This window comes from Octopus bimaculoides, chromosome 10, assembly GCF_046866305.1.
Source record: "Octopus bimaculoides isolate indiv1 chromosome 10, ASM4686630v1, whole genome shotgun sequence".
Lineage (NCBI taxonomy): Eukaryota > Metazoa > Mollusca > Cephalopoda > Octopoda > Octopodidae > Octopus > Octopus bimaculoides.
In genome coordinates, this window is record NC_142937.1 from 80,473,672 (window position 1) to 80,545,760 (window position 72,089).

The 72,089-nt window shown below is 37.9% G+C and overlaps 2 protein-coding genes and 4 non-coding genes across 7 annotated transcripts in view; 2 read left to right on the forward strand and 4 right to left on the reverse strand.

The window, feature by feature from the left end:
• Positions 1-3,053: 3,053 nt before the first annotated feature.
• Positions 3,054-33,223, reverse strand: LOC106869535 (uncharacterized). Its single transcript, XM_089358853.1, has 7 exons — positions 32,360-33,223; positions 29,122-29,274; positions 23,706-23,793; positions 15,451-15,550; positions 7,241-7,364; positions 5,579-5,708; positions 3,054-4,034 (listed from the first exon to the last, which is right to left on the reverse strand). Exons 1-7 carry the CDS (start codon positions 32,492-32,494, stop codon positions 3,187-3,189), a joined length of 1,578 nt encoding a protein of 525 aa, XP_089214979.1. The 5' UTR covers positions 32,495-33,223; the 3' UTR covers positions 3,054-3,186.
• Positions 33,224-51,379: 18,156 nt separating this feature from the next.
• Positions 51,380-72,089, forward strand: part of LOC106883345 (polycomb protein EED) — a 37,890-nt gene continuing 17,180 nt past the window's right edge. The window contains exon 1 of one of the 2 annotated variants that reach the window (XM_052971324.2): positions 51,380-51,532. Coding sequence is in view for 1 of the 2 variants with exons in the window: in XM_052971323.2 (XP_052827283.1) it covers positions 70,914-71,000 (87 nt within the window). In the remaining variant the exon portion in view is untranslated. Of the gene's footprint in view, positions 51,533-69,939; positions 71,001-72,089 lie in introns of those variants that run through there. The other variant, XM_052971323.2, reaches the window with a different exon arrangement.
• Trnad-guc (transfer RNA aspartic acid (anticodon GUC)) lies at positions 60,921-60,992 on the reverse strand. Its single transcript has one exon. It is a non-coding gene; the product is annotated as a tRNA-Asp (tRNA).
• Trnal-cag (transfer RNA leucine (anticodon CAG)) lies at positions 61,772-61,855 on the forward strand. The gene has a single exon. It is a non-coding gene; the product is annotated as a tRNA-Leu (tRNA).
• Positions 63,284-63,367, reverse strand: Trnal-cag (transfer RNA leucine (anticodon CAG)). The gene has a single exon. It is a non-coding gene; the product is annotated as a tRNA-Leu (tRNA).
• Trnal-cag (transfer RNA leucine (anticodon CAG)) lies at positions 64,617-64,700 on the reverse strand. The gene has a single exon. It is a non-coding gene; the product is annotated as a tRNA-Leu (tRNA).

A 72,089-nucleotide genomic window follows, 5' to 3' on the forward strand; every position in this document is an offset into this window, starting at 1 on the left:
AAAGTAATCCAACCATTCCAGATAAAAGCCAGCTAAATTCCCAGTTAGGAATTAACAGCTGAGCTGAGCTGAAGGAAATCACCTTCTCATTCAAAAATGTGTCTTATTTTATATTTAATCGTATTCACTTTTTGTTTCAAAAGTAATTTCTTTCTATTTTCATAAATTGTGTATACATTAATTTCTTTGTTTGTGTTTAATGGAATTTTAATTACAATATTTACATTCAGTGATTTTTGTGTCAGCTTAAAAGTTTTAGTCTTCTTTCAATTTACAAGTTCAAACTTTTCCAGCACTTTGAGTAGGTGTCTTCTACTATAGCTTTGGACTGACCAAAGCCTTGTGAGTGGAACTGGTAGATGGAAACCAAAAGAAGCCCATCATAGATATGTGTATATCTACGTGCATGTGTGTTTGTCCCCCACCACAACCACCACCACCACTTGACAAACCAGTATTGGTGTGTTTACATCCTCGTAACTTAGCGGTTCAGCAAAAGTATCTGATAGAATAAATGCCAGGCTTTAAAAAAAAAGTTAAGCCCCTTCAAGGCAGTGCTCCAGCATGGCCACAGTCAAATGACTGAAGGAAATAAAAGAAAAAAACATTTTATGGAATAATTTTAATATTCTGTTCCTGGGGCTAAATAACAGTAACATTCTTGCCTTTCATGGGACTTCCACATTAAATTGGCAATAAGCCATCACTTTATCATGCTGTTTACTGCATAACTCTCCCTCAGAGATTCAGAAATATAATATTTCTATTTTTGTCGATCAGTGAATGTTTTTCACTTGGATTTCAGTTTTAATATTGTTTTAGTTTATGAAGTTAATGACTAATGAAGCTGGTAGCATCATATGTACAAATCATCAAAATGTATTTAGCTACAGCCCATTAGATTAGTTCAAAGGTCAACTTTGACCTTCGACCTTTCTGCAGGTGATCTAAACAACTATATTCCTCTTAAACAAGTTCCTGTTTTGAGTCTAAATTAAAAATAATAATAATAATAATAATAACACAAGGTCACCAATTTCGGGGGGGGGGGGTTGATTACATTATCCCCAGTGCTCAACTGGTACTTAAATTTATTGACCCCAAAAGGGTGAAGGGCAAAGTCAACCTTGGTGGAATCGGAACTAAGAACATCATTGCTAACAATTCTGCCAGCTCCCATCTTATTTAGTGCAGTAATAACAGCAACAAAAGGATTCCTTGTTTTTGTAGGGAACCACAAAGTTTGGGAAGAAGAAATATATGAAGGCCAAGGGTTATACAAATGTCAATTTAATTCTAACCCTTGTGTTTAATTTATTAGTTGCAGAAGAATGAAAACCCCCTCCAGAGGTGTTTTCATCTTTGCAAGTAAGTCATATTGGGGGGGGGGGGGGGGGCAATTTCATTAACCAAATTGTTCACCTGCAAAATATGTGACTTTGTGCCAATATGAAGCATTCCTTGTTTCCAATCAGTGACTAGTGGTGGATTGGTCCAGTGTAGTTTTTGAAGCTGGGTTCTAGAAATATTTGTCATGGGAATGTGAAGAGAAAAAAAAAAAAGAATAAGAGGAAAGGGAAAAATCTAGATACAAAAGAAAGGCTGTCAAGATTCTCAAAGAATTTTTAACAGATTTGGAATTAAGTAAGATTTATGTTTTATGAAATTGAATAAGTCTAAAACAGCTCTGCCGAGCGAGGGATGCACCAACAGAGGTTCCACCTCCTGCAAACAGAACAGGATTGCAGGAGGAACAAAGAAAATGTGAACTACACAAGTCTAAAACCAACTTCTTGTCTTCAATGCCAACTGACCACCAATGGCCCAACTCTGCAGCAGAGCCTCCTGAGCACACATCAGATTGGTTGACCACAACTGGACACATTGTGCTCTGTCCTCCCATGGGATGTCTTTGTTCACCATTGACAATGATGGACAAGCTAATAAATAATAATTTGCTTGAATACAATTAACTTGTTCTGTGGATGATAATTTAGTTTAGTTCTGCTTCTTGGAGATACTGAAGAATTTAGGGCCATGTTTTGAAGTTTTGTTCATTTGGATGTTGCTAAAAATAAGAAGTTTTGAGTTGTATCATGTCTTAATAAGGAATTTGGGTATTATCAGATGAAAAACCGACTGTGATAATCCTCAAAGTCTGTTGATGGTTTAAAAGCTTCTCCTTTTCTGCCTCTCTTCATCATTTACCAATGTACATAATCCAGAACTCTCACCCAAATTGTTTTCAATGCCACCAGATTTTAATCAATGGAGATTTGTATAACTTTCTAACTGGATTTCCGTTGTGATACAGTCGTCGTCATCGGTGGCATCGTTATTGTTATTACTATTATTATTCAGGTCACTGCCTGGAATCAAACTCGGAATCTTGGGGTTAGTAGCTCGCGTTCTTAACCACTACGCCATATATCTGTCAAATGTAAATAATGTAAATAATGAAAGAAGCTCATCATATGTGTGTGCATGTGTGGGGGGGGGGGTGTTAGTGTTTCCCTGCAGTGACATCTCATTATAGTCGTAAAGGAGCATCACTGTCATATAAGTGGTGATGTTTCATTTCCAATAATTCCATGGAAACATGACCACCCCTGGGGAAATATTCCGTTGCTAGGAAACTGATGAGGGTTGGTGACAGGAAAGACATCCAGCTGTAGAAAATCTGCCACAGTAAGATTTGCATCCAACCCATGCAAGCATGGAAAAGTGGATGTTAATCCTTTAGCATTCAGATTTCTCTGTTGAATGTAATGCTCATTTATTCCCATTGAGATGAATTAGTCATGTATGACCTTATAGCTTTGAGATTTTAATGACGTGATTGCTTATTCTTAGAACAACATTGTAAGGTAGGTGTAAGTGGCCAGATCTGGCCAGTTTGAAGATAACACAGGAAGAATATTTTGGCCAAATACGGCCAGTTTAAATGCTAAAAAGTTAAGGCAATGAATGATGATGATGATGATGATGATGATGTGGGTGTCTTCATAATGTATTTTGTAAGTACTTCATTCATTAAAAACACAATAATGTACTGACTTCATACAAAATTCAACTTCATTTCTTTAAGATTCATTAACAAACTCGCACACAAATAGACAAAATATTACAAAGGTTAGATACCATGAAGGTGGCCATACTTATAGTCCAATAAACGATGGGGGTTAATCATATCAGATCATAGACGTTTGGTTGCAAAGATGGACACGGACTGAGGGACGGTAAACAACCCTCAATGTGTTCGCGCATCAATAAGAAAGTACTTTCTTCCCAGTCAGCAGAACTGTGGCTGTCTGTGACAAAGCTAGAGTCCAATGGATACAACAAGTCTGCAGACAACTGCTGTTGTTGGCTGCTGCTGCTGCTGTTGTTGTTGTTGTTGTTGTTGTAGTTATATAGGCATTTCTTTAGAAACGGCAGCTCATCCAAGTTGAATTGGGCAGCACTGAGTGCAGTGTTGTTATTGTTGCTAGTTGTACTGTAGTTGCAAATAGTCCTTGGATCGTTATTAGTGGCAGTGGCAGCAGCAGCAGCGGCAGCGGCGGCTGCAGTGGCTATGTTACCATTAAATAACAATGTATTAAGAGGCTCCGTCAGTGCTGGAACATCAGGTAAGGGTGGTGTCGGTGACATGCTGCTCTCTAGGGTCATTGGTGGAACAAGATTATAAGAGGAGGCGGAGGAAGATGAAGAGGTTGAGCAGGTGGATGAGGCAGATGACCCTGTATAACAGGTGGACGATGACAAGGGTGACAGGGATGATGTAGATGAAGATAATGAAGAAGGAAAAGAAAGTGTTGTCGGGGTGGCTGTGTCGATGGACAAAGAGGCTAGCGATCCACTGTTGTTGACACAAGATGATAATGAACTGGACGAAGAACCAGAGACCGGGCTGTCACTTCCATCATCAGAGGCAAATAATAAGCTGACTCCATTCTGGGATTCTTCCGGAAGCTTCTCTGGGTCGTGCATTATCGAAGTTTTAATACTAATCTGCCTGAAGGCCTTCAAGAAACCTGCAATGGGAACAAAAAACAGAAAGTGAATAGACAGAGACAAGCATAGATAGATAAATAGACAGACAGATAAATAAACACACATATATATATCATAAATATCATATATGATATATATATATATATATATATATATATATATATTATAAATATCATACATTTATATAACAGATATACCCAAGTTAAAGAGAATAATGAAATTTAAAAACACTGTCTAAATTACATGGGTCTCAACTCTTAGTAGCTGAGATACCAACTTTCTACATTAATAATTCTCCAACCCATGCCAGCATCGAACATAGACGTTAAGTGAAATGTTAAAAGAAAGTTTTCAGTCATATATGTAGAGAAAGTTAATACACATAATTCAAAAACGTGTGCATGTGTGTGTGTGTGTGTGTGTGTGTGTGTGTGTGTGTGTGTGTGTGTGTGTGTGTGTGTGTGTGTGTGTGTGTGTGTGTGTGTGTGTGTGTGTGTGTGTGTGTGTGTGTGTGTGTGTGTGTGTGTGTGTGTGTGTGTGTGTGTGTGTGTGTGTGTGTGTGTGTGTGTGTGTGTGTGTGTGTGTGTGTGTGTAGTTGAAAAATTTCGTTATAGATATAAATATACCATAAACAAGTATTAAAAAATAGACGAAAAAAGATGTTGAATCAAAATTATATTTAATACAAAACAGGATTCAATACATACACACGTTTCGAAAGACAATACAAATATGTAAGAAAAAATAGTTTGAATTGTTCTTTTTTGAATTTATTTTTTCTCATATATATATATATATATATGTATGTATATATATATATATATATATATATATATATATATATATATATATACATATATGTATATATATATATTCATATATATGTGTACATAATGAAAAGTTTTTGATGTTTTAAGCCTACACTCTTTGACAGAATGGGTTGAGAGGTAAAAAAATGGAGAAAGAAAGAAAACAATGTACTGGATTAATGTTTTAACATGATGATGGAGATATAACTACACACACACACACAAAATATAGCTGTGTGGTTAAGATGTTTGCTTCCCCAACAAACGGTCTTGGATTCTGTCCTACTGTTTGTCACTTTGGGCAAGTGTCTTCCACTATAAGCCTCAGACCAACCAAAGCCTTCTGAGTGGGAAGCCTGACAGGTATACATACGGGTGTGTGTGTGTGTGTGTGTGTGTGTGTGTTTGTATTGATGGATGGATGCATGCATGCATGGATACGTATGTGGGTGGATGTCTTTGTTTTGCCATCATGTTCTAGTTGTAAATGAGTGTCACTGTGATATAAGCAGTGCCATTCATTTCCAAAATTCTGCAAAAACATTTCTAGTCAAGTGGGGGGGGAGATATTACGTTTCTTGGAAACAGGTGAGGGTTGGGGACAGGAAGAGCACCATCCGACCCATGCTAGCATGGAAAAGTGTACATTAAATGTTGATGAAATGATCACACACAGACACACATTGACAGGTTTTAAACCTTGTTAAACTTGTGCACATCGTGCACCCTGATGCACCAAGATGCACCCTACTCACCCTGCCTCAAATTGGTCAATGAAAGAAATTCTTCTTGCCAACAATGTAAGCTTTCTAAAAAACTCTGCGTTGTTTTGGTCACCACTGTCTTGTTGAAGGAGTTGAACAATGGCTTGATAAAAAAACTGAACTGAATATTGGTGAAGGAAACCAACAGGAAGTAATTATAAAAATAATTAGTATTAGAAATAATACATTTCTAAATCTCTCAGAGAGATTTATGCAGTAGTGATACGATGAAGTAGTTGAATGCTGTCAACTTAATGTGACAGTCCCTTGAAGGGAATAATATTACTGTTGGTTAGACCTGGGTGGAGGTGCTTGTCTCCCCCTTGTAAACATAAGGACACAGGAAATGTGTCAAGGCCAACAGGAAGCAGTGCAGCTTCCTAGGTCTAACCAACAGTAGTATTATTCCCTTCAGGGGACTGTCACATTAAGTTGACAGCATACAACTACTTCATAATTAGTATTAATTAGAATATTTTGTTTGAGTTAGAGAAGGAAGGGCAACAATCATGGTGTTTCCCGAGACCTTAAAGACTCGTGAGAGAAAAGGAGAATGTTATTTTCAGATGGGCAACCAATTCACTATTTGCAACAATTTAGATTCAAGAAGCACACAGTGGTCATGTCAAACAGAGAAATGGATTAGGTCTGCCACACAGGCGGCGAGCTGGCAGAAACGTTAGCACGCCGGGCGAAATGCTGAGCGGTATTTCGTCTGCCGCTACGTTCTGAGTTCAAATTCCTTTCGGGATCGATTAAATAAGTACCAGTTACGCACTGGGGTCGATATAATCAACTTAATCCGTTTGTCTGTCCTTGTTTGTCCCCTCTGTGTGTAGCCCCTTGTGGGTAGTAAAGAAATAACACAGAGCCATATCAACAAGAAAACTGCTGCCAATTCATAAAGAAACAACTAAAATTCTTAGATGAATATACAACCCCCACCATCACAAACTGTTTCCATTCTTCTCTCATCATTGAGTTTAAAGATCTTTTATCCGTTACTTAAAGATTAAACATGCTTTATATTTCCTCTTCTTAACATTTATCTCTTTTTCTTCTCCTTCATGACATTCAACCTGTATTCCTTCTGGACTCGTATCATCATGTCACATTGAATTACAAGAAAACACCAGATTGCTGGGACACCAATGGAAACTGTCTTCCTATAATGTAACTCCTGCCAGGTTTGCAGACCAAACCCTCTCAGAGTTTAATTAACAGAGAAATAACCTGAATATGTGTAATCGTTCAATATGATGTGTGATTTGATAAAGAAGTTTCTATGAAACAAACTGGCCCAAGATCTCAAGACTTACTTTATCCCAAAATATCACAGAGTTCAGAAGAAAATAGCTGGATGCTTTTATCCCCGTTCAAACTATTAGAGACGGTTTTATCAGTAAATGACAGGAAAGGATTACAGTCATTAACCAAGGTCACTGTGGAACACAAGCTTCAAACTTACAATTCTTTAAGTCAAGTGTTCCAACCATTTTGCTTCACAGCCATTGAATACCTGCTGGAAAAAAAGACAAATACAAACACAGACACACACACACACACATAGAGATATAAACATGCTCTCTCTCTCTCTCTCTCTCTTTCTCTCTCTCTCTCTCTCTCTCTCTCTCTCTCAATCTCAAAGGATACAATCCAAAATTTCCAGTTCTGTTTGGTTTGATTCTCAACATAATCTTGAAACAAGTTCCTCAAATCGGTTTTAGGGTAGCTAACCCTATCCACCCCAGAATCGGGGAGTTGCAACTGCAGTTTTCTACAATTAACAATTACATCTCGTTAATATTGATGAAACAAAGAAGAGGAAGAGAATTTTTTTTTGTTTGGGAGAGAAAAGCAAATAAATAAATAAAAATAAGAATAAAGATAAAACTACATAAAGAGATTATAAGGGATTATAGGAGAAAGATTAACAACAACAGCATCAATAATCATTTAAATAATAAAATTTTAATAATAATAAACTCAGGTGTTAATGATAATAATAATAAAGTATGGAGAGGACAAAAATTCAAATTATTTTGAAAATGAAGGGGGAGGGAAGGGCAGATTGAGGGAAGGGCAGATTGAGGGAAGGGAAGAGGATGGGGTTGAGAGGGGGAAAAGGGAGAGAGTTGAGAGAGAGAGAGAGAGAGAAGAGAAATACTTGGGGAAAAGAAAAAAAGGAAAGAATTAGGTGAGAACCAAGGAGTGAGTGAGTGAGTGTGTGTGTGTGTGTGTGTGTGTGTGTGTGTGTGTGTGTGTGTGTGTGTGTGTGTGTGTGTGTCCTTCCAATTTTCCACAGAAAAATGTAGCTTGTTTGGAGACGGGTGAGAGTTAGTGACAGGGAAGGCATCCAACTATAGAAAATCTACCTCGTCTAATCCATCCAACCCATGCAAGCATGGAAAAGTGGAAGTGAAAATGATGATGATGATGATGAAGACGACGACGACGATGGCGATGAAGATGGTGATCCAGCATATGCATGTGAGTTTGTGTATGTGAATGTAGAGAGATTTGATGGGGGGGGGAGTATGTATCAGTGTAAAAGTCTGCTTGTAAGACCAAGAATCATGAGTTCCTTCTACTGTGCAAGCTGTCCCTACAGCTGCCCTTTTATACTGACAGGGGTTGTAAGGTCAGACACCTGGATGACCTGGAAAAATCCATTGTCATCAGCTACCCTACCATTCATGGCCTCCAACTTCTGCCAACAAGAAAATATTTATATGGTAGCTCAACTTGCTAGAAACAGCAGCGAAATGTCACTCAAATCACACTCTAACATCTGAGAAACACAGAAACACGGGTTAAGGAGTGGGGGGGAGAGGAGGGAGATAGAAAAGTAAGGAGAATTCTCTGAGATATACAGAGAGAGGGAGAGAGAAGAGTATGGGGGTGGAGAAAGATACAAAGATGTATCATTATCATCATCATCATCATCATCCTTTCATTCTCATCACCTGTTCTGGCCTGGGTTGAATAGCTTGAGAGGATCTGACAGACCCAAGGACTGCATTGTGCTCCAGTATGGGGAGGGGGTGGATACAGGAAGATAAAAAGCTAGGCAAAAACCTTCTAAAAGATAAAGAGAATCATACAACAGAGAGAAGGAAGAAGAGAAGGAAAGAGGGGAGAGAAGGAGGGGAGAGGGGGAGAAAGAAATTTAGGGAGAGAAAAGGTAATAAAGGAAAAAATTTAGCAAATTCAGAAAGAATGTTGCAGAGAGAAATTAGGGAAAGAATCTGAAGAAAAGTCTGTAGGAATTTTTAAAATGTTCTTTAAGAAGGTGGAGAGAAATTGAATGAGATATAGCTGCTATTTCTAGGAAACCAAAGGACCACATAAAGTTTTCCTCTAACAATCAAAGGATTATTTTTAAATTTGCAAAGCTGAGTCACAAATTCTTGTACTGAGCACCTTGGACTAAAGGTAAAACTCATGATTTTTGTGGAGTTTGTATAGGATAGAATCCATGACATATCTATGTTTGTAATGGTGAAGGTGTGTGGCTTAGTGGTTAGGGCATTCGAGTCATGATCGTAAGGTCTTGAGTTCCAGTTCCAGCAATGTATTGTGTCCTTGAGCAAGACACTTTATTTCACATTGCTCCAATCCAGTCAACACGCAAAAATGATTCGTATCTGAATTTCAAAGAGGTCAGCTTTGTCACACTTTGTGTCATGCTGAATCCCCCTGAGAACTACATTACGGGTACACGTGTCTGTGGAGTGCTCAGCCACTTGCATGTTAATTTCACGAGTAAGCTGTTCCGTTGATCAGATCAGCTGGGACCCTCGTTGTCGTAACCAATGGAGTGCCACATATTTGTAGTATGAGATACAGCATGTCTATGTGTGTGGTATAGGGGTGTGGGTAGTGATTTTCTTCACTACTTCAGGGAGTGACGACCCTGTCTGACACAAGTCCCAGGCTCAGCTGGCTCCGGCTGACAGTACCCAGTATGGGCCCCTATCCAGGGTTATGGAAAGGAGACAACCTTCAAAGAAATCTGAAGTGAAGCCCCATAGGCAGTTTAGTGTTTGACTCAACACTCTTCCGGCAGCTCCTGCAACCAAGCTGGTGCCAAACGTAATGCTCTGCACTCCTTTGGACTACGTCAGCAAAGTCAAGAGAGGAATCCTGACGATTGAGCTACCCAGGATTTTCTTACATCTAGCCCAGGCCTGCGCAAAACTGGAGAGGAAACTGGAGAGGACATGAAATGTAAAAACCAGACTGGATTAGTTTATGCGCAACTCCATTGTCTCCCGAGACAAAAGGATGCCAACAACAACAACAGGATATAGTACATGTGGTATAAGATATAGTGTGGTGTTGTGAATTTAGTCTGTTGCTGCACTAATTCACAGCCTGGTCAACATGACCAGCCACCATCCTATCTTTTTGCTACCATTACAAGAGGAGTGGAAATCTTGGGAGGTATAAGCACCAGTTCTACTGTTATACTGGTTAGTTAACTTTGTAACTAGTTAAATATTGGTTTCAGATCTTGGCACAAGGCCAGAAATTTGGGGTTAGTTGATTACATTGACCCCAGAGTTCAACTGGTACTTATATTATCAACCCTGAAAGGATGAAAGCTAAAGTCGATCTTGGCAGCATTTGAACCCAGAACATAAAGTCAGAAGTAACGCCACTCAGCATCTTTTCTGGTGCATTGATGATGCTGCCATGTGACAGCCTTATAAATAACTAATTAAATATTTAATTAAATACAACTGACAGCCTTATAATTAATTAAATATTAATTTGCAAATAGAGTATCAGAAATCTGACCTGCAAGGCTTCATCGAACTCAGAGCAAATTCTGAAGATGATCCACAGTCCAGTCTATGGTCAAGAACTAGTAATGTCAATGCCCAGTACTGCTGCCATCTGCCACACAGTAAAGGAATCGATTGCAGAGAATCTAAAAGTGGGTGGGGAGGAGGACTAGTCAATGTGCAAAATTATACAAGTTTCCCATCTCTAACTTAACCACATCATCTCCTGACTCGATTCCTCCTCAAATTTCATGCAAAATCCTTGCATTTATTCTTGCACTACACAGGTGCATCTGCAAAATTCAACCAAAGTTGGTATCAACCACTGAAGGAGGTCTTCAATGACCCTCACCACTGTCCATACTCCTTTCACTAATAAACAGTTGAAACAGCACAGAAGTATCATTTTAGTGTCTTTCATTCCCATATTTCGGTTAAAATACACTCTCTTTGTCTCAGTGAATTTTGAAAATAATGAAGAATTTAGTCAAAAATAACTTTGTTGTTATGAAGCTGGTGTTTGGAACATAAATTAACGTGAATTTTGAAAGAAGGTTTTAATTTAAAACAAGAAAATGGTATTACAGAGGCAGAGGTGGTCACATGTGGGTTGATACCAAAATGGTTAAGAACACAATTTTCATTATTTCTTAATGAAACAGTCTAATGATGAAGGATAAAATATTTTATTACATTTCTGAAAACCAGTTAGTGACATAATTCTACTGCATTCATCATTAAAATTAAATTTTAAAAACAGTTGAACACTAAAGATTAATTAGTTACTTCTAACGAGCTTCTATGAACTCAGGTCAACAACAGACATGAGATAAACGATCATCTAAAACGGTAGATTTTGATGTGTATGTGTGTGTGTGTGTGTGTGTGTATGTGTGGTGAGGTAGAGTGAGGGAATCTGGAAGAAAGGTGAATTAGTAGAATGTTTGATAACCTGTTGGGAAGAAACCAGAAAAATGAACAGTTAGAGATGATGAGGTTAACATCAGCTGAAGAGAAACAAACTAGCACTGAGGTATTAAAAGACTTTCATGAGTCGTGTCACAAGAATTGGCAGATGACAACAGTTGTCACATATTTCAAAGCGTACTCATTGTGTTGTAGCAGTCATTTCCATTTGCCACATGGCTTGGCCAAATAAAATAAATCTATTTTACTAAACAGTGACCTACATAAGCCACATTGCGACTGGACTGAGCTGCAGAGGTATTTCAATTATTTTGTATTCTATCACAGGAAGCTGTATTGTAATGTAGACGTGACACAGAACCCCATTGGCCCCAGCGACAGTAGCAGAGGTAATTAGATGCTAATGGCTTAATGATTGATTCATTGAACTAGAGACACCTATAACACTGTGATAGCTATGATTTCTGATACTGGGTGGGTGTCTTGGCTCAGAAACTGAATTCCTGTTTACCTGGTAAGAAAATTACCAGTTTAACAGGTAAAATTGAAGAACACCTCACTAATGATTCGCTGAGTTAATTAGAAAGAGTTAGGAGGGACACAACACTGAAGCCAAATCCAGAATTGATCATTGCCAAAATAATGGTTTTTTTGAGACTCTGTGGAATTGGTTGTACAAGAGTTGTGCTTTCTGACTAAACCTTAACATCTACCGTCAAATATATTCCTGATAACAAACAATTGCATTGAATTACTTGATTATTTGCCAATGAAATTAAAGAGGTCACATGACAATATTTACTTTCTGTTTTTTTATGATTCCAATGATTTATATAAAAAATGACATTTTTTATATTCAATGAGAAAAGTTGGCCACAACATAAACAGCAATTTTTCTCAGAACTAACGAGATATTCTTGTATGATGAGAGAAAAACATCTAACATTAATTATGTTTCTGTGAATAGAGTTAACTAATAACTCATTAGTAGTAATAACATTAATTAGTTTTGATCATAATTAGTCTCCATCAGTGTCACTAAATAAAGTACACATTTGGTGAAAGAATTAGTCAAATGAAGAACACACCAAGAAGAGGGACCCCTACCTGTTGGTGCCATAAAAACTCCTATGGTTTATCCAATTGTCTAAATCTTGCTTAATCCCACTAAATCATGTTATTAATCTCATCTACATTAATACCATCATTAGTAATAATCTGGGAATTACATCTTTAAATAAGGATCTAAAATTCAGATTTGCTGAAAACATGTTTTCTACTACAGGCGTACAACTTTGTAATTCCTGTTTGTCAATGAAACATGTGCAATGGTGAATAAATAAAATCAAAAAATGAAAATTCTTCTGTTTTGAAATCATTTCTTTACAGAAAATATTTTCCAGTATTATGAACTCTTCTTAAGTGTGTGTCACACAAACATAATGTCTACAGATTTGGAATATACTGGAATTAGGAGATGTGCTTCAAGAGGACACAGTTTGGATTTGAACCCTATACACATATGTAAGGATCCCCAATTCACATTGTCAGGATGAAAGCTTCAATAATGATGAATTAAACACTGATTGTGCTCCAATAAATATAAACTGTATTCCATGTATTTTCTGCTGTTCGTAACTGCATGTGTATACAGATGTATGTGTGGGTGTATATATACACTGACACACATGCACATTAACACATTCACATAGTTTCCCCCCTAACTTTAAATCTTTATAGTCATCCCTAATAATCCTGAGTAGACAGACTCTGATATTCTCTCGACTCTAAACTTCTTTTTCAGATACAAAAAGACTCAGAACAAATAAGAGTCACCAGAACACTCAGACTTTCTTTAAACATCCTAAATGAAGACAGTATATTCTAGATGAAAGAATCAAAACGAGGAATTTGTCACTAGGGCTGAATAATAAACCATTATTTAGTTCCTGACTTTAAACAAAAAAAAAAAAGCTTAAAATTTGATCTTTGGAACTTTGGTTTTTCACAGACAATTGTGAGTCTGTTTTTTTTTTTGTTATACTTTCTTCAACCCAAACCTCTGCATTGTTATCAATGCCCTCTTCAAATTACCAAATTACAATTGTTTCAGTTTTTAATAGTTTGAACCCAGACTACAATTGTCAACAAAACATTTTCTAATCAATGCTCCACAAACCATTTTTTACAGAACAAATTGATTCTTAGTTTTGTTTCATGTTGGTTTTTTGGGGGTTTTTTTGATAACTGGAAGACACCAAACTACTTCCTCCTATGACAAACTAAAACAAAACCAGTTTTAGTCCCAAATGAAATATACTGTAAATGTGTTTCACTTTCTGTTTAAAATATTCAAGAAATTGAAAGAATTTAGTGAAATAATTTCCCAGTCATTAAATTGATGTTTGGAACTTAACAAACGGTCCCTGCAAAGAACTGTAATAAAAGGGATCAACTTAAATGTACCCATTGTATCATAGAACCAAAAGCAGTCTCAGTCAGCTTCAGCATGAACAGTTTTTGTTTTTTTAACTGATGGAAAATTAAGTCTATTATCATTATTATTATTATTATTATTATTATTATTATTGCCTTTGCATAGCTTCTAACGCTGGAGATGTACTACGGTGTCAGCTGTTCACTACCAGTGAACTAAGGTAACACCTATTTTTCGAGCACCTTCCGGAGTATTCGAGCACCTTCCGGAGTATTCGAGCAGGTTCCAAGCAGAGCTGTTTTCTGCAAGTGCTCCACCCTTATTGCAGCCCCTATTTGATTATTATTATTATTATTATTATTATTATTTAAGGTGGAGAACTGGCAGAATTGTTAACACACCAGACGAAATATTTAGCAACATTTCTTCTGGCTCTCTTCATTCTGAGAGAAAATTCCACCAGGGTCAACTTTACCTTTCATCCTTTCAGGGTCGATAAATTAAGTACCAGTGAAACATTGGGGTCAATGTAATCGACTAGTCCCTTCCCCCTGGGAGAATCATTACTATGTCAGATAAAATGCCTAGTAGCATTTCATTTATCTTTATGTTCCAAGTTCAAATTCTGCCAAGGCCAATTTTGCCTTTCATCCATTCAGGGTCGATAAAATAAGTACCAGTTAAGCACTACGGTCCCTGGGCTCGATCATCCTCCTCCCCCAATAATTTCAGGTTTGGTGCCAAGAGTCAAAAGGAATATTATTTCCCCCCTTTTTTCTTTTTTCTATCCTTTGTTATTATATGGGTTTCAGTCACTGAACTACAGTCACGCTGGGGCCAAAAGTTATACAACATTAGTATTACCGAAATATGTAAGACTGGACTTCCATAAATGTACCAATGGCTATGAGAATCAACATTATCAATTCTATATGAATTGCATTGCCATTATTCATAGTCACTGCCCCTCATTCTGGGGCAAATTTATACTATCGTTAAATTTTGGGGGTCATTTCATGTGGAACATTCAAGGAGAGATTTTCATCAATCTTTCCAAGAATTTATTTCCATTCCTCAGTTCTTATTAAACAAATTCATGATAACAAAGCACAAGTTTCAAGAATATGGAATACAAAACAGGTGTGAAAATATGAAGAACTGTTATATAAATGATGAAAATATACATATATATATATAGTTACATGGTTACATACATATATATATGTGTATATATTTGTGAGGGAATACGTGCGTATATATACATATGTATATATAAACATACATAATTATTTATAATTGTGTGTATATATATATATAATTGTGTGTATGTATATATATATATATATATATATATATATATACATATGTATGTGTGTGTGTATATATATATATATATATACATACATATGTATACTTACATATATATATATACATATACATATATATATACATACACACACACACACATACACATATATACATATAAAATTATGTATAGTTATATATATATATATAAATACGGGCATCTATATATATATATATATATATATATATATATATATATATATATATATAATATACACATATTTATATATACATAAAATTACTATCTAGCCAAAAAGAAAAAGAGATGCAAATAAAAAGAAAGAAAAAATAGAAAATGTGGGCTTGGTGTTTCACCGGGCCCAAGAGGATTAATGTACACTTACTGAATCTCGTCAGTCAAGGCACCTAACTGTTGCCGCAGGGCACATGCCTCATCTCTCTGGGCCTTAGATTCGGCCTGAAGTTGTCGACAGTGTTCCGACGCTACAATAGGGAGACGAGTCAGAATTTTGGGTAAGGGCTGTCCCCTGAGTACAGGGGACCCATCGTGTACCATACGCAAGGTGCCCATTGACGATAATTGCCTTTATTGAATATTAAACAATTAACTATTGCTACTATTACAATTATTATTACTACTACTACTACCACTACTACTACTACTACCACTACTACTGCTACTAATTGACTAATTAAAGTCTATTATTGTTAATACACCTCCTCATGTGACCATCAAATAGTATAATGAGGTGATTAGAATAATATATTCATATTTATGCAGTTTTTCAGTAAACAATTCCTGAAATTAAAAAGGTTTTTTTTTTATTCTGAACATCTCTGCCCTCACCATGACTTTCATAGAATTTTTCTCTTTAATGTTGAGCTTTGAAATCTCAAAAACATAAAAGCTTCTTTTTCTTTTTTACTTCAAGAATTCCACACTGCTATCTAATGAAATTCCCTGTTGAAAGTTTCAATAATTTTCACATTATGATCTTAAAAAATTGCATTTGAAGAACATAAGAAATTCCATGTCAACTTTGATAGGAATTCCATCATCAGAAACAAGCTTCATGTCTGCAGAATGGAATCAGCAAATAACTAAAATCCTTCCTTTTTACAAACCAAACAAAAAAAAAAAGCAAATTCTTCATCACAAGACTATTGAGATTGCAACGGAAGCTAGAATGGCAAACAAATTCATACTAGGGGTTTCCTTTTATGAGAAAAAAACCCAAACAATCTATAAATATATGTTTTGTGTATGTGAATGTGTGTGTGTATGTGTGTGTGTGTATGTGTGTGTAAGAGAGAGAATGTTTGTGTGTGTGTGTGTGTGTGTGTGCATGTTGTCTTGATATTTATATATATATGGGGGTGGGGAGTACTGGACAGATGTGGTGTTTTTACACCTTTTTGCAATAAAAGAGAATTTTTTTCTCCCCAGAAACTGCAGTGAGTCTGCCTGTACAAGTTGAAATATGTCACAAACATATTTCGACTAACATAAAGTTTGCATATATATATATATATATATATATATATATATATGTGTGTGTGTAAAAATATGTGACACTTATTCAGTAGCCATGATAAAACTCTGAGTTTCGGATGCCAGGGTGGGAGCCCACGTCAACATCTCTTCAGTTATCCAGCCAATTGAAAATTCCTGTGAAAAATAGATCCAAAACTCAGAGTTTTATCATGGCTACTGAATAAGTGTCACATATTATTTACAGATAAATTCCTCTATTTGCATAATATCGAGGCCTCTTTCTTTCTTTCGTTGTCCTTCCTGTCAAATATATATATATATATATATATATATATATATATATATATATATATATATATTTATATATAGGCGAAACAGTTGTGTGCTGAGGGTGTCTCTGAATGCTGGAGTTGATGTCTCATCAGGCTGTAAAACAGCTCTGCAGGTGTTTCAGCCTCTTCCACTGTGCCACTTCCACTGCCCAGTGTCACCCAGTGATGTACAACAGCACAAGCTTTGTTGAGTGAAACATTGTGACTCTGGGCCTGAGCATGTTTCTACCATCCTCATTCCGGTGGCACTTACTCCTCTCTCTTCAGCCAAATGTAATAGTTTGCTTTCTCAGTGGCTTCTGACAATTTTCTGCCAAAATCTTTTCTTTCTTTTGCAATTAGTCCAAGACACTTGAGCCCCAGGTGAACCCTGGTTCCAACAACTCCACTAATACCTTATCTCTACAGGAAGGTATTGTGTCTCCCATCCATTGTTTTTACAGAATTCACCCAACTAATTATATTTACTGTCTTTCCAGAAGAAAGCATTTTCAATCTTTGCTTCCCAGAGAATCTTTACCAGCTTCTGTTAATTGCACCAAAAGACAATGTTGGGCCCTTTTATGGTGAGAAGTGATATTTCCCATCAAGGTTCACAGAGACTACCCAAGTTCCCTTCCCCACCATTTTGAGTTATATTCTTTCCCTTACAATGGCTGGCTTCCAGGGTTCACTATCCCTACAAACCTCTGTCTTCCCATGCTCCACCATTGGGTTGTGCTGTTGTGTATCTGTGTTCCAGATGTAGATGAGACACATAGAGAGTATGTGTCTCAATTCAATCTTCCCATATTTGCACAAACCGTTTGCTTCTTTCTTCCAAGACTTTAGCTTTACAGAACCAGAAAGCATGTCACAGAGAACGCAAATCAGAAAACTGATGCAGGCTGGCTCCGATGACCAAACTTCTTTCCATCCTTACCTTTCACCTTACTCCCAAATAGTACCCTGTCCTTGTTGGCCATATCATACTAATTACATATAATGGCGTTTTGGCCCCTTCTTTCTTCACCTGGGTGCTTACTGCACTTCTCTTCTCCTTGTTCATGCTACGTCATGGTTTAAACTCATTGTTTCCAAGTCCTTCCCAAGCGCATGCATCTGGCCCAGTATATCCCTACATTCTAAGGACACCACAAACTTCTCTGTTCCTTAGATGCTATCCACTTTCTTGCAGTCCTTATTTCTCAAGGGGGTGAATGGATGATGCAGTTGGTTGAATGGTGCTGCATCATTAACATTCATGCCTTACCACATTTGTACAGCTCAACTTTTGAGGGGATTCGTATCTCCAGTGGACCTTCATTCCTGTACAAAGCCATGTGTGTGTGTGTGTGTGTGTGTGTGTGTGTGTGTGTGTGCATGTGTGTGTGTGTCTTCCCCATGATTTGACAATAGTACACTAATTGTACTCAAGGTGTCCCTATCTACCAATGTGATATCCAGCATATTCTCCTATAAACCTTCAGTGTGTGGGTCAACCAGTGAACTTGCTTGGCATTGCAAGTCCCGACACCCAGATGATCATTATTTCATCATCACTGACCCATATATATATATATATATATATAAATATCTGTTAGGAGACACAGATGATGATGATGATGATATATATATATATATATATATATAGGCAATAACAGAGGAATTCAAGATGGGCTGCCTCTGGGAGCTCCTCTATGCTGATGACCTTGTTCTAATAGCTGAGTCACTGCCAGAACTAGAGACGAAGTTTAGGGTGTGGAAGCAAGGTCTAGAATCGAAGGGCCTTAGGATTAACCTAGCAAAAAACAAAGTCCTAATAAGTAGGAAGGCTATCAAATCACAAATCCCTTCAGATAGATGGCCCTTTTCGATCTGTTAAATAGGAGTAGGTAGAAACTCTATCGGATATACCCAGTGTAAGCTATGGACACATAAAAGGTGCAGCAATATCAAAGGAAGGCTAACCGGGAAGATAGTTTTGTGTGTGGCAGATGCATAAGGGCAATAAACATTGAAGATGTACAGAAAATAGATTTCATTACATGCCGGGGGGGGGGGGGGGGGGGGGCAAATAGAAGTAGTTAATAGCTTCCACTACCTAGGCATCCATGTTTGTAGTGGGGGTGGTTGCTCTGAGAGTGTAGCAGCTAGAATAAGAATAGCCTGGGCAAAGTTCAGGGAGCTCCTACCTCTGCTAGCAACTAGAGGCCTCACGCTCAGGGTGAAAGGTAGACTAATGATGCATGTGTGTGAACTGCCATGCTACATGGCAGTGAAACAGAGGCCATGACTGCTGAGGACATGCATAGGCTTGAAAGAAATTAAGCTAGTATGATCTGCTGGATGTGTAATTTTAGTGTGCATACACGACAAAGTTTAAGTGCCTTGAGAGAAAAGTTGGACAAAAGAAGCATCAAATGTGGTGTGCAAGAGAGACGACTGCGTTGGTATGGTCATGTGTTACATATGGATGAGGACAGCCGTATGAGGAAGTGCCACACCTTAACTGTAGAAGAAACGTATGGAAGAGGTAGACCCAGGAAGAGATGGGATGAGGTGGTGAAGCATGACCTTCAAACATTGGGCCTCACAGAGGCAATGACAGGAAACCAAGACTATTGGAGATATGCTGTGATTGAGAAGACCCGGCAACTAAAGTGAGATCACAGCCATGCATGTCCGGCCCGGTTAAGAGTACCCCTGATGCATCGGGCGATATGATATGCTTGAGAAGACCTGTTGAAGACCTGTTGAGTTTGTGTTTTGTCATGGAGAAAATTTCTCACTGTAGACAGAGAGGTGTAAATAGACTGAGTCAGCTTGCAGTGTCATCTAACCAGACTGTGTCCATGTAACCCAAGTGGAACAGCTTTCTTACAGACTCAAATATTTGAACTGGTAACAAGTTTGTATTTAATCTTTATCTTTTCCAAATAAATTATTTTGCTTTTCCTTTATTCATCCCTTTAGCATTTAAACCATCCATATCTGGCCTAAACACTCTACCTGTTTCATGTCCAAAATGGTCAGATCTGACCTGTCACACCAACCTTACAGTGTCATTGTGAAAATAAACAATCACATCATTGAAATCTTAATGTCATAAGATAAACCATGATTAATTCAAAACAATGTGAATATTCAAGAATTACATTTGACAGAGTAATCTGAACACTGCAGGGTTAAAACATTTAGTCATTGTGTGGCCATCAGCAAAGAGAAACCTGCTTAAAGTGAACCAGGCCAAAACTAGGGTAGTAATCATAAAAGAATGGTATAAGAGTTCAAACTGTATCAGAGATTAGTTTATTCTATAAACAACAAAAGAAACATATATGGAACGACAATACTGCAACCAGTGCAAAGTTCCAATGCACCACAAAGTGTGAAACTGCACTGGAGTCTCAGTGGAGTGACAAGGAATTAGTCTCTGAGGTGAAACAAATAATAAGAGAGACAAGAAAGGACCATGGTGTAACATTTATGATCCTTCTCCAATGACTTTGCCAGAAAAAGAATAGAAGATAAGTGAATATCTGTATAATAGAGTCAGAAACTGGGAGTCGAGGTACCATTGTAGCAGGGTGTGGAGAAAGATGATGTTTGAAAAACTGCGAGTCATTACTGACAGCAAAAGATTCTTAGAAAAAAAAAAGTAATTTCAAGAAGTTCATGTAAAAAATTAGGTTCTATATGGTATTAAGGCAGTAAATACAGAGAATTTGGTTGGAATGAAAAGAAATATGGAAGTTGCAGTGCTTTTGGAGTTATTGACTTACAGGAAAAGTTAATCCCAAGTAGATTGAGAATTTTACAGATTAGAAAGATTAATCTAATAAACTACAGATAACTGCACTGGAAGATGCATTTTAACACAATGTATGACATATTCTAGAAGAAGATTAGTACCACTGATGAGAAGAAATTGATGGTGTATGACATATACATCCGACACATGTAACTATGGATTACAAGGCATTGAAACAATAACCTTAACTATGTGTGTGTGTGTGTGTGTGTATACACAGTAGAACCTTGGTTTATGAATTTAATTTGTCCCTGGAGGCCATTCGCTACCCAAAATTTTCCTAAACTGCAACTATTTTTCCCATAGCAAATTCAAGAGAAAGCACAGCAAATTCAAGCAGGAATGTGCACTGAGTGAAAGCAAGACAGCAACTGATGCTCTCCCTGTCATATTCCCAGCTCGTCCCCAACCATATTTGCCGGATTGCATGTTCGTTGCTCAAGACACCATTTGTCAACCAAAATGTTTTATGCTAAAAAAATTGTTCATAAATCAATTTTTTCATGATGAGAGGCATTCATAAACTGAGGTTCCACTGTATATAAACACACACACAGATATATATGTAGATATGTGTGTATTTATGTATTTATGTATGTAATTGATACAAGACAGAAAGTGTAGGGACATCAATGCTTAATACTTGATGTGAAAACCAAGTTCACATGCTGCCTTTCAGTATTGTCTGGTCATCACAGAGGACACCAAACAGGAACAATAAATCACAGAACAGCTTAAAACAAACAAATTTTTTATCCTGAGATGACACGAAGAGTTTTATAAAAAAAATCTATGAGGATCAAATCCTCAATTGACATGATCCCTAGTTTAAGTGGAAGAATATTTCTGCATTTAAAAAAAGAGAAATGAGAAACAAATTTAAGGAGACTATTCTTCTATCCCAGAGCTGTGTTTACCATTTTATTAACCAGAAAAAAATTGTCAACAACGAAATTGTGTGATTATTTTATCGTTCAACAAATTTTCCATAAAAGGAAACAACATGTGAGACACCTCCTATTATTCTAAGAGCAAGACTGAAGCTTGTTTCTGATTTTCTTTCTCTTGTGGCACAACCATAAATCAATGCCTGTTTGTGCTGGTCTTTGTTCCAATTTGGAAGACATTTGTTTTTATAATCAGTCCTGCTTGTTTACTCCCCTCCCCTACCCAAATCAAGAGAATCCTAAATAAATTCCACAACCCTAAACTTATTACCGTTCAAGGAGCACCCTGTTAATAGAACACACACCTAACTAGACCACTCTACTGGAACTACAGTGATCTTTCTGTGGAGGGATAAACTAGAATGATGTAAAGGATCGGAAAGAAAAACTTCAAAGAGAAACACTCGAGTTTAGCAAAACAAAAAAACTACTACTAATAATAATAATAAATTATATTTTAAAAAGTTTGAAGAGTAATAGAAGAAAAAAAGAAAATTTCAAATTAGACAAATAAACAACATTACAAATATAAAAGGATAATAAAAAAACAAACATTATTAATTATTTTTTTTTTAAATCAAACAAAAAACACATTTTCCAAAATAACAAGCAAGAGCATTTCTCTTTGAAGAATTAAACGTCTTTAAGAATAACCATTTTAAGTATGAAATATGTGTATGCTCAGAGTTCCTAACTTTGGGTAGTTTAGAGATAGTGGAGAAGGAAGAAAAAACTAGATTTGACCGTTTTAACGAAGCCTGGTTGAAGTCTAAACTTTTCTGAAGAAGAAACGAAAACTTTTATTTTAACCAAGTTTAATAAAAGATCATACCAAATTACCTCCCCTTACATACTTCTACGTCTTAAAACTAATTTAATCTTATTTCTTACCCAAACAAGTTTGTTTTACAAACTAACGCTGCTAGATACAGGAAATATTACCATTTTCCATTGAAAAATATTTTCACAACAAAAAAATTCCTAATCTCCATCATTTTACTGATGGGAAGAATTATTCTCATTTTAAAAGACATTAATTGTAAAAGCTGTTTTTCCAATAAAAATGAAGTTATTTTTCACAAAAACTATCAATTCTTCAAATACTTAGAAAATTAGAAAACTGCATCATTAGGAAAATTTAATTTTATTCTTAATTCATTAACAATCCACATCTCAAATCTAGAATACAGGAATCTTTGTTAGATGGATATATTTAGTGATCTGGTTTGGGACCCAACACTTGTTTCCAATTCATATTGAAGGGGGCAACAAGCTGGCAGAATTGTTAACCCACTGGGCAAATGCTCAACAGCATTTCATCAGCCTTTACGTTCTGAGTTCAAATTCTGCCAAGGTTGATTTTGCCTTTCCTCCTTTCAGGGTCAATAAAATACCAGTTGAATTCTGGGGTCAATGTAATCAACTTAACCCTTATGCTAAAAATTTAAATAAATTTTAGGAACTAACTGAATGAAGCATACACAATACAAATTACTTTTTTCCAAGTTAAAGGAATAAAAATAATAATTGTCAGTTATAAATGATATTTGTTTCATAAATTAAATCGGGGAATTTCATGTTTTTCATTTGTTTACTGTTACTGATAATTTAAAAATCAAGATAAACGTGGGTGGAGGCACCAGAAAGATCACTGTAAACAGGGAACATACAAAATGTTTTTTTTTGTTTTCTCATTTTTTTTTTCATAAAATAAATAATTCTTACAAACAAATCAACTAAAAGTAAGAAAAAAGTTATGTTTAATATTGTTTTTATGTATGTATAAAAATGTTACAATTCAGAGACAATATATATACATACATACATATCAACTTACATTATACATTTTACAGTTTAATGTAAGCAATGATAATAACAACAAATCAAAAAAAAAACTATTCTTAGAAAAATATTGTTTCTTTTTTTTTTTCAATTTATGAATTTTATTTGCTATTTCTGTATATTTGTTTTGATTTATTTACATTTTTAAAATTATTCTTTTAACTATCTTTGTGGAGAAGGGCAATGGAGGTAAATAGATAAAAAAAAAAATAAAAAGATGGTAACGTACCTTTAAAAAGCATTGAGGCCTTACTGTCTTTGGTTGAAGGGTTCTCTTGGAGGGCAGGCACAAGTTGGCGCAGAGTTTCAAAGCCTCTCTGAAACATCAGCATAACCAGATAGAGACAGGGTGGATCGACAAACAGTGCAATGACCCAGAACAACAACAACAACAACAACAACAACAATAACATCATCATCATCATCATCATCATCACAAATCAAAAAAAAATCTTTGGAAAATGAACTAGCAATGGAATTGGTCATGCAGGCATTACATAATGATGGTCATGTTAGGAGGAGAGAGATGTCTTTATTTGCAACAAAGAACAATGCTTCTATATACAGTAATTACTCGCCATATCATGGTTCACCTATCGTGCCCTCAGTACATTGCGGATTTTTCTGGCTAATTAAGTAAATTTATATTGCAGATTCCTCAGTACATTGCAGGTTTCTGTGGCTGATAAGTATTTATATTTTTTTAGATTTTAATTATTTCTGTGGTAAAATAAGCATTTTCACACCTAAAAATTAATTAATGAATAGAAATACAGTGCTAGTGCCACATAAAAAGTACCATTCGATCGTGGCTGATGCCAGTGCTGCTTGACTGGCTTCCATGCTGGTGGCACGTATAAAAGCACCCACTACAGGGTACTGGGACAAAAAGTGTTCATTTAAGGGAAGTTATATTGCCAAACATGAGAGATTGGGGTCCATGATTCTACAGGAAATGGATTTGCAAGAAATTCAGGGTTTCAATGATTTATGACGATGTTCCAGAAAAGGATGAAATCTTTGTATTGGACTAAAAACAATAAACAAATAAATAAACTTTTGATAAAGAAAAACATGGGTTTCGTTTTTACAATTTTTCCCTTTTACACGAGGACATGAGACCTTTTTGTCTTTCTTGGATTTTTTCTGCAAAAATATAAGACATCCCCCGAAAATAAGCCCTTTTTTGGATGCAGAATTAATATAAGACCAGATCTTATTTTCGAGGAAATATGGTAGATCAGCAATCTCTGGCTCCCGTGCCGGTGGCATGTAAAAAAGCACCATTCGAGCATGATCGTTGCCAGCGTCACTTTATTGGCACATGTGCCTGTGGCATGTGAAAAACAATATTCGAGTGAGGTCATTGCCAGTGCCACCGAACTGGCTCCTGTGCAGGTAGCACATAAAAAACACCATTTAAGTGTGGTCGATGCCAGTACCACCTGACTGGCCCTCATACAGGTGGCACATTAAAGCACCCACTACACTCTCGGAGTGGTTGGCGTAAGGAAAGGCATCCGGCTATAGAAACTCTGCCAGATCAGATTGGAGCCTGGTGCAGCCTTCTGGCTCACCAGTCCTTAGTCAAACCATTCAACCCATACCAAGCATGGAAAGCGGATGTTAAACAATGATGATGATGATGATGATTTTGAACAAAAAGTAATGTAAAAGAAATAAAATGACTGAGAAACAATATTTATAGAAAAAAATAAAAAAGAAAAAGCAACAAGTCCTGATTTTGTTGGAGAAGAAGACATTTGTTGAGTAACAACTGTAAGAAGCGGATTCCTTTTGATCCTGGAAAGGAAAATGGCAAATGCAAAGGAGCTGGCGGGGGGGAATGTATTGAAAGAGGAAGAATAAGAGAAAGGAGGAGGAGGGGAGTGAGAAGACATACAGACAGACATACAAAGAAGGAAAGAAAGAGAAATTGTGAGTGCAGGTGGGAAAAAGAACACACGGCATGGAAGGCATGACCTGCAAAAAGAAAAGGACAGGTTGTTAAGAGAAGGTTAATGGAGGTGGTGGTGGTGGTGGTGGTGGTGGTGGTGGTAGTAGTAGTAGTAGTAGTAGGTACATTAGTGTGTGTGTGTGTGTGTGTGCTGTTGTATTCATGTGTTTGTTGTCATTGATGTTACTTAGCTCCTAATCAATGAAACCTACGATCAAAGACGTTCCACTCATGACCATCACATGTTAATCTATCAAAACATAAACTGTCCCAACATGTCCCTCCCCTTTCAAAGAGGATAGGGAGATTGGCTTGCTATTTCTAGCAGACCAAACAACCACATAGACAATCCCTGGTTGACTTGTATTTTGCGTGTGTGTGTGTGTGTGAGGGGGGAAAAGAGAGAGAGAGAGGGAGGGAGGGGGAGAGAGAGAGGGGGGGGAGGGAGAGAGAGAGGGGGAGGGAGAGAGAGAGAGAGACCTAATTCAAGCAGGTTTATGATCAAGGACACTCGATCCATGACTTCCTCACCTTTTTCTGTTTCACACAAGTTTTTGTGTCCTTTCTTTATTAAGACAAAAGAATGAAAATGAGGGGGATCTGGCTGCTCTTTCAAGCAAACTGAGTCTCTCCTACATTAGCTCCTAAAGTGAAGTGTCTGAATGTGGTGTGTAATATATGAGTAATGTGTGTGTGTGTGTGTGTGTGTGTGTGTGTGTGTGTGTGTGTGATGTACAAGTAGTATATGTGTGTGTATGCATGTTTGTGTGTGTGAGTGTGTATGTGTTTGTGTGTATGTGATAGTGAATAGTGAGTTGTGTTTGTGATACGTGTTTGTGTATACACACACACACACACACACGTGTAATACAAGTGTGTGGTGGGTTGGAGTGGGGGTCAGGGAGTATATAGAGGGTTGTTTTTTGTGCTACAGAGGATATCTTGATTAAGTCCCTATGTTGTGCGTATATGTATACATACACAGCCAGGTCCCCTTTTATACATCCCATGTCATTAAATGTAGGGAAAAAGTTATTTCCACTTTAACCCACCCCCACCCCCACACAGACATTTCCCAGTTGTTCTCCTTTAATTCTATTCATATCCAATCTTGAAAGTCTGAAATCCCAGGACTTTTTCGAAAAGATGACAGGAAAAGGAGGGAATCTTTATCAAGGAAGTAAAGGGAGATGAAGGGGGACGAGGGAGGGGGTGGGGTAGCGAAAGACTGCATTATTTAAAATGTGTCTGGTTGGTTTGGTTTTAGGTGTATATAGACAGTGAAGTTGGTGGTGGTTGTCGTGGCAGCTCATTGTCAAGTGACTGCTGGAGTAGAGGTCAGAGTGAATGTGGGACACAGATTGTGTCAGCCACAAGAATGTCTTTCCCCATTTGCAAAAGTGTATGTGGGGGGGAGGGGGAAGGACTATCTGCCAATGACAGTCTCTCCTAAGGATTGTCTCTCTACAAACAGTATCTCAAAATAACTTCAATCTATTCCAGGTGTTGGCAGGGAATCTGCTAAACTACAGCAACACACACCTTCTCCACTCACCATCACCACTATAACTACTGATACTTCATTCATCCCTCAACGTCATCATCATCATCATCATCATCACCATTTTCATCTTTTTCACTTATTTCAGTTGTTAGGCTACGGCCATGCTGGGGCACCGTCTTGAAGAACTTTTAGTTAAATGAATCAACCCCAGCATGTTTTTTTTTTCAAGCCTAGTACTTTTTCTATCGATCTCTCTTGCCAAACTACCAAGTTATGAGAACATAAACACACCAGCACCAGTTGCCAAGTAGTGGGGGGGGGGGGTGTATCAAAGACAGACACAAAGACACACACATACATACATATACATACATACATACAACAGGCTTCTTTCAGTTTCCATTGACCAAATCCGCTCACAAAGCTTTGGTCATCTCAGTGCCCAAGGTGCCATACAGTGGGACTGAAACCAGAACTGTGTGGCTGGGAAGCAAACTTCTTGCTACACAGCCACACCTGCACCACACTCTTATACTCCAGACATCTCCCACCACCACCACCACCACCGCCACCCATTTATGCTACCCTCAGAGACCAAGTTCTCATCCTGATACAAAACCAGTGAATATTTTTCAGTCCTGAAACCAAGGAAAATGTTGAGATTCCATTTGAAGAGAAAATCAATCTGAGAATTTAGGAAAGACTTTGGTAGGTTGAACCCTTCCATGACCTCTGACCCTATTTTATTGAGCCCCGTAGGGTTGATCAATAATGTTGACTACCAACAGAAACTAAATCCTATTTAAAAGGTATTTAGCTGGGATCCTTTCTGGTTCCGTACCAACAGGGAAACCTCTACAGCTGTCATGGATAATCCTTTGGCTCATGGGACTTTCTGAATGACAAAATGCATGAAACATAATCTTGAATTCTTTTCGTCATGTGGTCCACCTGATGATGAGCCATGTCTCATGTGGCCAACTTCTAGAAAGTTCTTTGACCTGTTAGAGATAGCAACCAAATCTTCTTCAAACCACATGCCTTCAGTCTTCAAAAGGAATATGGCGTACAATGAGGTCTTGAGTTACCTGCATATAATGGTCAGAGAATCTTTCATCATCGGTCTACTTGACTGGAGCTAATCTAAAACAAAACTAACAATTCAAACCTCAAAAAAAAAGGGAACAAAACCACACAAACCACCCCTAAAAAGGGCAACAAACATCAACAATAAATAAACTACAAACATAAACACAAACATATCAGAAACATTAATAGCGTCATTAGACCATAAATTAGTGTCTCGTTAATTAAGTAGAGTAATTAGTCTCTCATGAATAACTTCATTAGACCAAGATACTGTAATGGTGGGGGGAGACGCACCATTAATGGAACAACTGTTCTAAAAAATAATAATTAGCAAGAGAGGCAGTATTAAAACCAAAGATGCCCTGGCTGAATATACTGCAGTAGTTATCAGGAGAGGATCCCTCTAACTGGCTTTTGGTGCAGAATGCATGCTTGTTTGTTTATATTACAAGCAGGGAGATAACTCCTCACCAACTCCAGTGTTGAGGCCACCAGATCACATGATTTCTATCTTCCTTGATCTCATCGGTGATGGACGCTCAACTATGAGGGATAGCAGCAACTCACCTTCATGCTAGGGATATACAGAAAACCCATGCCTGAACAGGCATTGGTGATGCGATTAGTGACAGAAGCAGTATTAATATTGAGAAGGGATATTTATCTCTACATAAATGTGGAACAGACTAGCTTAATCATAACTAAGTTATTTTACTAAATTCTTTGTTATATTTAAAGCAATTGAAAGAAACACAGAGCATCTCAACAGAAATATGGTAACGAAAGGGTTAAAAGAAATAATGTGTGTGTATGTGTGTATATATATGTATGTATGAATGTACATCTGTCTGTATGTATGAATGTATGCATGAGAAAGTAAATAAAAAAAGCGTATTATTTAAAACAGATGGAAAAAAAAAAAAAAATAAATCAAGAAAAGATTACAGGAATCCATAATTTGAAGACAAGCATAAGTTTAACGACAACAACAACAACAACGACAACTGTCACCACAGCGCCGCCATTATGTAGAATGGTGAGGGATAAAGGAAAAGGCTAAACACATTTCAGTGCTTCCTGTGTTAGAAAACAAACCTGGATTTTATTCCTCCTCCTGTGTTCAGCATTGATATGAGAGACTCTTTTATGGCGAGGAAGTGGGTTCGTTTGTCGTCCAGGTTTCTTACCATTCTTAGGTTCTGGTGACGGTGTGGGGGAAGATAAAGAGTCAGTGTTAGACAGAATCATCTGAAAAATACACACAAAATGATTATTATTCACCTGTGATGCTAAAAAATCCACATGCAAATGTGAATATTGGCAGATCTCTTATCATTATTAGTTATAGAACAATTTTGGTTGCTACAACATGATGGGAATGGACTTGACAACAACCTTGGCCACCACCTTTTTGGAATTTCATGTCTAACACTTGTGGACATGCTTACAAAATCAAAAAACAAAACACAGCACCCATGACTTTCAGAAACATTTTTCAGACTCAAAATTGCTGAAGCATGGAATAAATTACCCACATCAGCTCTCAGGACACTACATCCTTCAAAACTTACATACTTCCTGAAATTTGCCAACAAATACACCTGATGCCCCTGTTTTTTTTTCTTTTTTTTTTTTTAAACAATTCTTTCACTGAAGTAGTTGTATGCTGTCAACTTAATGTGACAGTCCCCTGAAGGGAATAATACTACTGTCTACACATTAAGTAGACAGCATACAACTAGTTCATCGTATCACTACTGCATAAATCTCTCTGAGAGATTTAGAAATGTATTATTTCTAAATTCATTCACTGTTCCCTTCCTGTGCATTACTCTATGTCTTCAGCATTACACGTTTCGCTACCTTTTCTGATGTGTTGTATTGCACCTGAGCACTGCAAACAATAACTTCATAATTACTACATGTATTGAGTTAACATTGTATTATCTCTTCTAATCTATCTGTAGAAAGCAAGAAAGTTTTATTATAAACAAGTACTGTCTACAATTAGTAAACTAACAACTTGTTGCCTAGTTTTCAGCCAGAGATTTTCATGTTAAGGTCTTAATGAGTTGATCCCTTATTTTATGACCATATCAAACCTGTCAAGTTAGGTCATCCTAAGATGTTTCACTGAGTATATTAATTACAATAATCCAGCTTTGATCAAACTTGACCAAGAATCCTAATTTTTTTACAATCTTTTTTCTTTTTAAATTGGAAATTATAATCCAACCCTAACCCTGCAACTTTGCCATTTTAAACATTTTTCTCCCTCGAAATTGTGTTGAGAATTGTATTTAAAGTTTGGAGATGTCGACTATACAAAAATATATTTTTCCACATTTCTCGATTGATGGCGGGGGAATGTTGAAGCAGATTTGCAGTTGGCAGGTTCTAGAGAAATTCTTCCGTAAATAAAAATATTTCATTCTGGTGAGCCAAGGTGGAAGATCAGCATAACCGTACCCTTGAGTCTCATGTTAAACAATTATATACCCAGGATGTTTGGCTCTCGAAACTATTCTGAAAACAATTCTTGTCCAAAAGTAGCACTGGATAAATAATCGCAATATTTCAAGTGGTTAAAAGAAATTTTAAAAGACCCCATATTGTACTATTTAACTCGAGAAGTTTTGCTAAAAATATTTCTTTGAAAAAGAAATCTCTAACTTTTTTTTTCCTCGGAAATCCGCCTAATTATTAAGTTTGTGAAAATTTTAGTTTTGCACAATTTTTTTTTTTTTTTAATCCGAAAGAAATCGAAAATGGAAAAATTACGGGTGTTTAGTACTCTCTCCCTCTCTCTCTCTATCCCTTAATGCTGAAGTAGCAGGACAAATTCTATAGAAAGGGAAATTTTGAAAAAAAATCCGTTTTTTTTTTTTACATAACTGCAATCTCTACTGTTTAAAACATGTAAACTTAAAATAAAAGAAAAAACAATTTTCAAAAATGAAATGAAGGCAAAATGTAGAATTTTTTTTTTTAATAGTAATTTTCGAAAATGTTAGTTATGGACGAAATAGAGAATTAAAGCAATTATATGGAAAGACTTCCTCCCGTCTTGAGGGTGTACAAAAGGAAGTCTTGCCATTATTATAGAATTACTACCATGTGGCCTAACTTTAATTTAAAAATAAAACTGTAGGGTATGATTTGAGGGAGGTTTGACAGCTATTTCTAGCAAATAGAACCATCACATAGAAGCTCCCTGGTTGTGGCAGGTGGTGGAGGGAACTTCTACCCCCCCCCCCTATTCTCTGATTCACAATTATTTCACTCAAGTTCAAGGTGAATGAACCAGTTACTGACGCTACCACAACTGTTCACTACTACTCACACTACCACAATTTAATACTATTACTACCACCACCTTGTGGTGAGTGTGTGTGTATAATACCCGACATTGAAATAACTAACGCCTTCTGATTGGCTCAACAGCGATGACGTCACACGCTCAGTATATAAGTAATTTCTCCGCTGTTCCAAGTTCTTGCCAGTTGCGGATTCGCAGAGAGAAGACTTCCGGAAGAATTGATGGCGCGCACTGGACTTGTGCCAGTTTAGGAAAAAGTACTTTAAAAGGAAAAACTACTGGTACAGAGAGAACAGCGCATATTTTTGAAGCTATACGCAAATGATACTCCGTTTAAGAAGATAAGTAAAAACAAAGGATTACAGAAAAATTATTAACCTTAAGTAATAAAAAAAGAAAATAATTATTGATTGCCACATGGACGAATCTGTTAATTTTATTTTGTTTTTATAATTAATTAAATTTTCATCTCATATCAAACTACTTTTAATTGTCTGTTACGATGTTTTATAACGATTAGTAATCATTTCAACTTGTAATTAACTTCTTTACAAACTTTTTCGCTTGAGACATAAACGTGGACATTACTAGGTTGTTTTTTTTTTTTTTTTTCAATATTATGTTGATATAACATTTGCCTCGAGTTATATATATTTGCAGAAATTCCAAAGCAACACACCATCAGCATTATTATTAATCATGAATGCTGAAATTTTTAAAACGAATATAAATTGATTTTTATGGAACATCTGGCTCTCCTGAAAATAAAGCGATTTCTGAAGTGAAACAGTTCCCCACGCAGAATTAATGTAGGTCGTGCACTGAGAACATGATTCAACAGGATTTCTTACCAAATGTTTTAAAGATTTAAAACATTTTCGAGCCCTCCACTAAGAATTTCTCAATGAAAACTTTGGGGGAGAATGGAAGGTTAATTGGAGCTGAAACATAAGGAGTTCTCGCAGATCCCAACCCTGGAAGCTATGATGATGATAATGTTTTATATATTGTTACCTTATTGTCGTGTTGGAGTTGAGGTGAAGTTGAAAAATCAGTGGCCGCCACTTCTGAGACTGGTTTATCACTGGTGGGCTTCGTGTTTGGTTGTTGGCGAAAAAGTGGAAACGACGTCGACTCTTCTCTTAACATGATCACTTGACGTCGGCAGCCCGGCAAAGTCGTTGTTGTCGAGCCAGGATGGAGCTAATTGCGTGTTTAGTGAAAGAGTGAGAGATGGAGAGAAGAAACACAAAAATTCTCAGTGAAGGAGGGTTAGGGTGGCGGAGAAGACGACGAGCGCGACCCGACACATCCCAGCATGCTTCACTCATATCACCCCTGCCCTCACTCTCTACCTCTCTTCTTTAGTCTTTAACTTCTCTCATTCTCTTTTAATTATCTTTATTTCCTGGGATTTTCCAGATTTGTTCCCTCTCATAATCTTGTTTCTGTATTTCAGTTCTTTCCTTTCCTTTCCAGCGGAATTTCCTCAGATTACCGGGGATTTTTCTCCAAAACCCCTTCTATCACGTTGTCCCCCCCACCACCACCTTTTATCCCCTCTCTGGAACCTTTATGTCCCATGTCTCACACCAAATTTTTATTTACCTGATCTTTTTACCTTGTTCTCTCTGTTCAGCTTCATTAAAGATCTTTCTCACCTCTCATTCTATTCTTTCCCCCATGTTTTCCCCTCTCTTCTACACTTCTTGTTTTCATTCTTCGATTTCGTATAAAGTGAGCAAGTTTGTGAGTTATGTCAGAGAGAATTAAAAAGTGATGAAGCTAATGTATTATGTGATGTGTACATTGTTTTATGACTCGGTAAGGGAAGAGTAGCCCTCCGTGACTTTTTTGCAGAGTTTTCTACACTGAAGTGAGTGGAAGAGGGTGCGTGTATGTAGAGAAATGGTATTATGTAAGGTAGTTAGGTGCTCCCCTCCCATGCTTTGTGTCCTCGTAACTTTCTGGAAATTTCATACTTTTATATGAAATTTTGCAGAGACCTTTTCTAGTGTGTAGGGGATAATTATGTTGATGAAATTAAAAATTATTTTGTTTAAAACATTAACATTACGTAATCTACACTCTCGAAAATGTATATTTGCAAAATATCTTTTAAAAGAATGTATTTTGTTGAGGTTAAGGAAATTGGGGCTAATGCAGAATCGCACCTCTCCTGGATAAATGCATTTAAAAAAAAGAAATTCGGATTCCTACATTTTAGATGTCGGAGATCACCAATATGCAAAAAATAAATTTGTTCTCCGCCTCACTTCCATTTAAAATTCTGTATGCCTTCCTGGGGCTAAAAACAACAGTAACACCGTCCTCTATAGGACCGCCACATTTAGTTGACATATATATATTATGAATAAACGGATAGGGATAAATTGATAGACAAATAAATAGATGGATGAAAAAATTAAAAATTGGGGGACGGGTGAAATTTGGGCCCCTTATTAAACTTTATAACATTAATTATTAAACATTGTTTCTCATAAAATCGTGTATATTAAGTATACATTAAATTATTATTTAAAGCAAACAAGTAAAACGCAAATTCCTTTCACCTTAATGTTTTTATCTGTATTTAATTTCGATTTGTTGATGTTCGTCAATTCTCTACAATATCTTTAAAGTAAACAAAATCAAAATTTTAAATTGGGGGGAGGGGTGGGTGATTTTTTTTTTTTTTTTTTTTTGTATATTCGTAATCTCCAACATCTAAAACGTAGGAATCCGAAAAAAAATTTGGCATTCTTTCGATACAAGAACTAGATATGCCAAAGAAATTCATTTGTCAAGGGCAGGTGCGATTCTGCATTAGCCCCGAAAATATACCTGCAATATTTCATGTATGAAATATACATTTTTTTTTTTCTTCAAAAAGTTTATACCACACACGTAGAGAGAGACCTACGTATACACACACTTTTAAATCGACAAAAAAGTTATGAAAACGATTCTCACGGGTCAAGAGTTTTGTGCATCTCAACCCTTCATTTCAGGAACCCTCTGCCGATTAAAATGCATGTGTGTGTATATATATATATATAAATATGTGTGTGTTTATATGTATATATTGTGTACGTTTTCCAGTGCAGAGTGGAGATGGGGGTGGGGGGGAGCAGTTTGCATTTTCTTAGTTCCTCATTGACACGTTGCGATGAATGTTTATTAATGTCCACCTTTGAATTTCTTTATATGATTCATGTAGGGAAATCCAGAAGAGTTTCAGAATGTTGTGTTTATAAGGCTAGAAGTTAGGGCGACTATGTGTTATAAGGGTCTTTAGGGATAAAACCATAATGGGACACGAGTGTTGTTGTTTAACCCTAGGTCAGTTGTGATGAAGCATGTAAATGATCAGAGGCATTCCATCTATAAACATTTCGCTTGTTTAAATTATTTAGGGTACAATATCCGACCTGTCCTTTTTTCTAAGACTGTAGGATGTGAGTCAAGGGATTTGGCTGCTATTTCTCACAGGTTGTCTAGCAATAAAGAACTCCCACGTTGTCTGATGTTTGTGTTACTGCTATCGTGTTACATCTTACTTATGCCAACATGGGAAACCATTCATAATATAAAATCATGTGTTCCCTACAAGAACTAAATCATTATTCACAACTGTTTTTTAAATAAGGATTGCATTTTCCATACTTAGTTTCGGTTGACTAAATATAGAATCAAGCGTTCCAGTCGTGAGCATCCCATTTATTTATTTTTTTGTTATTTTATTCAAAGTATAATAGAATTACATTATCTAATGTCTTCTTTATTAAAAATGGTATATAATTTGAAATAAGCGAATTACTAAGTTGTGGTTATTACTGGAAAATGAAGTCGAACGTAAAAGCTTACACGAGAATCGCAGTTACTTTAAAAAAAAAGGCCCACATAACCCTCAATTCCTAACTAGACAAATTATTACCCTGACTAGCATACTAAACACATTTATAAAGCCATGTGCCTGTTATGAATATAGTATATTTAAATACAAGTATGTATATATAATAAATTTGGATATATACCTATGGTATGTGTGCCCTATAAATTATATGTATTCGTCCCTTTTTCTAGCACACATGGCTTTCCATGTTTGTGTATGTCTTTTCATGCTTGTTATTTTTATGTCCCTGCTTTGGGTATCTTTCGTCGATTTTGCACTGAGACCCCATGTTTTGTGGCTAAACCCAGAAATTTGCAAACTGAGGCATTAATGTTAATGTATTGCTTAAGTTTTATAATTTACGTCAATACTAATGGCTGCCATCAAGCTTTAACTCGTGTCCACATGTGTGTGTTGTGTAAGTTTACTTCCCAACCTCAAGGTTCCGGGTTCAATCTCACTGCTCGACACTCTGGGCAAGTGTCTTGCATTTTATAGCGTCGGGCCGACCAACGCCTTGTGAATAGATTTGGTAGACGGAAACTGAAAGAACACTGTAATGGCTATATATGTATATGTGTGTGTGTTTGTACCCCCACCCCCATCGCTTGACCACTGATGTTGGTGTGTTTATGTCCACGAAAATTATCGGTAGAATACCAGGGTTATAAAAAAAGAACTGGAGTCGATTCATTCCACTAATAATTCTTCAAGGTGGTTCCCCACCACCCTCGCAGACTGAAACAAATTATACATATATATATATATGTATATATATATATATATATATATATATATATATATATATATATATATATATACGACTATTGAAAAAGCTGCAAGTTGCAACGAAAATTTTAAAAAGAAATTTATAACTGAATATACACGCCACACAAAGAAAGAGAGGTGTGTGTGTTGTTTAAGTGTCCATTAATGTGATTTCACTGCTATTTTACTTAAGACCAGCACAAGTAACTTTGTCACCAGCTATGATTTATTGTAGGTAAGGTATGTAAAAAATATTGACAAAAGAATCGATTACGTGTGTTCTGTGATTTACGACACGTGGCGAGAGTGACAGATTCAAATAAAACAAACAGACCATCGTTTTGGCGAGGCGACCTTCGAATCAGAGCACAGGTGAAAAAGATTGATAGAGAGAAGCAAATGATAATTATAACCCAGATATCTAAATTCCAACGTCTCGGTCCATGTCCCAAATATGAAGCGATGTGCTGTAAAAATAGATCAATGTTACATTATCGCATGTTTTCGGGGCTTTTTTCTATGCTATAATAATTATAAAAATGCTACCAGCCGGCTTTTGACTTCGTTTATCACCACAATTCTTGAGAATGTCTACGTTATTAGTCAACAAACTAGAAATAGCAGCCAAATCTCTCACCTCACGTTTTTATCTTGAAATGAGGGAACTACATATTAGATAACGTACTCTGACCAGACAAGATGATCGCGGCTAGAATGATTACTTTTGATAATGGATTTTAAAGCTAATCAACATTTGTAGGGTAGACTCGATACAGAATGACGTGGCGGCCACCCTGCCATCAACTATTCGTCTATGTAGATTTTATCTCAATTTAGAACAGCTGCTTTTTTTTTATTATACAGATACGTTGGTGGAAATGCATGAACTTCACATTTCAGATCTTGTTTCTTTAATCTTTCAGATGTTAGGCCAATCTAAGAAATCTTATTCATGCTGTTGTTAATTAACATGGACTTTGTATACACATGTGGAGGACAAACACACCTTTGGTCTCCATTGTCGAAAATGTCGCAGATGTACGGGGTTTGCAGCTCTCTCTCTTTCTCTCTTTCTCTCTCTCTCTCTCTCTCTCTCTCTCAATTCATTTCTCTTTCTCTCCATCCATCTTTATCTATCTATCTATCTATTTCACGCGCTGTTGTACGGAAAATAATGAAATTAATCACAGTAAAAGATTTATTTAGGCGGAGGAGTGGCTGTGTGGTAAGTAGCTTGCTTACGAACCACATGGTTCCGTGTTCTCATCCCACTGCGTGGCACCTTGGGCAAGTGTCTTCTACTATTAGCCTCGGGCCGATTAAAGCCTTGTGAGTGAATTTAGTAGACGGAGATTGAAAGAAGCCTGTCATATATATGTGTGTGCTTGTTTGTCCCTCAACCATCGCTTGACAACCGATATTGGTGTGTTTACGTCCTCGTAACCTACTTTTCGGCAAAAGAGCCCAATAGTCCTGGGGTCGATTTGTTCGACTAAAGGCGGTGCTCCAGCATGGCTGCAGTCAAAATGACTGAAACAAATAAAAGAAAAGAAAGAATAAACGAATGTGTGTGGTGAGTTGATAGCTAGTACTCCCGTACCCGGAATTGTATTAAATTACTTGACTACACTACAAAACGTTTCAAATTATTTGACTAATACAATAGAATACTCGTGTACTTTCACCAAATCTTTGTTGTTGTTTGTTTTTGTTTTTTTCTTTTATTAATACTAAAAACCAGTAATTTTGGTTATAGTCTGGGATCTATTTTAAAACGGGGGCCACAGTTTTCATTAATGTTTTACGTAGTGTTTTTGGTACCGAAAGACTTTCAAACTTCGTATACTTATCTATTTTGTGTTATAGAACAGAAAAATATGTTTGTATTCGAATTTATTTCGGATCTTGTTCAAAACGGCGGCACCAGTATTTTCTTAACGAAACACTTTGAAACTTGGGACACTGGTAGAATGTGTCATATAAAACATCTTTTTCTCTTAGTCTTAACAAAAAAAACGTACATCGCAAGTTATTTCATGTTAAAGTTGTCGTATTTCTGTAATTTCAACCAATGACTGACGTCCATTCAGCCGTAAAAATTAAGTGCTGACTACGTAAACAAACAATTCGCGGCGGTGATAAAATTATTATTCCCTTGTCAAAAAATGGCTGAAGCATATTGGCAGTAGCTAATAAACCTTTCTATTATAGGCACAAGACATGGTTTTTGAGGGAAGGAACCAGTCAATTAGGGTTAGGGAAAACGAACACACGTGTGTTGCCTCTGCAAAATGTCAGAAGTAATGGAGATTAAATTCGCTTTACACCGCTTAGGAGTAACTGTAAACAGCTGAATACTTGTCAGTGATTGGTTGAAATTATCGAAATAAGACAATTTTTTTACATGAAATAAATCCGAATACAAAAATTTTTTTCTGTTCTATAACACAAAATAGATAGGTATACGAAGTTTGAAAGTCTTTCGGTACCAAAAACACTACATAAAACATTAATGAAAACTGGTGCCCCCGTTTTGAACAAGATCCTTATTCTGGGAACGAAATAATTGTGTCCAGCACAATTTTGTAATAAACTGTATCTCCAGGACCGAGTTTGGGGGATCTACAGTGTACTTTCAAGGGAAAATTGGCTATTATTTCGACGAAATCGAGATAACTTATAGAGCCTCCCACATTAGCTCATACATAAAACTATGAAATGGTGTTAGGGTGATTTGGTTACTATTTCCTGTAAGTCGAGCTACCATGTAAAGGTCTACTTTGGCTCATAAATATGTATTTAGTATTGCGTGGTTTGAAGATTTGGCTATTAACTCTATCGTGTCTAGCAGCCACGTAGTACACTCCTCGTTAGCTCATGCGACAGTAGGGTGTAGTCTGAATGATTTAGCTCCTTTTCTATCAGGTCAAATTACTATGTAGAGGCTCCCTTGTGGATTAAAAACAGTAGGGTGTAGTTTCTAATACCATGCAGAAGTCTTCGTTTATCAGATTGATTACAGGAGAGGGAACACAAAAGGAAGTTACTGGCAGAAGATATACTTACATTTTTCGACGCCATTACGAAAATTTAAAAATTTAATTCGAACACATTACAGAAGTATATATCGGATTAAATATATGTATATATCGAATTAAATATATAGACCTTCAGTGTAATGTGTCAAATATAAATATTTATAGTCTTGTGGGCATCGTTTTGTAGTTTTTGAATGAAATGCATCCAGAAAACTCCTGTTGGATTATGTGTGTGTGTATCGTTTTCACATATTGATCCAAGACAAAGGTTATGACCCCTGTCATTGATATCGAAGCGACCCTCAAGGAAATCTCTCGTATATATGTGTGTGTGCCAGGTCGCTCTTGCGCTACTGGTAACATGTAACCCAGTACAACTTGTTGCACGGTCGGATCGTCGGCGCTAAAACCGGCAACCCCATCCAGCTTGCTAGATGAAGAGGGTGATTTTTGGACACGATGTAAGATGAAAAGCAAACCCGTCATAGGGTGGAGGAACTCAGTAAAGTCAACAGCCACCCAGTATAATTGAGGGGTAGATGGTGCTCACCAGTTGTAATGAAGACAACCCATCTGGGAGAAGGAAATCTTTGAAATAAAAGCCATTCAGTGAGGACTTGCAACCAAGGGCTACTATTTTGCACAGAAAAGATTATGATATGGTTTCGTCTACAGATGACTGAAATGCATATATATATATATATATATATATATATATATATATATATATATATACTGAGGGTGATAAATTGAATATTAATTTCAATTTAAAACCAGTGGTTCAGCATATAAAAAATCTGATAATTCAGAAAATATCGGATGTCTACTTATACGCATATATATATATATATATATAGAGAGAGAGAGATGAAATTTACAAAAGACGAAGACAAGTGTATAAACAACAAGCAGGTGTATTAGTTTGACGTTCTGGAAGGTGAGAAAGTCTTTTACGTTTTGAGCCTATGCTCTCCAGCAGAAAGGAATGCGAAAAAATGTCAATGTATCCGAAAAAGAAGCCCACTCTACAGCATAGAGCAGCAATGTATTTAAAAGTAGTTAAGTCTATGTCCTCCGGTCACAGAGTGACCAATGGTTTCGCATCCGCAAAGGGCTTAGGCCTGCGAACGTCTAGTTAGACTCTAAAGCCAGATTCCTGCCTCCCAAAAGTAAAGAGTTATATTTGTCTTCGGCTTTAGAGTTTGACGAGCCGTCCATTGACTGGACATAGACTTAACTGTTTATAAATATACACACACGCGATGTGTTTCTTTCTGTTTTCGTCTACCAAATCCACTCACAAGGCCTTGGTTGGTCAGTGGCTGACTGAACCCGGAACCATGTGGTTGGGAGGCAAGCTTCTTATCACAACTACACAGCCACGCCACAGAAAGAGATAGATATATTAGTTTTCGGTCATTGACCCTAAACTGAAAGTTCTACGAGAAGGACCAAGTTGTTCAAGTGATTCTAATTAACTCCAATAAATTTGTTTCAAATAATTCTCTGAGTAAAACTACAGAAAAAGTAAGACACGAAGACTTGGCGTTTGGATTTCAAAATGCCACATTCATGGCAATTCCTCTCAAACTATCCTTTGACCATCGTCAGGTTTCAGTGTTGGCTGAAAGCAGAAACTTTCTTTTCATCTGTCAGAATATAAAGACCTTTCTTCGAGTGGGCGGTGTCGGCTGCTTCAACCAATTACTATTTGATTTATTTATTTGTTTGTTTGTTTTTTGCCTTGTTAAAATGTCGAGTAAGCAACTAGTGAATTTGAAACTCACTCTAGCCCTTCCTTTATTTTCTCCACAATAACATCTTTTATTTCATTTAGCTATTGTGGTTTCTTAAGGACTGACAAGTTTCTCTCTCGAATTTCATTTAACATTATTATCATTGCAATGTTGGAGCAAATAGCAGAGGAAGAACTGCTATTTCAGAAAACGACACCTGATAGCAGAACAATGAGCCAGCCTACGGCTTTGGTAGGCTGGCTCACATTTCAGGTGTTGCTATACATAACCACACAAGTGAATGCATTCTCTGCAATGCGAGATATCATCCCATCAGCAATAGTTAGTGTAGATGTTCTTTGTGTGTGTGTGCGTGCGCGCGCGTGATTTTATCTTTGTATATGTGTATCTGTGTTTTACGTCGCATAAATGAGATAAGAAAAAGATGTGTACATAAATACATGTGTAATTAATACAGTGTGTTGTGGAAAGAATATAAACGAAGGTATCATGAAAACACATCCTTTCGAATAAGGAATCTTGGAAGAGTCTTTTATGGTAAGAGTTTTATCCTGAGTAAGTTAAGGCTTAAGAAACTTCGCAATTTGTACAAAAACACAACACACCAATCTATTATTTATTTTGATATAAAGAAAAGCTGCTTCGACAAAGCAGCGTCCTGATCAAAGGGAAATGCCGTAATCTTAGTTATACGTCATGGAAACCGAGTGAATCCCAGGAGTTTTGAGTCCGCGGGTCTATAGCTTCCAAATACGCCACCTTCGAAATCACGAGCAAAAACACTTTATTGTACCAGTTTGATATTTAGAGGTTCTCAACTGTTGCCTGCCTAAAGAAATCAGAAATATAAAAGGAACTTCTCCTGAAGCATTAAAAAAACAGAAAGCATTGGATAAACTTGTAACGACGAAACCGGACCAGACAAGCATTCAAGGATCCACTCAGGGAAGACCAGCTGCTGCAAACTCAATTATGCACCAACTACTAGCCTGGTGAAAGAAAAAAAGAACCCGATAGAAAATAATTAAAGCAGTGCTCCAGCATGGCCACAGTCCTACAACTGAAACTTTCAAAAGAATAAAAGAATTCGTAAATATGAAGAAATTTAAGGAATACGAATGTGAGTCAAAAAGTAATGCCATTTTGTTTAGGACAGATATAATTACCAACACAGGAACATGTATCATACATCAAAATGAAGCTGGTCCTCTGTGGATCACATCCCTACTTCTCAACATAGTCACCGTTTCTCTCAATAGCAATGTTCCACCTTTGAATGAGAGCATGTATCCCTGCCCTGTAAAATTCTGTTGACTGTTCTTCGAGCCACTTCTTCACTACAGTTTTCACTTCCTCGTCACTGGACTATCATCTCTTCGGCCCCATGAAAGAGGGTTTGATGAGGAAGTGAAAACTGTAGTGAAGAAGTGGTTCAAAGAACAGTCAACAGAATTTTACGGGGCAGGGATACATGCTCTCATTCGAAGGTGGAACATTGCTATTGAGAGAAACGGTGACTATGTTGAGAAGTAGGGATGTGATCCACAGAGGACCAGCTTCATTTTGATGTATGATACATGTTCCTGTGTTGGTGATTATATCTGTCCTAAACAAAATGGCATTACTTTTTGACTCACATTCGTATTTCGAGTTTATAAAGGATTCGACGTAGATAAGTATTTTATGATGGGTTATCGCTGGCAGTGTGGTTCGCTGTAAAAAAAAGATTACATGTTAAGTACTGATCGAGTTTATTCTTTGACGATCAAAGATGTTCCAGCCTGGACCATCTCATCAGATAAGTTTCTACCCACCCACCTTTTTCGGATGGGGACGATTTCTTAAGGTGTTGCTGTCGTTGGATTAGTGAAAAATCTATAATGGTTTTGGATTGGAATAAAAGTTAAGGTAATATATTCCATGTTTCTGGTTTCGATCATTGGACTGCGTCCATGCTGAACGCCACCGTCATAAATTCTGAGTCTGGATGTCCAGAGGACGTAGGTTCGGCAGCGTTTGTTAATCTGGCGGTGAAGGTGCATGGATTAGTGATTAGGGTATATGGTTCATGATCATAAGGTCAGGAGTTTGGTTCCTGGCAGTCCATTCAGCTAGCAAAAAATGAGTTGTACATGTAATTCAAAGGGCCGGCCTTGTCACATTTCTGTGTCACCCTGAGAACTTTGTTAAGGGTACACGTGTTTGTGAAGTGCCCATCCACTTGTCAATTTCACGAGCAGACTGTTCTACTGGTCTGATCAACTGGAATACTCGTTGTCGTAACCGATGGAGTGTTAATCCGATTTTCGCTAGTTATTGATGAGGCGAAAAGAGAGAAAAAAAAACTAACTTCTCGACTGAATTTTGCTACAAAATACTTCCTTGTTTTATGTTGAAAACATTTGCAATATTTTAGCGAATTCTTTAACTAGGTATGGATATACCAATTATTAGAGTTTGTGGAGGCGAAGGTTGTCAGTCACTGGGTGGGGCAGCACTTTTGAGTTTGCTTTATAAGCTCGGAAAAAATGGTGGTGGTCACAAACTCTGGGTCTGTTTTGGAGTGGCACACACCCTATCTACGCCACTAACACCATTATATGTCGTTCTATGGTTTCTAGATTTTTCTGTCCTTGTCTCGTTATATGAGAGTAGCTCTGTCTTCTGCTGGGATTCTTCTTACATTCCTTTTTCTTCTCAGGAATGTCGAGCCTTATTGACATTTCTTGTGTGGTTCCAGGTATTTCATCTGTTACGTGTGGGCGTGGAGATGTTTACGAACAAACAAAAGAGGTTCGTGATGAATGCAAACAGACGCATTGGGTATAGGTTAGTTTGTATGTACAATTTATGCAACCATATGCAGACTACTGTAAATATGTGTGCACACGTATATATAAAAATATAAGTGCCTGTGTGTGTATGTATGTTTGTATGTGTAAATATATATGGTGGGGTGGCTATAAGAACGTATATGCCTGTATATCTGTGTGTCTGCATGTATATGTATGGAAATCTGTAAATCGATTCGTATAAAAAATGTATTAGTCTGTATGTGTATACACAATTGCGCGCGCGCTTGTGTGTGTGTGTTATACAACAGTTTGATAAAGAACCACGTAACATCTGCATACAGTTGTGCGGTTATTTTTAGTCTTCAGACATGAACCGACAGTTCAGACACCAAATTACTGTCAGTAAATTATATAATAAAACACATGCACGCGTGCACACACACACACACACACTCACACATTTATGAACGAAAAGATGATCAGCGAACATTGCAAAGGCGAAGTCCCTATGTCGTCCGATGCATTTAACATTGAATAAAATATCCAAAAAAAAAAATCAATCAAAGCTCTCTGCAATCTAAAGTAACCTTCTTTCAGTGATTCAAAGCTCAAAAAAGGCCTCTCGGGAAGACGCCACGACAATGGGAAGACGATAAATAGATTTTTAGCGTGTGAGTATATACATATATATATATACTAGCAAATGCACCCGTCCTTTAGACGGTTTAAATTGTTTTGGTGGTGTTTTTTTCACCAAATAATTGAACTACCGAGAAGAGTAGCGCGGCAATCTATGTGTCCGATTAACATAGGAACAGAAAATCAAATTGAAGGCTGGTTATTGTGGAGATCGTCGCACTTTAATGATCATAGAACATATAAGTTTGCAAGCGATGCAAAGTAGAGCTACGGAAGTATTTTGGGAGTGGATTATAGATAATGACTACAAAATATAGTTGTTTTACATGAAAGCGAAATTTCTTGTCAGAAACAGCCACATAAATGGTGTAAGGAAATTGAAGAAAGACGTTGAAACTTCCCCTCTGCGAGTTTATTTTATTCAACAGCAAAGGGAGCTATTTTGGGGGAAAGTAGTATGACTGGTACTTCAAAAATGCCGATATAATACCTACTTGAAAAAATAGAGTTAAAGGAATGTATTTGCAGCATGCTTACAGTGTACGACCACTTTGAAATTGACTTCAGGTAACGAAAAATGAAGACATGAAGAGTTTAACTTCAGTTCACGAATCCCGCTTTGAATCTTTAGCCGTTCGCAGTGAAAAGATATCTCTTAGAAACCCACCACAGTCTGATGACACGAAAGAAAGCAAGGGGAGCCAACCAGCACCGCGATGAAACAACCCATCAACCCACCACAAACTGACAACCCAAAAGAAAAAAAGAAGTCGGCCAACACTACGATAAAGCAGCCTACATCAAAGGTGTCACAGAGGGAAGCGAGGGACGCCCCAAAGGAACTACTACCAACCTTGTTCGAAGAACGACGATGGATGGACAATGGTCAAAAAGAGACAAAAAAAGACCACCAAAGACAACCAAAAGCCCGCATCCACAACATACACACACAAAACACAAACATCCTACTCGTTTTTTCCCAAACAAAGCCACATATATTCCATTCACACAAGAAATATCACCGCCAGCAACACCGGGGCAGAATAAACCACCCAAGGTAAACATACATACAGAAATTCACATGTTACCCCTTGATTAGCCCCTCCACACCCGAACACCATCGAACTCAAAAGACAGTGCAATGTTCTTTTTCATCAATTGTTACTTGTTTTTTAATCATATGTTGGTTCAACCTATTTTTGTCTGGCCTGTATTGTGAATGTAGAGTGTATAGCTTACCCCCCCCCCCCTCTCTCTCTCTCTCTCTCTCTCTCTGTTATATATACATGGATGCGGACGTAGTGGATAACAGCTAGCCTTCGGCCGCACTTTTGGACCCTCTTGTATTCACCACTCTGATTGGTTATTATTGGCGCATTTTGTCTCTTGTTCTATTGCGAGTCAAGATGTAACCCAACCAATCGCGGCCTTCTGATAAGGTCACGTGGGACACTCTTTCTGTACCCCAGTTTAAGCCGACAGAATATTATAAATAGCTTACTTTTCACCGTCACAGTTTTGTCAGTCTTCTCGGCTTCAGACCTTCTGAGGTCTAGCCGCTGACCACAGAGCACACAGCCAGTTCCAGCGATGACAACAGCAGCTTCATGGAAATTCAACACTCGACCACCAGCTTACTGCAAACTCGATCTTCATCGCCACCATCATCTTCTTAACGGCACCAACTTCTCTACGTACACACCACCAATAACATTCGCACAGGTTCTCTCAACACTGTTTGTGAATAACTTCACCATGGTTAACAGCGAATACAACCTGCAAGACCTCCTGTACCAAGTAACCGGCAGCAGCATTGAAGCCTCAACTTCTCACGACATGTGTCTCTTCCCGGCTCTGCATTGCCGCCACAAATTCTTGTTACAGCACCTCAACTACTGTGTACCTTGACTATGAACTGGTATTTACCATCCTTGTGTCTGGACTTTCTTCTAATGTCCTGATAGACTCTTTTCTATGCTCTGTACTACTCGCACACACATGCATCCATGTTTGTATACACATACACTTTGTTTACATGACGGCCTGTCTATTATTATATGTCGCACTCACATACACACACAGACACACAAGTTGACATATCAATAAAACCTTCTCTTAAACCTTCTACCGGTTGTGTCTCTCTTTTCCTTCTGGCACTCATACTCATTTATCCTCTTTTCGTATTTTTATTTTGTATCGACCGTGCGATGTGCTAAAGGAACCATTCTTCGTCACCTCCCCTGGTCGCACGGTCGTTACAAGTGTATGCCTTGCTACATGTGTAAGTGAGATGATTGAATGTGAGTATCAGTGGTCCTTAAAGAAGATCAAAAGACAATGCGACATTCCTTTTTCATCAATTGTTGCATGATGTTATCTAATCATATGTTGCTTCAACCTAATTTGTCCTGGTTTGCGAATGGAAAGTGTAATGCCTTGTTACATATGGGAAATGACTTGAACGTAAGTACCAGTGATTAGTGATGATGCGTGGTTTGCGCGGCCCCCGTGTCCATCACTCCATTTTCATCATGTCCACTCTTTCATTATCCGTACGCTATTTTGAACCCCACGTTTTGTCTGTCCTGTATTGTCCCTTAAAAAAATTAAAACAATAAAACTAAAAATAAAAAATTCATTGAGCATCAATTTTACGAATATATATATGTATGTATGTATGTATGTATGTATGTATGTATGCATACATGTATGTATATATATGTGTGTGTGTGTGTGTGTATAAAGGTGAGCGAGCAGAATCGTTAGCACGACGGACAAGATGCTTAGAGGCATTTCGTCCGTCTTTATGTTCTGAGTTCAAATTCCGCCAAAGTTGACTTTGCCTTTTATTCTTTCAGGGTCGATAGAATAAGTGCCAGTTGAGCACTGGGGGTCGGTGTAATCGACTTACCCCCAGGTCCCTAAATTGCTGGCCTTGTACCAAAATTTAAAACCAATATCATGAATAAACATATATATAGTAGAGTCTTTCGTAGATCTAGACGCATGAGGATCCAACAGGCTAACTATTAAACTAGTCACAAACATGATTTGTTTCTAGTGGTGAAGGTTTCTGTAGAACCAGCCACAGGTTTTATGCATATATATATTTCATGTAATTAAATGACAGTCAACTCTTCTGGGTTCCTCCGTCCTTTGACGGGTCTTTTTTTTTTTCAAACGAGATCTGAAATCCCCCCCCCCTACTCCTTACCAAGAAGGTTTCATGGTGCTGACGGTTTAGTCACCGATGGTCGGACCTTGCAACAAGTTGTACCGAGTTACACGTTACCAGTTGCATACATGTATGTGATAGATAGATAGACAGACAGACATACAGACAGACATACAGACAGATAGACAGATAGATAGATAGACAGGCAGGCAGGAAGGCAGACAGGCAGATAGACCAACAGACTGACTGACAGACAGACAAACGGATAGACAAACATAGATAGATAGACAGACAGATAGATAGCTAGCTAGCTAGCTAGATAGATAGATATAGTTATAGATATATATAGACATAGACACGTAGCAATATCAAGGTGTGTGTGTGTGTGGAGAGAGAGGGAGCGTGAAAGAAAGAAAGAAAGAAAGAAAGAAAGAAGGAAAGAAAGAAAGAAAGAAGGAAAGAAAGAAAGAAAGAAGGAAAGAAAGAAAGAAAGAAACCGAAAGTGTTGGAATGTCATTCGGCAAGACCATTTTATGTTTAAACAAGATTTTAAAAGTGGATTACAGGCATCAAGAACGAGTCCAGCGATGTTCATGAATAGCCTAGATTTTGTCCCATTTTGCACAATTTTAACAGAAAGTGGCGAGAGAATGGCCGAGTATCACGAGTTCAAATGTAAACAGAAGCTCATATGAAATGTGGACTTTAGTCTTTTCGTAACTGAAACTTTGAGATTCTGTGTCATTGAGATCACGTGCCTGTATATATTTCATCTGATTTTATCCTCTTCCTTTCTGACTTCCTTTAGTTCAAATCCCGCAAAGATCAGATTTTCATTTAAAATCTTTCTGGAAAAATATAATCTAGTGAAGAAGACAAAAACACCTGGGGTAAATTTTGGATTAACATGCAGTTTAAGGCTTTAAAACACTTAAAGTAAATAAAACACCAACAGTAAATATATAGGGGGAGAATTCACAAAAAACAAAAACAAAAGACGAAGACAGGTAGTGTAGAAAACAAACAGATGTATTAGTATAACGCTCGGGAATTGAAAAAGTCTTTAACGTTTCGAGCCTATGCTCTTCCACAGAAAGAAACAAGGAGAGAAAATTAAGAATGTGTAGTGGCTAGCGATCTATCATGGCGAATGATAGATCTCACTCTGTCAAATATATATGTATATATATATATATATATAGTTCAAAAAAACAATAACAAAAAAACAACAAAGTGAGGACGTGATATGGACGCTCAGGAAAGGAAAGAGAGAGTGTATGACGTTTCGGGCGTAGCCCTTCGTTGGAAAGATGGAAAGTTCGGAGAATGGAAGAACGGAGAAAGAGGAAAATACCGATGCCCACGAGGTTACATTATGAAAAGACCGGAAGAGGAGGTGGTGGGGGAAAAGTTCTTTCTAAGACAGGAGAGTGAAAAAGGGAGATGAATATCTGTGCGTGTGCGAAAGTCTGCGAGTGTGTGTGTGATAACAGAACGTGTGTGTGCGTATGTATGTGTGTGTGTGTGTGTGTGTGTGTGTGTGTGTGTGTGTGTGACGTAGTGGAAGAAATTAGTAGCAGGACTGGTTAGTGGACGCTATAGACAGTGTGGGTAGAAGGTCAACAGGTGGTTATTTGAGTGTGTGTGTGTTCGTGTTTGTGTGGGGCTGTAGGTGTTGGGTACGTGTACGTGTGTGTGTGTATTTTGTATGTGCGCGTGTGTGTATGTGTATGTTTTCTGTGCGTGCGTGTGTGTTTGTGTGTATGTGTATGTTGTGTGTATGTGCGTTGCTGTGTACGTGTGTGTGCGTGCGTTTGCTATTGTATATGCGTGTGTTGTTTATGCCCATGTGTGTGTGATTGTATGCGTGTCTGTGTGTGTGTGTATGTGGGCGTGTGCGTGTGTGTGTATGTGTGTGGATGTGCGTGTGTGTGTGGGATTGTGTGTGTGTGGGATTGTGAGTATTAGGTACGGGTGTGTGTGTGTTTATGTGTTTCCGTGTGCGCGTGTGTGTATATTTTTTTTTTGTGCGTGCGTGTATGTGTATATTGTGTATGTTTTCGTGCGTGCGTGTGTGTTATGTATGTGAGTGAGTATTGTGTATGTGAGAGGCGTGTGTGCATGTGTGTATATGTGTATGTGTGCATGTGTGTATATGTGTATGTGTGTGTGTGTGTGTGGTTTTATGCATGTGAGGGGTGTTTATGTGTGTGCGTGCGTATGTGTGCCAGGTATGTGTGTTATTTTGTGTGTGCACTCCTGTGTGTATGCGGCTGTGTATGTAGGCGTGCGCGTATATATGGGTGTGTGTGTGTATATATGTGCGTTCGGCTATGTGTGTGTGAGGGTAAAAAAATAAAAATAAAAAAATAAAGAAAAGTGTTGCAGGGACGTAAAGGGGAGAGTCATAAGGAAGAGAGGGCTGCGTTGAGTCCGAAGGGGAAAGAAGAATTAAGGTTGAAAATGTAGCGTTGCTCCAAGTGGAGTCGCGAGGGAGTGGACCCATGGTGCAGGGCGAGGCCAAAAACGGAGATGTTAGAGGGAGAGTGGTTGACCAGTTGGAAGTGACGGCCGACGGGGGAGTCCGAACCTAGCCGAATGTCCCTTAGGTGTTCGGTGAAACGGTTGGCCAGCCGGCGGCCCGTCTGCCCCACGTAGAGTTGGTTGCACACGGTGCATTTGATGCAGTAAATAAGGTTGGAGGAGGTGCAGGTGAAACTGTGTGGAATGTGAAGTGTTTGTAGGTTCGATCCGGTGATAGAGGTAGTGTTGGTGATGAAGGGGCAGGTGGGACAGCGGGATCTGGAGCACGGGAAGGAGCCGGGTGGGGGTGGGGAGGAAGAGGAGAAGGTACTGCGGACCAGTAGATCGCGTAGGTTGCGGGCGCGTTTGAAAGCGGATAGGGGTGGGTTGTGGAAAATGGGGTGGGTAGTGGGATCGAGCTGGAGGCGACGGAAGGCCCGTAGGATCCTCCGACGAAGGGGTAGGGTGGTAGGGTGGAAACGGAGTGGGAAGGGGGTACGGTTAGGGGATTGGTGCGGTCGATTCGACGAGCGCGGGCGAGGGCGGATTGGACAAGGTGGGAGGGGTATCCTTGATGCATGAACAGACGAGCAAGATACTGGGACTGGGTCTCGAAATCCTGGTCCAGGCTGCACAAACGACGGAGGCGGAGGAACTGGGAGTAGGGGATGGCTCGTTTGGTGTGGAATGGATGGGAGGAGGAGGAGAAGTTGAGGTAGAGATGGGAGTCAGTGGGTTTGAAGAAGGCGGAGGTAGTTAGAGAGTTGGAGGGGGGGGTGATGGAAAGAGAAATGTCGAGGAAGTTGACAGAGGTGTCAGAGATGGTAGAAGTAAAGTCAAGAGCAGGGTGGAAGTTAGAGAGGAAGGAGATAAAAAGGCAGAGCTGTTCGCGGGAGAGGGAGGTGGCTCCTATATATATATATACATATATATTTGACAGAGTGAGATAACAGGACATTTATAATGTAGAGCACTCTCTCTCTCTCTCTCTCTCTCTATATATATATATATATATATATATATATATATATATATATATATATATATATATATATATATATATATATATATATGTATATATATTACTTAGAGTGTGCTTCTCCGGATTTATGTTTTTCTAAAAAACAATGCGCGCGCGCGCGCACACACACACAGACACACACACACACACACACATTTGTAAATCTATTCACTGAAAACAACGCGACGAAATGTAAACTTTGACACGAAACAATTTAGGAAAGGAACCCCCTTGACCTTTAACGTTCTCTGGCTACACAACATCGCCGCCGCCACCACCACCACTACCACCACCACCACCACCACCACTACTACTACTACTACTACTACTACTACAATATTCAAAATTATAAAAGAGGAAGAATATTTTAAAAAACATGTTCCTGTTTTAATGTGCAGCTGCGTCTAACTGCAAAGATCATGCATTCCATGAGGTTAGTTGGTGCAACGTGAATGTGTCACCGACATTAATGGCTGATAGTTGTGGATGAGGATGAGGTGTCGAAGAGAAATGGCCTGGCAAACACACTTCTCATATGTTTAAATATACTAACAGTAAATACACGTCGTTGATCGGGTAATTACTTTTACTGTTTCTTGGGAGCCGCATTCGAAGTATTATTATATATATAATTTACTTCTGTTTGTGTGTATTTTTATAAGAGAAAAATATGGGATCTTTTTGGTTTGACGAGCAACACTTGTTTTCTTAACGAAACACTTTCAGACTTGGGATACTGGTAGAATGTGTCGTGCCATTAATTGTTTTCACCTCAATAGACGTCAGTGATTGGTTGAAATTACCGAAATACAACAACTTTTTACATGAAATAACTTCGAATACAAATTTTTTTATCTGTTCTATAATACAAAATATACAAGTATACGAAGTTTGAAAGTCTTTCGGTACCAAAAACACTACATAAAACATTAATGAAAAACGTTGCCCGTCAAACCAAAAAGATCCAAAATATGTAATAATTGAAATAGAAAAAAGGGTAATCTTTCAGTTTCGAGAGGTTAAAAAATACAAGGGAAATAACTGAACGTCTTACCAGTATTATCCGTACTACTTTGTTTATAAATAAATCACGTGATTTGATTGACGTTAACTGTTTATATATAAATCACACACGTGATTGAATATCATAGTTTCTTATGAGAAATCGAAAATGCCTCGTGGAAGACCGGCTGCACAACATCTAACCCTAACCCTAACCCTAACCCTAACCCTAAACTTTTATTTTAAAAAATTCCGTCGCATGCTGTTTGTAAAAAGAAAAAAACATTTTAAACTTTTATAAAAAAAATTCCGTCGCATGCTGTTTTAGAGAAAAAGTAGTACGAATAATATTGGTAAGTCGTTCAGTTATTTCCCTTGAATATTTTTATTTATTTATTTTACCTCTCGATACTGGAAGATTACCGAAAAAAGATCAATTTCATACATGAACTTCTGTTTGTTTATTATATGACAAAAAGCATTGCACGTCGCGCGTTTGTCTGGTGTTCGTTTTTTGACGGTCTTTTTAGGAGCATTTTTTATTATTATTAGAAATATCAGTAAATAATAGTGAAATTTAAATTAGAAATGCTGTGTCCTATCAGTGTTAGTGCTGAAATTCCGACGCTACATTACAGGAATGGAAGGCAACAGTAAGTAACAGTCCAACGAAATTACAAATGCTGGATCCGGTCAGTCAGATTTAGTTTTACACGTCTTGTATGTGTGTATTATATAAGAGAAAAATGTAACAATTGAAATAGGTAAAAGATGGATTTCATATACGAACTTCTGTTTGTTCTTCAAGTTGCAATCCAGCAACTTTTAGTGTGTGGCCCCCAAGTTTTATTAATGCTCATGGCAAAAGAAAGTGGGATAGAAAACTGAAAGGGCTTAAATTTGAATGGGACATAAGGTGATGTAACTGGTATGCGAGGAACGAAGACGGTGTCACGTTCACCACAACCAGTGAGAACATTTGCCTCAATGCAGTTACTCATAGGTTTGTGCACAATTAGTGTTGCCCTCCTTGAACCATTTACTTTCATTTTATGGGACAAACAAACACACAAACGAACAGAATCTCTCTTTTATATATATTGATATAAGCAAACTTTGGAAGCGTGGAATGTGTTGGTTTTTACAGACAAGAAAGGCAGCTATGAGCCGTCTTTTAAGGGTAAATACCCAATATTTCTCTGCTGCTTTACATACATACATACATACATACATACATACATACATACATACATACATACAGACAGACAGAAAAACAAATGACAGGTGTATAAACAACAAGCAGGTGTATTAGTTTGACGCTCGGAAAGGTGAGAAAGTCTCTTACGTTTCGAGCCTACGCTCCTCAATAGAAAGGAACACTAGGAAGAGAGATTTGTAGTTCAAAAAGGTTCAAGCGTGGTGGTGTATTGAAGCGATTTTTCATCAACAGAAGAGTCCAGTGAAATCCATAGGTATATTCAGTAGTAATAATCTAAGTAAGAAAATTCAAAAGGTGTGAGGAGAAGAAAAAGAAGAAAAAAAGAAGAGAAAGAAGAAACGGAGAGAAAAAGAGAAGAAAAGAAGAAAAGACCAAAGGAAATGAGAGAGAGAGAGAGAGAGAGAGAGAGAGAGAGAGAGAGAGAGAGAAGTAAAGTAACAAAGTACGGAGTAAGAAAAACAGAGTACAGGTAGTGGGAAGTCCGAAGTGTAGGAGGTTGAAGCAGGATAAAACTGGTACGACCATGTAAGCGTACAATATATAGTTGAAAATTTCCAGAAGAGCAAAGGACGAAGACAAGTGTATCAATAACAAGCATATATATACTCTTTTACTCTTTTACTTGTTTCAGTCATTTGACTGCGGCCATGCTGGAGCACCGCCTTTAGTCGAGAAGATCGACCCCAGGACTTATTCTTTGTAAGCCTAGTACTTATTCTATCGGTCTCTTTTTGCCGAACCGCTAAGTTACGGGGACGTAGACACACCAGCATCGGTTGTCAAGCGATGTTGGGGGGACAAACACAAGCACACATACATATATATACATATACATATATACGACGAGCTTCTTTCAGTTTCCGTCTACCAAATCCACTCACAAGGCTTTGGTCGGCCCGAGGCTATAGCAGAAAACACTTACCCAAGGTGCCACGCAGTGGGACTGAACACGGAACTATGTGGTTGGTAAGCATGCTACTTACCACACAGCCACTCCTGCGCCTAAAAAAATAAATAAATACTCGCTCTAGGTGCTATGCTGTGAGACTGAACTCTTAATCATAGTGCTGGGAAATAAACTTCTTACCACACAACCGCGCAAATCATGGTCTTTCTCCTCAACACGAAGAACTATCAGGAGCGGAGGCGAATACGTACTGGGGATGGGGGAAAGAAGAGAGAACTAACACTCGATCGTTTTAGAAGTCCCAGAATAAAAACGTAAAGACCTATTTTATTACTAAATGTCTTTCTCTCTTCTTCATTGTTAAAAGTGAAGAAGCTATGATCGATCGTATTTCAGCCTAATTTGTCATTTTAAATGACTGGGGCGTTCCTTTCTCTGTCTCTATCGCTTCACTCCTTTTCTCTACGGTTAAGGGAGAGAAGGTGCGTGGCTCAGTGGTTAGGGGTATTCGGCCCATGATTGTAAAGTCATGAGTACAATTCTCTGTGGCATGGTGTGTTCCTGAGCAAGGTACTCTACTTCATCTTGCTGCAGTTCACTCAGATGAGTTGTCGGTGTAATTCAGAGGGGCCAGCCTTGTCGCATTCTGTGTGAGGCTGACAGACAGACAGACAGACAGACAGACAGACAGACGACAGACAGACAGACAGACAGTTAGACATATATATATATATATATATATATATATATATAATACAAAAAATATATATGCATGTATACACACATATATGTATATACTTTCATCTACATGTGTATATAGATGCATATCAGGGTACAGGACGTTAGAACAATGAACTACAGACAACGGAACGAACACATAGGAAAACAGAAAGCCACTTGGAATTATTCATCAGCTGCCTCTATTCTACTCGACCTTTCGAAGATATATATATATATAGAGAGAGAGAGAGAGAGGGGGAGTTAGACAGACAGACAGACAGACAAATAGACTGACAGATTAGATAGATAGATAGATAGATAGATAGATAGATAGATAGATAGATAGATAGATAGATAGATAGATAGATTGTATGTGCAGAAGTGAATGGAGAAACTCATTCGAAGCACGTATGGCGAGAGATGAGAGAAAACTGGCAAAAAGTGACATGATTGACCACAAGCGAACCAACATTTAAAGGCGTTCCACCCATGACTACCTCATTTTGGAGATATCTAAAACTATTTTATTTGCTGTATCCCTCTGACGACGATTTGACTTCTATTTTTAGCAGCCACTTTGCTACACCCTTATTTGCTCGACCGAAAGGTATGAATGAGGAAAGTGAGTAGGAGGAAGGAAAATACAGACATGGCATGAGACTGGGTCAGAGAGAGAGAGAGAGAGAGAGAGAGAGAGAGAGAGAGAGAGAGAGAGAGAGTGGGAGTGAGTGAAAGTATAAGTGTAGAAAGGGAGAGTTGGGTGACAGGTGAGTGATGAAAGACAAGAGTGAGAAAGAGATAGAAAAAGGTAGGTTAAAGAAATTAGTGATAGTGTGAGGGAGTTTATATAAGATAAAGTGAAAGGGGCAGAATTATTACGAAAGAATTAATGAGGAGAGAAGATAAACACATTCCACACATATATATATAGAGAGAGAAAGTGAGTGAGTGAGTGAGTGAGTGAGTGAGAAAGAAACGCAAAGAAATATGGAGAGAGAGAGAAAGGAGAAATGCGGAGGGAAGAAAAAGGAAAGTGATAGAGTGAGAGAGAAAGAGAATAAAAGTGAAGAGAGATTGAGAGAGAGAGAGAGAGAAAGAGATAAAGAGTATGATGCGATGATGGTGAGAGAATCATGGATACAGAATTGTGTGTGTGTGTGTGTGCGTGTATTTTATTATTAATGACAAGGTAAGTTGATGTGGTAAATGCATTTGGCTAAACAGCGACATCAGTTCTTTGTCGAATCCCGCGAACAATTTTACACTCGACTCTTTTTTAACCTGGCAGCAGAGGAGGAAGAAGAAGCAAATTCTTCTCCCTCTTTCTTTCCTTACTGCTTTCTCTTTCTTTCTTTCTTCCTTTCTTCTTTTTTTCTGTTCATACATTCATTATTCTTTCTTTCTTTCCCTTCTTCCATTACTTCCTTCTTCCTTTTTCTTCTCTCCCCCTCTCTCTCTCTCTGTTTCTTTCTCTCTCCCCCCTCACTGCCGCCTGTTGTCTGTTCTTCGTATTTGTCGTTGTTAGTCGTCGTGGTCGTCATCATCATCATCATAATTGTTGTGTGAGATAGACAGAGAGAGAGAGAGAGAAAGAGAGAGAGAAAGAGAGAGAGAGATATGGTGGAGAGACCGGGAAAAGAGAGACAGGAAAGAAGAAGAAGAAGAAGAAGAAGAAGAAGAAGAAGAAGAAGGGGAGGAGGATAGCATGGTGGTCGTGGCTGTGTGGTTAAGAAATTCGTTCGCCGGCAACTCGGCTTCGGGGGTTCGCTCCTGCAACGTGTCACTTTTCAATGAAATGTTTTCGCCGAAGAAGAGGAAAAAATACCTGAGGTGGTGATGGTGGTGGGGGTCTCCAAATATGGTAATGTCGTTAAGGAAGGCCAATAGGATCATAAACACAACCATACCTCAACATCGCAAATGTATGTATGTATGGATGGGCGTATGAATGTGTAGGTATGAATGCATGTATGTGTTTATATTCTTTTTACTTCTTTCAGTCATTTGACTGCGGCCATGCTGGAGCACTGCGTTTAGTCGAGCAAATCGACCCCTGGCCTTATTCTTTGTTAGTCTAGTACTTACTCCATCGGGCTCTTTTGCCGAACCGCTAAGTTACGGGGACGTAAACGCACCAGCATCGGTTGTCAAGCGATGTTGGAGGGACAAACACATACACACACACACAAACACACAAACATACGTACACACACACATACACACGTACAAATATATATATACACACACGACGGGCTTCTTTCAGTTTCCGTCTACCAAATCCACTCACAAGGCTTTGGTCGACTGAGTGAGAGAATTAGAGAGGTATGGTGTAGAGACCGGGCAAAGAGAGACAGGAAGAAGAAGAAGAAGAAGAAGAAGAAGAAGAAGAAGAAGAAGAAGAAGAAGAAGAGGCTATTATAGAAGACACTCACCCAAGTGGGACTGAACCTGGAACCATATGGTTGGTAAGCCACCATCATCATTTAACGTCTGTTTTTCATGCTGGCGTTGGCTGGATAGTTTGACAGAAGCTGACCACCTGAAGAGCTGTTCATGCGCCATGTTTGTTTTGGCTCCAGCATTTACGAGCCCGCAAGGAGTTGCAAGGAACGAGACTACGCAAGGGCAATTACGTTTTTACTTAGCTTGACATGTCTTTTCAAGCACGGCAAACCACCAGGAGTCTTGGTCCCCTGTCAACCCCTCCGTGAACCCCGACGTTTCTAGATCCTTTCTCACCACTTCATCCCCATCCCACGTGTCTTCCTGGGAAGATGTGTGTGTGTGTGTGAATGCATGTATGTATCTACGTAAGTTTGTATATTTTTTAACCGAAAGAAAATAGCAAAAGTGACTCGAGGGCCGTGGGTTTCGTGCACGGTCCTTTGCCAAGAAGTATCTCCGCCAACTCTGCTGCCGAGTCCTATTTTCTGCCACGTCTCAGCAGCGATGGCAGCCTGAGATACTGCAATTGAGAAAATTTTTTTAATCCATTTTCGCAACCCACCCAGTGTTCATCTTTACCCCATTACTCAACTTTTTGCCTCCCCACTTTGCAGGCGGATGCTTAGTTTAGAAATACTTCCAGTTGTTTCAAACGGGCATGACCACCACTCCTGATGGTGTCTCCTTCATTACACTCAAATAATGGTTCAAATGTTAGCACAAGGCCAGCAATCTCAGGGAAGGTAGGGTCTTGTCGATCGCATCGACCACAGAGCCCAACTTATTTTATCGGCCCCGAAGGACGAAAAGCAAAGTCGACCTCAACGGCACTCGAACTCAACGTAAGAACGGACGAAATACCGCTAAGCATTTTGTCCGGTGTGCCAACGATTCTGCTTTTAAGCTGCTTTTAATTACACCCGAATATTTCTCCATCCTCCCATCGATCTTTCCCGACGCTCACCGAATACTTCATCTCTCCAGTTTTACAGTGGAATCATACCCTCCTAATTTTGGGGAATACTCTGCATTGAGCCCTCTTTCCAAAGAACAGCAACTCCTTTGACCCCGTTAACAAGGCCCTGTTTTACCTCTAAATTTCTAATTTAATGGACATACACCTATCAACAATAATTTTCTCCAATACCATAGATCTTTTTCTCTTTGCCCCCCCCCCCCCTCTCTGTCTCCTCAATGACTATCAGTACAACTTTCATAGAGCCAAATTCACTGGTGACCAACGTTATTATGTTACCCACCATTCTGCTTTTGCCTTTAGAAATTCGTTGTGTTGCCCTCGACGTCGGCAAAGCACTCTGTTGTTTCTGACATGCCAATCTCCGATGGAAACTTCCTGTCTATAGGTTCCACCCTTCTCTCATCTCTGAGTTCAATTGCTTCTTACCAGATCGCACCATTGCGGCTTGTCTTCCAGTTCTACTCTCAATAGACTCTGATACAGCCCAGGTTTCGGTCCCTGCCTTATTAAGACGACTTATCTGTTGCGGATCTAATAGAAAGGCAGAAGACACCAGAAGCAAAAATAAGGAATATACACGACGTACAGTTAAATAGAGAAGTGTAAAGTATAATCTCTATAATAAACATGATATTGAATGGAATAATTCCCCGTTTGAACTTTTTTTTAACTACATACATGTGTGTATGTGTGTGTGTGTGTGTGTGCGTGTGTGTGGTAGAAATCTACGGATGCACAAACGCACAAAACGGAGCAAATGAAAAAAATATGGACGGCTTGTTCAGAAACACCCTTGAGTTAGGGAACAATTCTCAAAATCCTCGGAATCTATATAGTCCGAAGTATATTTGTAGAGAATTTCATTAAAAAAATATCCATTTTCGTAAAAGTTAAGACGAATTGAAGTGGACTGCGATGAATTTCCCAAAATTCCCCCACTCCAACCCCTCCTAAAATACTTTTTTCCCCAAAAAATTTCGAATATTCGGAATCTACATGATATAACAAATATTCGTAGACAATTTCATTAAGAATATCCATTTTTCTGAAAGTTATGATCATCCAAAGTCGGGAGCGCAGAAATCTGTAGTGATCTCGATTCAAAAATGTATAAAACGAGTCATGCAAGTAAAAAAAAGGGATCTATTTCAAAACGGGGGCACCAGTATTTTCTTAACGAAACACTAACGAAACACTTTATCGAAATAAGACAATTTTTTACATGAAATAAATTCGAATACAAAATTTTTTTTCTGTTCTATAACACAAAATAGATAAGTATACGAAGTTTGAAAGTCTTTCGGTACCAAAAACACTACATAAAACATAAATGAAAACTGGTGCCCCCGTTTTGAAATAGATCGAAAAAAAGTTCATCAATATCCAGAGGAATATTTAAAATTTGGATTGATACTCGCTATCTACGATAAACTGTTACCAAGTTATGGGCGAAAAACTAGGATCCTGTGAATTTTCCGATGTCCTCTCCCCACACCACGGAAAAGATTTTCCCACGAATTTCTTTATAATCGTAATCTATGCCGGTTGAAAGGTATATATATAAAAATTTCATCAAAAAAATGGACACCATTTTCCTAAAAGTTGAGGGAAAAACTCGGATCTTGTGAATTTTCCGAAGTCCTCTCCTCACCCTCCCGTTGATTTCCGCGCATTTTTTCTTTTTTTTTATACATATTCGTTTCCTACACATTTTTGTTACATCCGTTGCACTAGTTTTTTCTTTTATTCCGTTTCTGGGTGATATTGTAAACATGAACGAAATTTTGAATAACAAAAATGAAATACCACAAGGAAGCATCAGGATTTTAGTAATGATTCGGTGGGGCATGGCCAAAAATCGGTTGGGAACCACTGCTTCAAACGGTGCTGTGGATAACAAGGACCGGAACAGGGAAAGAATCCACCGTAGTTTTGCCATATTTATTAACAGGAAACATAGAAGAGATACACCTAAGGAAGATAAAAGAGGCTAAATCGGCTCAGCAGGAACGGACTTCCGAGCACGTATCGGACACCATGTGCCGCCTTCTTTTTCCCCATGTGATGTCGTTGGTCATCGTCGACAACGACAGACTAATTAATAATAGAAAGTTGGATCAGAGATCAAACCCCCCAACATTTTGGAGGACCCACCCCCACCACCACCTCTATTCAAAGGAAGTTATGAATATCTCACGTTTTGCAGGAGACCTGTTAAAGTTTGAAATCAAAGAAGCTACGCTATTTTACATTATATTTCTGGTTGCTATTTGTAATGAATTATTTTCACGTCTAAACCAAACGTCATGATTTTCCATATTATCTCATACACGAAGGAGGCGAGCTGGCAGAACTGTTAGCATGCCAGGCAAAATTCTCAACAGCATTTTGTCCGTCTTTACGTTCTGAGATCAAATTCCGCCGAGGTTTACTTTGCCTTTAATTCTTTCGGGGGTTTCTAAGTACCAAGTGAGCCCTGGGGTCAATGTAATCGACTTAACACCCTCTCTGAAAGCGTTCGCATTGTGCAAACATTTGAAACCAATACTATCAAACAACCTTAATAATAATCCCTACCTTTAGCATATATATTTAGCTTCGTTTCATACTAACATACTTGTACAGGTGTGCTGCAGATACAAAAATTGAAACCACTTAAAAAAGCAAATAATAAAGAAAAAAAAAACTGGACCTCCCCGGCGGGGAATCGAACCCCGGTCTCCCGCGTGACAGGCGGGGATACTTACCACTATACTACCGAGGACAGGCCGAAAGCGGAAGGGAAATTAACATTTATAAAATTATAGAAATTATTTGACCCCCCCCATCATAATAATTTTGTAATCAATAATTTTTATTTTTTTATACGATAAAACTGTTAGCTCATTAAAAACATCATCGTGTTAAATTATAATCTCCATTACAAGTTATATTTAGCTTTATTTCCCATCATCCTCTTTCACAGGCCTATGTCAGTGTGTGTGTGTGTTGTCCGTCCATGGCTTTCATTGTTTTACTTTAAAAGCATTATTCTTTCTCTCGCCGTTTTTCTTTTGTTTTCAGAGAAAAGTCGACAGTTTCACCAAATTATGTCGATAAAATATGCAAATAGAAATATATATAACGTCATTACGTTCAACAACAATGATATCTTTATGATAGTTCTGTTTAATTATGTTTATACTAAACAGGACAAATGAAATAATTTAAGAGTTTAATAACTTCAACGGCATTAATTATCTTTCGAAGAATTAATTAATATTCCTTCAAGTTTTAAATTTTATGACGGTTTATTCATTTATAATCGAGGTCTGTCCCAGTTTACGTTGGAAGTCAACGAAAACACAATTATAATCATAAAGATGGGAAATTATTGAAAAATCCTTCTCGAAATATGCTTATAACACTTAAATGTAAAAATAACAGTGAAAATATGGTGAACTGCAATAAAATATAAGGAAAATTCATTTAAGAGATAATAAATATTGAAGACTTGACGTGAGTAAAGTACAATATAGCATTTTAGGCATCAGTTTGCCAGCTGTCAGGATGGCCGAGCGGTCTAAGGCGCTGCGTTCAGGTCGCAGTCGGGTCTTCCCGGCGTGGGTTCGAATCCCACTTCTGACAAGAATTTATTTTTGTTTTTTATTTTTTTAAATACTTTGCTGGCCTCGTACACAAGGAGTAGAATTGTCATTTGATCAGTCCACATCTCACATTTCCTTTTACACCAGCACCGAGAAAAATCGTCGCTTAATGAGACACACTCGGCTAGCAGTCATGCTGCAATAAAATGTAATTAAAAGCAAAATGTGACAAATATTCATATGAAAATCAAGTTAAAAAAAAATGTGTGCGAAAATTTCTTTTAAAAAAGAAGATCAGTCATCGTCCCTGGGTGGGCTTGAACCACCAACCTTTCGGTTAACAGCCGAACGCGCTAACCGATTGCGCCACAGAGACCGACACGAAATCCGATTCTCATATAATTATATTGTAGTTTTGGTTATTGATATGCCTCCCCACCCCCACCCTACTGATGGATTACTAAGCTGGGACATTTAATTATTTTCTTCCGTTCTTTTATCTGAATAATTTGGCAATTTGTCTTTTGTGTCTTTCGTTTATCACGGAGCACACACCATATCGTTTCCGAAACCATATCATCGTTTCTCTAATCCATATTATCGTCTTTAAGCGCTCAGTTTTTTTACCAATACTGATTAGAAATTTTGCCGTGTTTTAATAAGGATCTTTTTATAATCTATCTATCTATCTATCTATCTATCTATCTATCTATCTATCTATCTATCTATCTGTCTGTCTCCCAAGATAGATAGATAAATAGATAGATAGATAGATAGATAGATAGATAGATAGATAGATAGATAGAAGCATATGGACCAATACATGCAAACAGAGAGAGAGAGAGAGGGAAAGAGAAAGAGAGACGGATGAAGAGACCGGTTGATAAACTCATAGATAGACACATGGATTAAAGACAAAACGTAATAATATGAATTCCACCTGATGAGGTGCATACAACCTCCCACACATCACAATTTGAGTCGTTAGTGCGGTTGTTTTTCCGTATTGAGTTGGCAGAATCGTTAGAGAGAGTTAGGTTAATATACCACTGGCCTTTAGTGTTCTCGGTCCAGATTCTGCCACGGTCCATTTGTCCTTCCAACCAACTGCGAAAGGTATTTTAGAAGACGGATTTCTAATATACAGGGAGAACATCGCAAATCCTTCGACCACTCTCGTCTACGAACTTTCTGTTCCTGGGTAGAACAAAATCACCAACATTGCCAATATGATATTCAGAAGAATATGTACACAAACTTCTGTTACGTTATGTCCACTACCAGTGAAAATCTAACGTTTCTGGTGCTAACTCTTCCTTCTCTCCAAAATCTCCGATTAGGTTGGAAATGTTAAAGAAATTCGAACTCGGAACCCTATCACCGAGATTATTCAAACTAGTATACAATAAAACTTTTTAGTCATTTTGTTCGTAATTTATGGGTATTCACCGTAAGAAAAAGAAATTCATGTCAGAAGTGGGATTCGAACCCACGCCGGGAAGACCCGACTGCGACCTGAACGCAGCGCCTTAGACCGCTCGGCCATCCTGACTATGAGGTACTTAATCTTTACTTTAGAATATAACTGGAGAGATGTTGGCGTGGGCTCCCACCCCGGCATCCGAAACTCGGAGTTTTATCATGGCTACCGAATAAGTGTCGATATTATGCAAATTCCTCTATTTGCATAATATCGAGGTCTCTTTCTTTCTTTTGTTGTCCTTCCTATCAATATATATATAGCTCTTCGAAACGCCGGTGTTAAAACGGAGGTAGCTGATGAAGTAGAATGTTCTCTATGTGGCTTGTGTGTTTTCGCGTCTCTGTTTTGTTTGCAATGTCCTGTACCCAGATATGCACCTATACATACAGGTGGATGTCGGTATGCACATACCTGTACGTATATATGCATATACTCATTTACTATTTGTTTATATATATATACATATATATATATATATATATATATATATATATATATATATATATATATATATATGCAGCACAGAATTTTGTCAGTGAACAGGTCGCGGTCTCAAAGCGACGAAAATATTTTGACAAATTAAATTTAAATGTTGAAGTGAATCTAACGGATTTTGTGTGTTGTTTTAAATGGCTTATAAACACCTTCCACGCTGCAATTATATATATATATATATATATATATATATATATGGTAAAAGTTTTTATTTTCAATTTCGTTCCTTTCGAGATTTTATCACTAATTTTGTGGTTCTATATATATATATATGTATATATATATATATATATATATATATATATATATATATATATATATATATATATATATATATATATATATATATATATGTCCCAATGTGTGTATATGTATATAGGTATGCATGTATGTATATATCTATGCGTGTGTGTTTCGGCGTTTGTGTTTGTCTCCTCCTTCACCACACCAACACCACCACCACTGATAACCGGTGCTGGTTTGTTTACGTTTAGCGGTTCGGCAAGACAGGCTGAGAGAATAAGTACCAGATTTTAAAAAGCAGATACCGGTTTCAACTGGTGGTGAGGGACAAGCACAAGACTTAGGTGCTGTTTCTGAAAGATCGACCTAACAAGGGCTAATCCGTAATCTCTGATGTATTCGTGACAACAGATAAGAGAGTATAATCCGAATTGATGGAGTGGTAATGGATGAAGACTCACAGAAAATTCAAACAACTCGATGGGCTTACACACCACTGATATACATATCTAGTTTACTTTACCTTTGGTGAAAAAAAATTATGTTAAAACCAAAATTATGAAGAATAAAAGAAGCGTCTTGTCAGAAGTGGGATTCGAACCCACGCCGGGAAGACCCGACTGCGACCTGAACGCAGCGCCTTAGACCGCTCGGCCATCCTGACAGCTGACAAATTTATGTGATTCAGACTTAGTCTTACATGAGAGCGAGATGAGCTGATTACATTACTTTTCTCTCTTTTTCTTTCTCTCTCTCTCCTTCTCTGTTACTCTCTCTTCTTTTTGTGTCTCTCTTTCACTCTCACGTCATATGCATACCATCTGTTTGTCTGTCTCTCTTTCCCCTCTCCTTCCCTTTCTCTTTATCTATCTATCTCTCTATCTATCACCCATCATCTATCTCTCTCTCTTTCTCTCTATACCTCTCTCTCCATAAACGCAAGACAGCATATGACTCAGACTTACAAGCATATGAGTATATGTGGGTGTGTATGTATGTTTGTATGCATATATGTATGTATGTGTGTGTGTGTGTGTGTGTGTGTGTGTGTGTGTGTGTGTGTGTGTGTGTGTGTGTGTGTGTGTGTGTGTGTTTGTATAATAACCTGCAGAAAATTGCGAAAATATCTCAAGGACTGGGTGCCATGTTCTGACTTCATGCCAAGTAAAAAGTAAATGTGTATGAGTGTGTGTGTGTGTGTGTGTTTGTACGTTATGACCCAACTTCTTGCGATTTTATTGCAAGGGAGGTAATCCACTCCCTTCACCATCCTAACCATAATTACTGAACGGCGTTCAATTGGTCGGGTATAAGTTCAAATCACTCCGATATCAGACCTGCCTTTCATGATTTCCAGGTCAATGAAATAATGTCCCAATTGATATTTTGCCTGTTGTGTTTGTGTTTGCGGGCAAGAAAGAAACCAACGTGCAGACCATTGACTGTGTCTGCTTTCTATGGCCGCCGACTGACGGGATTCGTTTAGCTTTTGTGCTGGCTTTCAGTTAAAATTCCGCTGAGATCAACTTTACTTTCCATCCATTCGCTTTGGATGAAACAGAGTACCAGACAAATACGGAGTGGGGGGGGGTCAATATAGTCGACTTGTCCCCCTTCCCCAACCCCGCCGTCTATGTTGCGAGCCTTGAATACTAAGACAAAACGGCGTCCCGATCAGAATGTTGTAACCCCGGTCTCTAATGCCTTGCAAAACATCGGGTAACCGGACTTATCACTCATGGGTCTCTCTATCTCTCTCTCTCACTCACTCTCTCTCCTTATCTCCCTCTCTAACTCACTCTCTTTTTCCCCTCTCATTCACTCTCGCTATGTATGTATGTATATATGTATGTATGCATGCATACATGCATGTATTCATGTATGCATGCATGCATGTATGTATGTATGCATGTATGTATGTATGTCTATGTATATATGTATGCATGTATGTATGCATGCATGTATGTATGTATGCATGTATGTATGTATGTCTATGTATATATGTATGCATGTATGTACGTATGCATGTATGTACGTATGTATGCACGTATGCATGCATGTATGTATGTATGTATGCATGCATGTATGTATGTAGGTATGTATGTATGTCTGCATGCATGTATTCATGTATGCATACATGCATGTATGCATGTATGTATGTATACATGTATGTATGTATGCATGCAAGTACGTATGTATGTATATGTGCAGATTTGTTTGTTTTGTTTTATCTATGTATTCTCGTGCATATAGTTACATATATTAAACATGTTCATATATATTTAAATGATAAACTTCTGGAAAGTTTTACAGATTTTAACAGTTCCAGTGATGGATTGCATCTATAGTCTTCGAATTAGCTTTCTCCTTTCTGGTTTTGAGAAGCCTAATTTCTCAAGATAGGTATTCAGACAGTGTGCTACATATCCCAGGGCCCCAATAATTACAGGTATAAGCCTGAACTTGTAATCTGGATAGAGTAACTGCAGATTTCTCAATAGTTCAGCATAGGTGTTCTCTTTTTCATTGATCTTCAGCTTTATGTTCATCTCCGCTGGGCAGGTAATTTCCACAACTGTACACAGTTTCTCTTCTCCATCCCAAATCATTATATCAGGTCTGTTGTGCTTACATTTTATTGAGGTCTTCACTGGGACATTCCACCAGTACTCCTTTTCATTATGAGTGGCTATGGCTTAAGTATGTATGTATGTATGTATGTATGTATGTATGTATGTATGCTTGCATGTATGGTACATTTATATAAATACCTTTATTTCTTTAGAAGGATCGCTAAGAAAAAAAAAAGTATGTATGTGTGTGCATGCGTGCGTGCGTGCATGTGTGAGTGTGTGTGTGTGCGTGCGTGCGTGTGTGTGTGTACAGACTAGACGTTTGTGTTTGAGTATGTGTCGTCGTGTATGTATGAATGCGTGTATATAACCATATATGTTATGTGTGCATATGCATGTAGCCCCCCCCACCACCACCACTCCCGCGCTAATTTATTTTGAAAGCTGAAACCTGGTTGGAGCGCTTGTAACAAGATTCCTCTAAAGTCTACATCCCAAGCTACCACGTTTTGGTTCAACATCTACAGACATTGTGTGCAACACCTGGATCCGTCATCAGATTAATGTCGGTGATGAGGGTCTCCGTAAGCACAACAGAGTCTCTAGTTGTTTCGGGGCCTAATGAGAGACACCCTCATCCAGACTTTGGTTGATGAAGTCAAGATCTGGGTCCGAGCAGCATCCTGCTGTCCTCCCATTGATTACTTCTTTTCACCCAGAGATATTTCTATGAATTTATCAGAAGCCTTTACGTTGTTCTTGATGGTGCTTCTACTCAGTCCTGTAATGTCCAGAATTCCATGCGCCTTATCCAGAAATGGTCTTTCGATCCTCAATTGTCAAGTTCCACGAGCAAGCACCAAGTTCTCCACTCATTCTTGCGGCAGTCCTCCACCAGTATCTGACACTTAGCTCTTTTCTTCTTGTCTACCTCTTCCATTGTCTCCACGCAGGCTACAGTTTTGTTTTTTCCTAACTTCAAGACAATTAGCTGCCTTGTTCTTATTAACTGTTCACTGGGAAGACATCTATAGGTGTCTGCTATGAAAGACAATTATTTATTAATTATTATTGCTACAAATATGTTACTTCTATCAATCTCAGAATGAGTCCAACTAATTTCAAGTAAATTATAATTTTTAAAAAGTTCTTAAATTCGAAAGATGTAACAAAGTGATTCGTAAATGTTTATTCAAGGGAAGTAACTTTAACGCAAGTCACTTCCCCTTACAATCAGGGCTTTCTTGAAGTAATTAAATTGAAATACTGCGAAATCGGGTCCAAGGAACCTCTTGAAGTAGCTTTTAGGAAGCTTTACTTAGCTTTTCTATGTAAGGTACTCAGAGGAGCACGATAGTATCATGGTATTTGTGCGTACCTGTAAAATTGCCGAGAAAAAGATAAAAAGGTGGAGAAGGAATGAAACGAGGCGACTTAGGATTATATTTAACTCCAAAATGATACAAACTTTTTGTTCCTATATCTGATTAAAAACGAACTAAATAAAAATCTGAGCATCCACAGCATCCAATCCGTTTTAGTGCACATCAACACTATATTCAAAAAGTTCATTATTCTTTTAAACAGTTTGTGGCGATCATACTTGACAATTCCTCTTTTGGGGGAATCGGTTAAACCAATCTCGCTCGAGCCTGTGAGATTCTAGTGATAGATTGTATTTTTCATTCAAAAATATCCAATCAAATTAATCACACTTTTTAATTATGTAATCTACTGAGAGCTCAGTAGACTTTCATAAGGGTTTTAGGCCGAGAGAACACTTGAAACGACGAGCTGTGTTAACGGGGTTTTTGTAAAAACGTTAGTGAAAAATTGAAAATTGTGAAAATTGTTATTGTTGAATATTGCATTGCTGAACACTTGTTTAAGCTGTTTTACGGCTGAGTTGTTTTGCTCTGTTCCCCTTTTGTAGGGGGCTGCGTAGTTTCATCATGTACAACTGTGAGATGAAAGTGGTGGTCTTCCAAGCCACTTGCATGGCCCATAAGAACTGGCAGTGGCAAGAACTAGAGTTATTAATTCAAGCCACCCCAGAAGACATCGGAAATATAATTGAAACCATCACTGCGGAAGATGTAGTACTGAAGGTTAAAGTGGAAAGCAGAATCCCTAGGTGTTATCAATGTGGCCCAAAGGGTCATATTAGGGTTAACTGCCCCTCACCACCCGCTGACACCAAAGCCAAAAAGGATACCGCACCTCCGCCTCCACCAGAAACCAACACGGAGACAACACCAAAGGATATAAGAGAAGAAGGATGGGAAAAGATGGAAAAAAGGAGAAAAAAGGAAGACACAAACTGGCAGTGATGAGTCCCACCCCACGCTCACCCAGCTCCCACCCAAGCTCACTTTGCCACACCTTCCCCTGCAACCATCGGTCCTCCCCTACCCCGGCCGACATGGAAAAAACTTGCGTGCACTCACAGGTGTCCCAAAACTCCCAACCCCCTCCCCGTAAAATAAAAAAATAATAAAATTATTAATTTTTTACGAACTAACAAATGAAAAACTGTCAACCGAAATCAAAAGCTGGGAAAGCACAACATTGGTAAATGTTTGGAATGAAATCCCAACGCATTTGGGAGGTGTAATAATCGAGACAAATGATAAGAAGAAATTGGAGAAGTTCGAGGACCAGGTGAGATACGTTGAAATAAAAATAGACAAAAAAGAAACTCCTTTTATGATAAGTGCACCAAATTTGAATACGAATTTGAATATTAATGTTTCTGAATACTTTAAAAGTAATCAAAAGTGAAACGATGGCGCTCGGATGAGGGGTCGAGCGTCTTCTTTACATCTCACACTTTCATCCGTTTTTCACCTACCCACATGTTTGTCTTGTCTTGTATTGTCCTTTCTGTATTTCGCCCCTTAAGGGTAATAAAGAAATAGTAAGGGTTTCAGACGTTATGCATTTCATTTTTTTTTTAACGGTAGAGTACATAACTTAAGGGATTTAGCTACTGTTTCTAGTAAGTTAGGCGACAAATGACTTCGACATGTGAATTAATCATTTATATTTTTTGAATTTTTCCATCTAATTTCCATGATTTTTTTTGTTTCCTGACTGAGTTCTTCCCACAATTTTTTAGATAACAATATTTCTGCAGTTATTTTTCTCAAATTTTCGCATATTTTTCAAAAATGTAACAATAGTTGAATGGCTTCTACCGCCTCTAATTCGGCATAATTACAAAACATTTTTGTTACTAAAAACACACTCGTTTCTAAAGTAGTTTTTAAAAAAAGTACCTACAATCTGAGACATTTCATTAAAATTAGGAGGGACACATTTTTAGTTTACACCGTCACACTTGATAACGTTTCTGGTCATTGTTATAGAAAACGAAAATCGCTTTTATAAATTAAATTAAGCTTCCCACTGAGACCCCATATCAATTGGCAATACAGCCGTGACCATCCCATCTTTTATTATTTTTCAGACAGTATATCTCGGATTACGTTATCCAGTGTCCTTTGCTAAAAACAGTTTGAATTATTAAACTGTGCTTTCAGCTGAAAGACTCAGTAACGTTGCTTTCATTGTTATACAAGAAAGGACGTTTAGCCCCAGGTCATCCCTTATCGAAACAAGCTTATGATCAACGGTGGTCCTGTCTAATTTTCACGCCCAATACATACAGGATCACGCTATCCAATATCTCATTCGTTTTGAAAGACGGTGTGACGAGGTAGGTTTGGTTGCTATTTCTAGCAAACCAAGCGATCACGTACAGGTTTTCTTTGGTTGAGTTTACCCCTCTCCCCAAATATATTTGTTGTTAAAAGAAAACCTTGTTTGAACCAATAAGATTTATATATATTTAAATTTAAACTAAAACTGAATATCAATCATGTATAAAATGAAAATTACAAGTAAATTATTATTACTTTTTTTTTTGTTTTTGTAAAAATAAATTAGAGTAAGAGACAATTGTTAGGTCGAAAAACGAAATCGACGGATTTAAATAAAGGATTTGGCAAGTTTACCAAAAAGAAAACCCAGTTAGCAGTTACAAAGTTATTAAAAGACTAAAACAACACCAAAAAAAACCCTTTTAAAATATACCTAATATATATGGAAATAATTAAAATACTGAAGTAATACCAAATTATTTTAAAATATACAAATACGCGACGAAAGTAAAGGAAAAGCCATAAGCGTAATGAAGCTAAGAAGGGGACCAGCTGAAAGCGTGGGACTTGATTTCCCGCGCCGAACTGAAGCCGGTGATATCACGTGACCAGGTTTCATTTTCAGTTGTTGTTGTTGTCAAGATGTCGGACAGTGAAGGAAGCAGCACGTTGTCCAGTTCGAAACGGCCCAGACATTCTTTGTCTCAGGATGGATCTGGCGATGACAATGTATGTACAATGTTAAACACAACACAATCATGATTTACCTGTTTCTTCTTTTCCTAAAGAGATTTTCTCTCAAACTTTCTCCCTCTTTACACACACGCTTCAACTAATATACAATAAACCTCTCCCTCTGTCTATTATAGACACACATATATGTGTGTATATACATAATTTTATATATATATATATATATATATGTATATACATACGTACATTTTTATATAAATAAGTGTTAGCGTCTGCTTACACACACATCGCATGGTTTGTTTTTAAGTCTTCATTTCTTTATTTAATCTTAATTTTCTTTTTCCTTTTATTACTTTTCTGTTTTGAATATCTTCTCTGACATTAAGAATTACGAAAGAGTATCTTTAATCACTAATGTCTCGGTAAAAGGCTGAAGGCCAACTAAACGATGCGGTTCCAAATCCTGGTTATTCGTGTTTTTCATTGTTTTGTGAAAAGAACCATTGTGCTCATTCCAACATTTGTCGTCTTCAATTTGAATTTTAATGTTTAAAATGTTATTAATACAGTAAAGGAGAGGAAACTGATTCAGGCTTTTTAGATAATTTGGTGTTCACTCCCTCTCTCACATAAATTCGTCTTGTGTTTAATCTCCATCATTATTATATTGTCACCAAGGTCGACTTTACCTCTCATCCTTTCGGGGTCGGTTAAATAAGGGCTAGTTGAGCACTGAGGTCCATATAATCGACGTACCCACTCCTCCAGAATTCCAGGCCTTGTGCGTAGAGTGGAAAAATCGGATCTTGTGAATTTTCCGAAAGTCCCCTCCCACAGGGTCATGAGCCTTTTTTTTTTTTTGCATTTTCGTTTTCTACATACTTGTTAACATCCACCAGGCTGGTTTGTTTCTTTTTTGTTCCCGGTTGAAGATATTTATATTGACCGATTATTATGCAGTCACTAAATCTGCTATAAATATTCTTTTCTTCTCTAGACACAAGGCCCGAAATTTTGGGGGAGGGGGCCAGTCGATTAGATCGACTTCAGTACGCAGCTGGTACTGAATTTATCGACCCCGAAAGGATGAAAAGCAAAGTCGACCTCTGCGGAATTTAAACTCAG

Bases quoted from the DNA above. Each gene is read 5' to 3' on its own strand.
- LOC106869535 (XM_089358853.1), bottom strand. From the start codon at position 32,494: ATGTTAAGAGAAGAGTCGACGTCGTTTCCACTTTTTCGCCAACAACCA. The intron at 7,365-15,450 runs GTAAGTGTACAT...TGTTAATTGTAG, and splicing joins GCCTTGACTGACGAGATTCA to AAAACTGCAGTTGCAACTCC. The intron at 4,035-5,578 runs GTGAGTAGGGTG...TTCCCATTGCAG, and splicing joins ATTGACCAATTTGAGGCAGG to GTTTCTTGAAGGCCTTCAGG.